This window comes from Xyrauchen texanus, chromosome 30, assembly GCF_025860055.1.
Source record: "Xyrauchen texanus isolate HMW12.3.18 chromosome 30, RBS_HiC_50CHRs, whole genome shotgun sequence".
NCBI classification, from domain to species: Eukaryota; Metazoa; Chordata; class Actinopteri; order Cypriniformes; family Catostomidae; genus Xyrauchen; species Xyrauchen texanus.
The window spans coordinates 39,500,880-39,572,968 of NC_068305.1; the positions used below are offsets into that span (position 1 = coordinate 39,500,880).

At 38.1% G+C, this 72,089-nt stretch overlaps 1 protein-coding gene across 1 annotated transcript; it reads left to right on the forward strand.

The window, feature by feature from the left end:
- Nucleotides 1-14,119: 14,119 nt before the first annotated feature.
- On the forward strand, nucleotides 14,120-55,240 carry fut8b (fucosyltransferase 8b (alpha (1,6) fucosyltransferase)). The gene is made up of 9 exons (XM_052098537.1): nucleotides 14,120-14,322; nucleotides 22,463-22,578; nucleotides 29,478-29,643; nucleotides 31,575-31,689; nucleotides 40,119-40,356; nucleotides 52,253-52,499; nucleotides 53,978-54,154; nucleotides 54,618-54,768; nucleotides 54,911-55,240. Exons 1-9 carry the CDS (start codon nucleotides 14,120-14,122, stop codon nucleotides 55,238-55,240), a joined length of 1,743 nt encoding a protein of 580 aa, XP_051954497.1.
- The last annotated feature ends 16,849 nt before the right edge of the window (nucleotides 55,241-72,089 follow it).

A 72,089-nucleotide genomic window follows, 5' to 3' on the forward strand; every position in this document is an offset into this window, starting at 1 on the left:
AATCTACCAGCAACACAAAAACAAAATATATTCAAGATGTACTCCAGTGCATCCGCGCACAACTCATCACGCGCCCCACTGAGAGGAGGTTACCCCATGTGACTCTACCTTCCCTAGCAACCGGGTCAATTTGGTTGCTTGGGAGACCTGGCTGGAGTCACTCAGCACATCCTGTTTTCAAACTCGTGACTCCGGGGGTGATAGTCAGCGGTAAAACTCGCTGAGCTACACAGACCCCCCCAAGATGCAATATCTTTAAACAATCCTTAATATCTTATCCAGTCTTCTATATCTTTTTGGTTTGTCTTGTTATAAGGATGCTGAGATATTTCTACTAGAAAACAAGACCGAGATCATTATGCAAAAACAAATTATTTCTGGGAAAACAAGCAGACACAAATGAGTTATTTAATGCAATGGTTCATGCAATATATTTAGCAAAATATGCAGAGCTCTATCCTTTGCTCAGGAAGTGGAGCAGTTAAATGGAAATCCTTCATCTTCAGCCGTCAGCTTCAGGTACTGTGATCTTGGACTGACTCACCTGCCATCTGTGAGGAGATGAGCCGCTTCTGTGTCTCGTCATGTTCACACAGAAAGCTTGAGGGAGAGAGAGACATCACTCACAGACGGGTCAGAACCATTCACTGGTGACGGGGAACAGCACATCAGATGCAGTGGCGGCTGCTGGTCTTTCAAAGAGGGGAAGCTCATTTTCGGCCTACATTAAAAACTTATTTACCCTATTTTTTGCACTAAATCAATCTTAGGTGTTGATCTGCCCTGCTGTTTAATTCTAATTTTTTCCTCGTAAGGAAGACTTTCAAATGGCTTCGCCAAAATCAGGTCGACAATATTAGCACCGTCTGCCATCGTGCGCAGTTTCGCCCGTACGACGCTAGCCTAGCCTACTGTATGAATGAATGAATGAACGAACGAACGAACGCTCTAAAACAAAATATATTAAACTTGGTAAAACTGAAACAAGGAATGTGGTGTATAATTGTGTGAAATGTATTATGCAAATTGACTAGCAATTTGGCCAAACAAATATAAAGAAATAGGTTGCAGCAGTTTGTCTTTCGACTACACTTGAGAAATCCGCGATGGGACTGAGCGCGAAATAGCTTCAGTGACTTCTTATAGTACAGATTTGCTGTCAATCAAAAGGAGATGCAGTCTTTCGACAGATCCTCCAATCATCACGCTGAAGCCCGGAGTCCGGGCCAGCCCACTCCTCATTCACCCCCAGAGACGCTGAGCGTCCGTGGGCGGACATAATCGCAGCATTTATCCAATGACCGTCTATTTTCGAGCACTGAAAAAACTGTTCAGAGCAGCCCCATTGAAGTCAATGGACGCTCGGCTTCAACAGAGAAATGCACTGATGCTACGGGAATGTATGAGAAGTAAATCGAGTCAGCCGACCTGCTATATGTAATGTAGCTGATTCTGAACGAACTCGTCTTCGAGATGAACGTGTTCTAACGCATTTTTAGTCAATAAATTGTTTACACAATAGTACATATTTGACCATTATTTTTTTGACATTATAGGGGAAGCTGAGCTTCCCTTGCAGTCTTAAAGAAATCCCCACTGATCAGATGTACTTTAATGCCTCGCAGGGAAGAAAAATGACTAATTAACACGGTTTAACATCTCATCTGTTTCTCCTTGACAGCAATGGCATTCAGTTCTGTGGTGAGATCCTAAAATATAGAAAATACAAACAAAAAGATGTTTCTTCTAGAAAAGAATTGCACTAAATTACATAGTGAATATTTTGTAATAAAGTGCAAGAAAATTGGGGAAATATATTTTCTTTTTTCTGTTGTGAATATATATATATATATACATATACAAAAGAAAAAGATTGCATTGAGGTTATATTCTGTGCTCCTAAAAATAGATTTGTAGATAAATTGACAACAAATGTTCTTCTTGACAACAATTGCATTCAATTATGTAATGAATACTAAGTACTTTTAAAAAGTATTACCAAAAAAACAAAACAAGTAAGTTTCTCCTGGATATCAATGAGGTTAAATTATTTTATTTATTAAAAGCTCATAAAAAAAATGTAAAAATTAATTGACAACAAAAAAAGTTTTTTTTTCTAGACAACTATGACATTAAATTAATAGTTTTGAATCAAATCGAACACCTATGAATTGTAAGTCTAATTGATTTGCTTTCATCCCAAATATTCACATCCCTATAAATTATGTAGTGAATTCTTAATATTGTAAAAAATATAAGTTTTATTTTATTTTTAAAGTGGGAAAATTGGGAATACAGTATAGAGCAATGAGATTTAAATTCTTTAAGAAATAATAAAAAATATATATATTTTTAAAAGTGTGAAAATTGGGAATACAATATAGAGAAATGAGATTAAAATCTTTAATAAATAATAAAAAACTATTTTTTAGAAAGTGTGAAAATTGGGAATACAATATAGAGAAATGAGATTAAATTCTTTAAAATATAAATAAATATATATATATATATATTAAAGTGGGGAAATTGGGTAATACAATATAGAGCAATGAGATAAAAAAATGTAATTTGTTTTTATAAATTTTTTTAGTGGGAAAATTGAGAATGCTACGGAAGAGGATTAGGGCCAAGCAATAATAAAAAAATAAAACCATCTCGAGATGAAAGTCATTATAATGCGAGATTAAACTTAGAGTTTTTTCTCGAAACACAACGACTTTATTCTCGATATTTAATGTGTTTATTCTCAAGATTGTATTTCGACTTTTTTCTCGAAATTTAACGAGTTTAATCTCGCATTATAATGACTTTATTCTCGATATTTAATGTGTTTATTCTCAAGATTGTATTTCGACTTTTTTCTCGAAATTTAACGAGTTTAATCTCGCATTATAATGACTTTAATCTCGAGATGGCTTTATTTTTTTTTATTATTGCTTGGCCCTAATCCTCTTCCGTAGAATACAGTATAGAGCAATGAGATTAAATTCTGTAATATTAAAAAAAAGTTTTATTTGGAAGACCTGTAACTATTAGGTATTTTAAAATTGTTTATTTTCATGCCTGGAAATGTCTTGGAAACTGATAAAACCTTAAAGCCATGGAAATTTAGAGAATATACATGTTTCTAGTTTTCCTCTACCTAAAATGATCACAATTATTAATATTATGATTGGCTAGATATCGTTCTTGTACAGAGTAAAACTTGCATTTATTCTTGTGAGCTTAAATCCAAAGTCATGGAATTTTATTGATCAAAAAGGTTGGCAACACCGTTTTGCTCTTGTCACATTCAATGCACATTCTCTATGTGCACCGTAATGGTCACTCCTTAATTTTACAGCATAAATGCAAAGTGTGATTCGTTTTAAAATAAGGTCACAATGCAAAAATATCTTAATGGTCCTAAAATTAGACTACTATATTTGTCATGCAAAATATAACTTATTTATTTTTGCACAGAATAATGCAAATAAGTTGCATATGAAAATTCTGCTGCGTTTTGTGATTATTTAGAGCCATATTTCTACAATAACACTGCAAGACATTCATTCAGTCATTACAGACTCTAAGGAAGGGAAACTTTGCTCATGGAAGCTTTTATCAGATGATATTAAGATGAATTGCATTTCCTGAGCAAGCTTGTAGATGTAGTTGGTTATGTAAAGCACAAGTTAAAATGTATCGCCTTTATAAGTCATGCGCTACAGTAAAAGGTTTTAGATGTCATAAGATAGCATTGTGTGAGGAATGGGGTGAAAGGTAAGTCTTTATGAACTGATAATCTGCCATTTTAATCGTGATTTGTTTGAAAGTAAATGAAAGTCTTTGTTGTTGTAGCGCCTCTAGTGTTCATTTCACCAGGAAACTGCCTCGATACCAACAACAGGCCACATATGTCATGGTTGAATAGAACACCACAAAGTTTGCTGCTTCAGTATTTGTAGATAATTTTTTCACATGTTTCTATGGTATACTGGAAAACAATGATAAGATTTCATAAGTTTAAATGCTTTTATTGGCAAAAACATTAAATATATGCAAAGAGTTGATATTTACAGTGTTGATCCCTTGTTTTTCATAACCTCTGCTTTTCACTCTGGCTTGCTGGATATCAGCTTCTGGCCAAATCCTGACTGATGGCGATCCATTCTTGCCTTATTAGTGCTCTGAGTTGATCACAGTTTGTGGGCTTCTGCTTGTCCACTCGCCATTTGAGGATTGACCACAGGTAAGATCTGGGGAGTTGTCTGGCCACCGATCCAAAATGTCAATGTAATGATCTCCGAGCCACTTCATTATCACTCTTGCCTTGTGACATGGTGCTCCATCATGCTGGAAAATGCACGGATCATTGGATGCTCCTGGATCGTTGGGAGAAGTTGCTCTTGCAGGACGTTTTGATACCATTCTTTATTCATGGCCGTGTTTTTGTGCAGGATTGTGAGCGAGCCCACTCCCCGTGATGAAAAGCAACCCCACACATGGATGTCTCAGGATGCTTCACTGTTGGCACGACACAGGACTCATGGCAGTGTTCACCTTTTCTTCGGTCTATCGATTTTTCAGATGTCCCAAACAGTCGGAAGGGGGCTTCGTCATAGAAAATAAATTGGCATCATTCTTCTGCTGTCCAATGCTTGTACTTCCTGCAGAATTTCAGTCTGCCCTTGGATGTTTTTCTTGGAGAGAAGTGGCTTCTTTGCTGCCCTTCTTGACACCAGACCATTGTCCAAAAGTCTTCCTCTCACTTTTCGTGCAGATGCACTCACACCAACCTGCTGCCAATATTGAGCACTGGTGGTGACACGATTCCGTTGCTGACTCCTCAGGAGGAGACGGTTCTGGTGCTTGCTGGATACTCTGGGACATCCTGAAGCCTTCTACACTGCAGTTGAACGTCTCTCCTTAAAGTTCTTGATGATCCGATAAATGGTTCTTTCAGGTGCAATATTCTTTGCAGCAATTTCCTTGCATGTGAGGCCATTTTGATGCAAAGTGATGATGGCTGCATGTCTTTCTTTAGAGGTAACCATTGCGAACAAGAACACAATGATTGGAAGCACTTCTTCCTCCTTTTATAGCAATAAGTCTGCTCTTATAATCCAATCAGAATGATAGTGATTTCACCTGACTAGTGCTTGTTCACACTTTCCCAGGTGTTGCTGATATGATTAGTAAAATGATGTTGGCTGGTAATTTTTTTTATTTTTTTTGGCTTTTTGCAATTATCTAAAATGCATCTGATCACTCTGCACAATAATCTAGAAACAATGTGACAACAACTGAAGCAAAAAAGGTCACGAAACACAATGTATGTCACTGCCAATACATTTGGCCATGGCTGGTACTGTATGTGGTAATATCCACATCTGACTTGCATAAGAACACATCAGCATTCGTCACGTATATTCTCAGTCACATAAATTGACGGTGAGGGACTCCCCTGTTGCTTTGTGTTGTTTTAACTTGGTGACTGATGGTAGTTTTGGTCTGACGGAGTGCCGCTTGTGGAGCGCTAAAGGTCACCTGTCACCATGCCTCATTACTGCAGAGGAGCGCAGAGCGACACACACGGAGCACTGCAGTCACGGTTTACGTACATAGCAGAGGTTTTAAAGGTCAAGTTTGTCCCCTGCAGTCCATTTCTGATAATTAAAAAAAGACAGCATGTCAAATTACTGCTCTCAACGGGGGAACATTTCACCATACATGAGTGTGTGTTTAATTTTAGACACTTGACTTCAATGGAGATGCATTGTGTGCACTGATCATTTAACTCTTGGAACAGTTACCCATTGCAAAATAATAATAATAAAAAAGCTTGGCTTTTGAACAAAATCATGATTTTAAATAAATGACGTTCTTAATATTACAGCATTAATATACTGTATCTTATGTAAGTGTAGGATCTCTACGATTCACGGCCTCTGACACACTTTTAGGGCAGAAATTTATAAGAAAATAATAAGACAATTAGTACATATATACAGTAGAGTTTCAGCATCTTTGGAGCTTGGAAACTTAATAATGCGTTCCAGATTTTGCCAGATATTTTAATTAGTTTTGCACTAAATAAACAGCCAAACTGCTTATTCTGAAGAGCCATATTGCATCACTTATTCTTTAAAATACACTATTTGAGATTTGAAAGTAGTGTTTTTGTGAATAAATGAAGGGGCATTTTTAGTTATAATATTAATTAAACTTATTAATGAATTAAACAGGCCTTTGTTTTGGAAAAACTAGCTTCATACCATGTGACCCACATTTGGTTTTCGATGATTGAAAATGGGTAAAATGTGGTAATTTACACGTGGAGCCACATTTAGAGCCTTACATCTTTTAGATGCAATCATGTAAGTCCTTTTAAATGAAGATACACAAAGGACGTTTTTAAAATTATATTTTATATATATATATATATATATATATATATATATACATTTTTTTTTTTTTTTTCCTCCCGAGTTTGTTTTTGACGCAAGAATCCCTGACTTTTACATATGGACTTAATGAAAAATGTAATCTTACAGAAGTCGTTATTTTTATTTGTATAGCGCCTATATTCTATACTCTAGTGTAGAATGACACCTTTAAATGACTAAATTTGTTGGGAGTCTTTTTTCAGAAATTATACGTTTTTGGATCCGGGATAGTAAGTGTTATTTCCTAATTGCTTATGCCTCAAAAGTCATTTTCTATACTTTTGAGGCATAAGCAATTAGGAAATGACACTAACTACCCCAGAACCAAAAGATTTATAAATTATATTTGTTACACAGTGATCAAAGGACATAATTAAATTAAGTCTATTTCTCTTTCCACCCTCGATACAGAAACGTGACTGTTGCAGTCTATCCCAGTTGTTGTAAACAGTTTGTTACATATATTCCTCCGTAGATTTAGTGTGGTTGTGTTGATGGGGCTCAGATCAGTTCTGGCAGATCCCTGAACCCCTGTCCTGGTTTGATTAACTGTGCCCAACGTTTCCCAATGGAAACCCGTCCTAGTTCGTCAGTTCCCTTTGCTGACCGGTTCAAGCCACACACACACACACACACACACACACACACAGAGAGAGAGTTATACGACAAATCAAGGACACGATTTGGTTTCTATTGTAAACCACTGACCTTTTGACCTTAAGTATAATTAATTGTGAGGTCACGCATGCATTATTCGGGAGTTGTTTGGAAGTTTATTGCTGGTCAGATGCAGCTGTGTGATGTACCATGTTTTCTGGGCCACCTCAGCAGGAGCCATACATCACGGTTTGAGCGGGTCATTTGGGTTGACCTTTAGTGCGAATGATTGATGGGTAAATGACAGTTGCGCAGCATCATAAAGATGAAGTTTTGAGTTTGAAAGAGGAGGCGTTACTGAGGAAGCAGGATGGGAATATATGGCGGATCATAATTTGAAATTTTATGAGCCTTTGCGGGCTGAAATTATTTTGAGATTCAGTTGTCACTCGCACTTCATACGTTTTTGATCGTCTATTCAGTTTTGAGTACTGAAAAAAACTATTTAAATGAGATTTTACTGTAGCTCCCAGAATAACACACAAACGATCCTCTGCCCAGAAATCTTCTGGCATAAATTGTGTAAGTCTTTAATCATCTAAATGTTGTTTTTGATATATTTGTTGACAGATTTAAGAGTACCGCATAAAGAGAAAAGGTGACAATTGGGGAAACATATTTTTGCTTTATAGAGATTTTACTTGCCCACTGTAATACCCCCTTACAGTTTTTTTTTTACAGTGTTGTAGTTGTAAAAAATTTTGTCATTAACAAATTAGTCTGTCCGAGATGATAAAAGTGAGTTTAAAGTTTAAAATCATGCATCAAGTTCATCAAAATGTAATCATTGTGTCCCATAATTTTTTTTAATAATTTATAGCAATAAATTTAATTAATAAATTAATTAAAAAATGTAATGTGGTGTAACACTCAAGGAAAATGTACCTTGAATACATGAGAGTGCTCAACCTAATCATTAGTTTAAAAAACATTCAATTAAAAAACAATTTTGTGTCAATAACATCAAAAATGTTCTTAGGGTTACTCCATTTGCCCTAGACAAATTGTCAAAAACAAACTACAGTCATGAGGGTTTTGTCAAGTCACACACATCATTTCAAAGCAGCTTTACAGAATGTGCATTAACAGAAAATGAAACTGTAATATCTATAATGTCTTCGTCATCATTGTGTAGTTTGAATAAATTTGATTGTTAATTGTGTGTAAAAATACATGTGGTAGTGGGGTCGTGGTCAAGCGTCCGTCTGGAGAGAGAGAAAGTGATAAGAGCGCTTGCACCTGAGCTAGAGTATGTCTAACACCTGTCTCTAATCCCAGTGAGCATGAGGAGAGCGGCATATAAGCAGCCACACCACCAGCAGAGAGTCTCACGGTGAAGCTGCTGAGCTGTGATGTTGAAGATTTGTGATAGACTGTGTGATGATTAAGTTTGTGATTAAAAGCTCACCTGAGACCTGAAGCACCCTGTCCCAGTGTCCTCCTTCCCTCATTATGAGTGTCTTCACTTACAATGCATAATTAGATAATAATTGTATTAATAACCCCAGTGTGCAAACTGTAGGCGACTGTGGCAAGGAACACAAAACTCCATAAGATGTTGATTAATGGAGGAAAATAACCTTGGGAGAAACCAGACTCACTGTGGGGGCCAGTTCCCTCTGACTAACATCATGAATATAATGTAAATATTACTTATGTATAGTGGGGCGGCTGTGGCTCAGTTGGTAGAGCGGATCGGCCACTAATAGCAGGATTGGTGGGCAAGACACTGAACCCAAAGTTGCTCCCAATGGCAGCTCTGCCGCCATTGGTGTGTGAATGGGTGAATGAGTCACAGTGTAAAGCGCTTTGAATACCGTTAAGGTTAAAAAGGCGCTATATAAGTGCAGACCAATTACCATTTACCATAGTGCAGGTCATGGTTTAAAATGAATAAGCTAAGTAAGTGTTAAGGGTCAGTGTTTAATCAAAGATTTTGTATGAAGATTAATGACTAATGTCTTTGAAGTCCATCCTGGATTAACTGCAGAAGTTCATATTGATCCATTGTCCATGTTAATTGGCTGATGAAGGCTTTTATTGGCACTTAATTGATTGTGTAGTCCATTATAAGAGTGTAGTCCATCATTAAACCAAGGTGACGCAGGAAGAGATCAGCGAGGTGCATCGCAGTTCAACCGGCAGGTAATTTCGGTCAGGTCTATCCTAAGTCAAAGGTTCAGACAATGGCATCTGAAGTATCCTGTGTCTTATGGTTGGAGTTGGCATCAGTTCATCCTCTTAAGTCCATCGTATAGACTGAAGTGATGTAGTTTAAAGGCGTCCTCTCTGTTTTATGGTTTTCTGGTCACATGACAAACAGAAATGCTACATGCGTGTTGTTACACCATCTGAATGATTAGGTGGAGAAAAGTTTGGACCCACTTTATATTAGGGGCCCACCAGAAAATAAATGACTTTTAACTCATGACACTGGCAGTCATGACACTCTTGAAAAGGTATAGCATATTTTTGTGGGTATGACATATTGATAGGATATTGGTCTTGGCAGACTATATCTGCTATGCTGTTGCAGAGCAAGTATGGAGACTTGCTACTGCTAGAAAATACAAAGACATACTGAGTTAAGCATGAGGACATGCTGCGTCTGCTGCTGCCCAATTAGACAAAATTTAAGACATGCTACATCAAGCTTTTATGACACACTGCTGCACAAATAGACATTACAAACAATCAGTTTTGGCGCTACGGGGGCCTACAATGAACTTCAAACATAAAACTACCCTGCTTAGAATGAACAAATCTGCCCATTTAAAAAGTCTCTTTAATAGAAAAAAAGGAGAATGGATGATAACAGTGCTGGACAGTACAAAGGTAATCAAAGTTGGGGGGTCTGGATAGCTCTGCGAGTAAAGACGCTGACTATCACCCCCTGAGTCACGAGTTTGAATCCAGGCCATACTGAGTGACTCCAGTCAGGTCTCCTAAGCAACCAAATTGGCCCGGTTGCTAGTTAGGGTAGTGTCACATGGGGTAACATCCTCGTGGTCACTATAATGTGGTTCTCGCTCTCGGTGGGGCGTGTGGTGAGTTGCCGAAGAGAATAGCGTGAAGCCTCCACATGCGCTACGTCTCCACTGTAACATGCTCAACAAGCAACCTGATAAGATGCACGGACTGACGGTCTCAGACGCGGAGGCAACTGAGATCCGTCCGCCGCCACACAGATTGAGGCGAGTCACAACGCCACCACGAGGACTTGGAGCGCATTGGGAATTGGGCAATTCTGCAGAGATTTTCAAGGCGGGACACATAGAATATGTGTTCAAGTAATGGTGGGAATACAAACAAATGTGTTAAGGATTATAGGTCAAAGCAGTTGCACATTATTTCTGGTTAGTCTGATATGTGGGGATGATTTGGTGAACTGAACTGACTGCCGTGAAGGATTAGATTGGCTAGTTATATGGTGCGTTTTGAATTTTGACTCCCAAACTGTATTGCAAAAGGCTCTGGACTGATCTGGGGTCCCCAATAACAAAATCTTGATCTTGGCGGTTAAGAGCGTTTTCTATGAGCAATTTTAGAAACCCAAAACTGCACCGAACATGAACATGTGAGGACGCACTAAGTGCTGCTTGAGTTGCGGTCCATGTGCCAGGTTCTGAAATGTGGCCGTATAGTGCTGCTCGTCAGTGTAACTTCATTATATTTGTGCGTAACTTTATTAACATTTATAATGTACCTCGCTGGAAATGTTTATACACATTTAACCTAATTAATTACACAATTATATATTGTTTTGTTATAACTTTATGTAGAACAATATATTTATTTTACACAATCACTGCTTTGTTCTAGGGTTGCGCAGTTTACCGGTACTAACAAAGTATCGTGAAACCATTTTTTTTTTTAAATGGTACGGTATCATCTTGTTGCTAATTTCCGTACCATATTACAGTTTGCTATCATTAGCAAAATTATATGAGATGTGACAGTTTTGAGATGAAATTAATGACAAACCTCCAGATATGGACATGTGTGATCATTAATCAGCAGAAGGATGTAATTTAATTAATATACAGTCAGATGTGCTTCATGCTATAGAATGAACAAGAGGTGTCTCTCTGCTCTGTCATCTGCTTCACACACACACTCACACAAACACAAACGCAACACACTACTGGTGCTTAATTTTCATGCAGTGTGTTTATAGTATAAATGGCTGTTAACACTTAAATGAACTCCTCGGGTGCAGCTCGGAGATTTCTGCTCAAGAGTCGCGACAGGACTATCACAACATTAATGGGAAACTTGATATAACTAACCTGTCAAAAACAGGATAAACTCAAAGGTCTGTCAAAATAAAAGTCCTGCTTGAATAGAAGATCTATTCAACTGAAAGCGTGAAATTGAAGACAGAAAAATTTAACTTCTGTATAAAAATGTATTATTTAAAAAGTAGCAATATTACTCCTAATAACAATTATGTAATAGTAGATGGTTGTATAATAATAATAATAATAATAATAATAATTCTTATGATTATTATTGTTATCTGTAAGCAATACAACAAATGCAAGTGTATTATCAGCATGTTTTGATTCAGCCATAGCAGCCTTGTGCAACAGTTAATCAAATTTTTTTTTTTCATTAATATTTTCATTAATAGTTTGAAGCTCTGTTGTGCATAATTTTATTGTGGCAAAAATAAAATAGCAAATTTTGGTAAAAACAATTGATATTTTTATTTGATGAAAGCTGTATCAATTTGATTAAATACCATTTGATCATAACATTTAACTAAAATATTTAACGTGGAAGCCATAAATATTCAAACGGAAAACACATAATGTGTATCTGTGTGACTTTATGCAGTTCTTTGATACAGTCATTTTCTGTGTAATTTTATAAAAAATCTGAGGCTTTTTATTTGTTGATGATAGCATCCATTTAGTATCGATACCGAGTGCTGGTGTCATACCAAAGCCAAAATGTTTGTATCAGGGCAACCCCAACCAAGCAGATCTATCACCCAGTCTTGTGTACTGCTGCTGCTCTGAAGAGCCATGTGCACAGAGTGTTTGCTAGCTAGGTGTGCCCATGCCCACTGGTTGAATGACGTAATGCTAATGAACATCATTTCTGTGTGTGCCTTGGCCTGTTTGAGTGGCTTAAATGGCTAGTGACCTGACTCATAATGTGTACCTGTGCCAGGAAAGCCCAAAGCTTATTTAACTAGTGACTTAGACTATCTATGTGTGTATTTATTTTGTGCCAGGCCAGATTTGTCTAAGGCTTACCTTGATAAAAAGACACTTCTATGTGTCATGGCAAAAAGCAGACCTTACCGTGCAAGCTCATAGAAGAAAAGCCCCAGCAGTCACCTGAACAAATAACATTTTCAGAGAAAAACTCTTGCAGTGCACTGCAGGGAAACCAGCTTATCAGCAAGAGACAGAGACAGACAGAGAGAGAGTGAAGGAAGTTGCTTGGCTACCTGATTACATGTCAAAGGACCATTCAGCCTACACCATGCGAGCCGATTAGCTGAACACATCACATGTGAGTAGTTTTTAATTATATAACTAGCAGCTGCAGTTTAAAGAGCTAAAATGCGAAAAGATATTGAATGTTGCATCAACCAAAAGATTCTGTATCGGTGCATCCCTACTTCCTGTTACCTGCAAATCACTGTCAGTGTGAATTTGCCTTAATTTAAGCATTATTGTTTTGTTGTGGCATGTCACGTTGCTTGCTTGCGGTGGACATAGTGTCTCTCTCTCTTTCTGCTCTTTGGAGGGAAACCAATTATACTGCCCAAAAATGTACATCACGTCAGTTGACAGCGTATTGTATGTAAACATCTGTTAGACATGACCAATGAAAGTGTTGAGGCATAAGACAGAGTGCAGAACAGTTGCAGGTGGTGAGGAGGGACTTCAAGATTCACCTCACGTCCATCCAGAGATTGCGCTGTCATTCTGATCCATCCTCACGGGTGCTGAGGCGGGTGTGTATCGATATAGACTCTGTCTGAGCAACAGCACTTTATTTTGTTTGTGTGTGTGTGTGTTTGTTTGTTTGTGTTAGTTGTATTTAGGTATTTACAATTCATCATCTTTGGCACACTTTTTGTCAAACACTGAAATGACCATTATAAGGCCCAAAAATCAGCTCACCCAACAATGAGTGAAGTGAGTCGACATTTGAGCTGAAAGTGTCAAAGAAACACCACAAAATGAAGTGGTTGCTTCTGCTATTGTGTTTGCCTTTCTGACTCTATCAGTTAGGGTTAAGGTTAGGTACGGTTACGGTTCGGTTATCTAGGGTTAGGTAGGGAGGTCAATCGTGTTACTTAAAACTCGATGGAGCACTAGCTTTAACCTCATCTGTTTGCAAGAATATGTAACACTATTTCATTGCCACACATTGGACATCTCTGAATTGCGGCATTATGTGCCATGAGCCATGTAATATCATTTTGCACAATCACATATTTTCGTGAAATACTATAGATTTATATTGGACACACGGCCTTAAGATGTCCGCTACAAAAATGTATGCAAAGTGTTTTCTCCCTTTTAGAAGTCTTTATATTTTCGACCCTTAAAATCTACTATGCTGCTTGTATTTTATTTATTTTATTTGCATTATTATAATTGGTTTCCATTGCTGTCAGTGACCTGCTAACCCTATCTCGAACCCTAACCCATTTTTCGTTTGCGGCCCTTTTGTTGAGAACAACTGTTTGCTAACATCTCTCTCTCTCTCTCTCTCTCTCTCTTTTTTCCACAGGATAGTAATGCATTCAGAGAACCCAACCTCAGTAATGAGACGCCAGTGAGACCGACAAAGCCAGAAGCGCTGCGATCATCAATTCTTCATATAAAAGAAACAAAATGGAGGATCTACCGTCTTGACGGTCACCATGATGTGTTGACCTACCAATGTAGAGGCAACCAAGACTTTCCGTCTTCCACGTAAGGACGCCCATCCTCCCATACTGCCCCCTGATTGGCTGATCCAACATGCCGAACCTCCATCTGTGGTGACAGAAGTTTGGCGGCAGTATGCGTCCGTGGGTGGGCTCGTGGCGCTGGATCGCGCTCATTCTGCTGGCCTGGGGGACGTTGCTTTTTTATATTGGAGGTCACCTGGTTAAGGACAGCGAACATGCGCCACGCTCGAGCCGTGAGCTGGCGAAGATCCTCACCAAGCTGGAGAGACTCAAACAGCAGAATGAAGATCTTCGCCGGATGGCCCAGTCGCTACGGTAACCGCTTGACGTGGTCGCCGTGGTTTAGGGAGAAAATTAAAGGAATGTTTTACACTGTAAAAAAAAACCCTGTTGCAGCTGTGGTTGCCAGAATAATTATGTAAAAATACAGTAAAAATGTAAAGCACTTTACAGAGCAACCTGTAATTTTTACAGTTTAAAACTGTTGTAATATACATGACTTCGATGGCACTGTAAAAAAAATGACAATTCTGTTAAATTTACAGTAAAAAAACTAAAGTCATAAATTTGATATTAACTTTCTGAAACTGTAAAAATCTGCTTTTTACTTTTAAAGATATTGTTAATCACTAAAAATGACAGAAGAGCTCATAATGACATGAAGTTCATCAATAGTGGCTCTTCCAGGAACGACGTTTCATAATTTTTTTTTTGTATTGTTATTTTTACTGTAGTTTTAGGGTTTTTAGTGTTTTACCTTTATGTTGTCATGGCAAAAACGTTTTAAAATTGGATATAACTTTACACTAGGGCTGTCAATCGATTAAAAATTTTAATCAGATTAATTAATCGCATTTACAAATATTTGCTGAGAAAGCCCCTCACATAACAATAATTCAATATATAATGATGAAATAATTATACATAGTTATCTTTAAATATAAAAAAAGATATATAAAATAAAAAATATTCAGATAATTAAAATGCATTACATTCTTGTAGCAGAAGAGTTCATCATTGATAAGACAATATAGAAAGCGGTTTTAGAATACAATGTATTGTTTACTACCATATTATTGATCATAAGTCAATCATTGGCACACAGTTCACAGCAATCCATTACACGAGTGAATCTGTCAATCAGTTGAAGATTTATTATGAGGGCTTGTTTAAGGTCCCGTCAATGAACACCTGTGTCAGACGTGCTTGTGTAGAGTCTCGGGTGCGTTGCGTCATAAACATTATATTTAACTTGATACAGTGACTTAAAAATGTTGTTTAATACTTAGAACAAATCTTGAGATCTTGAGAATGCCTAACAACATGCTAGCAATGCCTAGCTACAGGTTAAAACATGCTAGCATCACCTAACTAGATGCTAAAACATGTTAGCAATGCCTAAAAACATGCTAGCATCACCTAGCTACATGCTATTATTGATCATAAGTCAATCATTGGCATTCAGTTCACACAGCAATCCATTTCACAAGTGAATTTGTCAATCAGTTCAAGATTCATTATGAGGGCTTGTTTAAGGACCCGTCAATGTACACCTGTGTCAGTCGTGCTTGTGTAGCTTCTCGGGTATGTTGTGTCATAAACATACATTTTTAGATCACTGTATCAAGTTAAATATAGTTTAATACTTAGAACACATCTTGAGATGACTTAGATCGGATTTGCACTCCATCAAGTGTTTTGACCTTAAGAATGTAACACATGTTTGTTTTGTTCACTGTATAAACTGTGTGTTGCTCACACAGCTGAAGTTTCACTTACTGCCCTCTGGATTAAACAGGTGGTACTACAAGCTTGCATTTCTCAGGAATCTTCCTTATTACAATTTACATTTATTCATTTGGCAAACGCTTTTATCCAAAGCGACTTACAAAAGAGGAAAACATAAGCGAATCATCTTAAGGAGACAGTGGTACGAAAAGTGCCATACTACGAAGTTTCACTATCATCAGAATAGTATACAAAACAGATTTAAGTGCAACAAGATTTTTTTTTTTTTTTTGTGACTGGTTAAGTACTCATGGAAAAGGTGTTTTTAGCCATTTTTTTAAGACAGACAGTGAGTCAGCTTCCCAGATTGAGTTGGGAAGTTCATTCCACCAACGTGGTATGATGAAACTGAAAGTCCGGGAAAGTGTTTTGGTGCCTCTTTGTTTTGGTATGACAATGCGACGTTCCTTAGCCGACCGCAGGCTTCTGGTGGGAACGTAGCTCTGCATAAATGTTTTTAGGTATGCTGGAGCAGAACCAGTGACTGTTTTGTATGCCAGCATCAGGGCCTTGAATTTAGTACGTGCATGAACCGGCAGCCAGTGGAGAGAGACAAAGAGTGGTGAAACAATCCGGGGGTATTTTGATTAATTGCATTCATTATTTTAACGTGTTATTTTTAATAAAATTAATCACACTGAATTAACGCGTTAAATTGACAGCCCTACTTTACACAGAAACGGTGCATGATTTTATCACACTAAAGTCATGTTTACACGCTTACTGTTTATATCTTGTGGCTATACTTTTGAAACAGTATTTTAATGTTTACAGATTGACCCCGTTGACTTCCATTGCAAGTGCCTCACTGGAACCCAGATTTTGTCTTTTTGTTTTTTGGTTTTTAAAAGAAGAGACTATCAATTCATTTTTTTCTGGTAAAATAATGCCACAGATACTGTTGATTTGAGCTTCACTTGTACCTCATATAAACAGCTCTATTGATTTCAGAGAACTCTTGACCAATCTATTGACCGTAAACAGAGAATAAAGCTACTTTGGTCATTTGTCTTTGTCAAGCTTAAAGGAGTGATGTATATTTCAGATCTTGATCTGATCAGTATCTTCTGTGCTTTAATTGCACACCGATCTGCCGAAGCTGCTCTTTTTGTCTTTGAGATCCTTAATTGGGTCTTGATCTCCCAAACCCGTAGGTCCACAATATAAATCTCTAGATCTCTAATAGATCCAGCAGTGTCCTTGGTGGAACTAGAGGTGTATTGAATACAAATGGTTGTATTTAGTAGTATTTTCTAAGGTTACTTTTGAAATGTAATCCACTACAGATTACAGAATATACATGCTGTAAAATGTCATTTGTAACATACATTCTGTTAGATTACTCAAGGTCATTAACGTAATCTAAATACTTTGGATTACCAAACCGGCAGGCCCAGAACACCCTAGCACTGTGGCAGGGAGTTTTGCACATGCAAGTACGGCTTTTTCAGAATATATAAATTCTAGTTAATTGAATGCCCAAACGCTGGTGCAATGATGCGAAACAAGTGTTATAAGACCTCTTTTTCTACCAAAAATAACAACATTTCCATAAATCGAGCATCTTCAAGAGAAGATGACTGTTAGAATGCCAGAAGGCAGATCTTTGTATATGCATATGCCATATATCATCATAAAAAGATGAGAAAAATCTACTGTACGGATACATTAACATTGGAATTGATGCTCAAAGCAATGAAATGAAGAGAAATGGAATAGTCCAAGACATTTGCCCATGTGTACTGCTGTGCGTTATTATAAAGGTTTCTCCACACATGGCGTTTATGTGTCTCGGAGAGGCACAGTGACTACACCCTCAGTCTGGGTGAAGATCTGCGTGCTTTGTCAATATATACACGATCACCAGCGAGCACTAAAAATAATCTCTCATACTGCTGAATGGTGTCGAAAGTTAAAACATTCTTGACATTGTCAAGCACATACACAAAAAGCGTAAATAAATCAACGCATTGCCATGTAGTTGCTTATTGGCCCCAGTTGTGATAAAAATGAGAAATATTTAAAAATGTAGACGAAAACTCATGTCAAATTCGTAGAAATATAATATTTGTGTCAATGTTGATTTTCATATACAGTATTTATTTTTTTTTGAACCAAAAAAAAATATTTTCTACAAAAAAAAAAGTCATGTGGTGTAAAAATGATTAAAATACATTCCTTGAACTTCGAATACATGAGAATGTTAAAAACATTTTATTAATTAAAAAAAAAATATATAATAATAATAATATTTCAAGCCTATTTTTTCAAAGGATATTTTTTTTTTTTTTACAAATATCATAACGTGATATTCTTTACTCAGAAATGTCTCTTAATTACTCCATTCGACATTTAAAAAATGTGTTGTTGTTTGTTTGTTTGTTTGTTTTTCCGCATGACAACAAAGTGGCTAACCTGCTTGTTGTTGACATCACCTGACTTTGATTTGGAGCACAACAGTTTATCAAACATTAATCATAATTTTAAAAGTTTTCACTGCTTTTTAACAGTTTTTCACTGCTATGTTTTTTATAGAAATAATAATAAAAGATTCTTCTGCACTACTTATGCCAACATTTGTCTTTGCAAGAATATCAGCTTTTAATGAGACGTTGATTATTCTTATTTTTAATGTGTCTGGACAGTTTCACCACATGACATTTTTTACTTTAAGCCCTATAAAAAATATCAAAATGACTTTAAAATCAGTAATTGAAAGTATGTTCAACATAGAAGAGGTTCATGTCATTGTTTTGTGTAAAGTGAATTTTTTTTTTAATAATCAGATAAAAATAAATAAATATGAAAATAAAAATTAGTGTAACGTCATTGACCCCTCAAGTTCCAGACTTAACGAAGATCCTAATTATGCCTGCTGCAATTGTCTGATCATGAAAATGTCAATTCTGGCATTCCGTTCCAAATCAAAATTAAGAATTGCAATTAAATATCAAGGGATATTTACATTTATGCATTTGGCAGACGCTTTTATCCAAACTGACTTACAGAGCCCTTATTACAGGGACAATCCCCCCGGAGCAACCTGGAGTTAAGTGCCTTGCTCAAGGACACAATGGTGGTGGCTGTGGGGATCGAACCAGCAACCTTCTGATTACCAGATTAATGAACGATATAGTCAACAATTATTATTTTCATCATAACCGTGCAGCCCTACCTTCGAGTCTGTATGATATTCTGATCTCTCGTTATGGCTCTGTTTCCTCCTTCAATATAAGTCTGTGAGGGGTGGGGGGTGGGGTGGGGTGGTTCCGCCAAAAATGTCAATCTGATTGTTTGGAAAGTAATAGCACTCCTCTCCTCTACTAGTGCATGATAGTGATTTGCCTTGTTGTTTTGATTGGTTTATTGACGTTGTAACAACTCAATGAACCAACAATGAGTTGCTGCCTATGTAGGGTGCTATAAAGCCAGTCACTAGAAGTCCATTTCAGTCAGGATGTCTATGTAGGCAGTTGACGATAAAAAGCTCACCACGTTTTGGAACTGAACTAGAATCAAAATTGCTCTTTAAACCACAAGATAATGCAAATATATATATATATAAAATATAGAGTGCACGCATACCAAAGCAAACTTTGCTTGGAGCCGAGTCAAAAATGAATCATGATCAAAAATAGAAACTAATAAACCAGTAGGAATGCACCTATATGGAATTTCTGAGCTGATATGGGATCAGCTCTTAACTGGTACTGTTGATGTTTTGGCAGATAACATGAACCAGATCTACTCGCAATGCATCCCGGACTCCTATAAACCATCCTTAGCTGGTTTGCTGGTCTTGGCTGGTGATCCAAGGTGATCTTTAATCATTTAGCTGACAGGGCAACTTAAAAGTGCCCCAAACCCTCAAATACCAGCCAATCGACCATGCTCGGAGACCAGTTGAGACCAGCAAACAAGCTGTTTGTTTTTTTAGCGGAGGAGAGAAAGAAAGTGTAAGCGAATAATATTGATATATATGTGATCTTCACTCTCCATCTCCTCTTGACTAATCATGTGACTTGTGTAATTCGTTCGTTGTGTAACGTCATTTGGCCGCCGTTCCCGCGTGTATCAGGCTGCATTTCTCTCCGTCGGTACTTCTGAAGTTCTGCGTCTCTGATGCTCGTGTCATGCTCTCGTTAGATGGGACTGAGCCAGGCGTTTCAGCGCTTTCATGACGTTTCATTTATGCTTTATTTCTATAGTCCTCAGGCACTTCTCATTTGCTGATATATTTGTGGCTAAAAAAACTGAACCATCTGTGCTCTTTGAAGTTTATTTAAGTATCTTTGGTACCAGACTGGAACCGTAGCACCCTTCACAACGTACACCTTGTGTTGGTCCGCACATGTGCCTGATATTGACAGTCGAATGTGTCCATATTGTCTCGCTATCAAAAAGAGTCTCTAAAGTTGTACATTTATTAAAGGTTTAACATTTTAGAAGCTGTCCATGTGTTCATATTTCTTTCGTTTTAGTATTTGATAAAAAAAACAGTCAATTATAATTTAAAAAGGTACTTGTACAATTGAAGTACCTACAAATACTAATGAGATCACAAAATATAGCAACAACGCAATATAAGGTTGTTGACACTTTCATGTCTCAGTGGTTCATTTTGATTTGAAACACACAGATTAAAATTTTTACTGCCTTTTATGTAAAGATTGTTTCTTTCTTAGCCTTGACCCAGATCCAGACTTTCAATTTTAAACTTTGAAAATCCATTATAAAATGGCAATTATTAAATGTTTAAAATTATAGACATCTAAAAAAAGAATGAAATGAGCAAAAACATTTCAAAATGTATTGTGATATTATATTTCTTTTTTAAAATGGCATAATTTCCACCACACCAAACAATCTCTCTCTCTCTCTAGCTTTCTCGTTACCTAGCTACATAATAAAAACATGTTAACAATGCCTAACAACAATATAGCAATGCCTAGCTACATGTTAGCAATGCCTAGCTACATGATAAAACATGTTAACAATGCCTAAAACATGCTAGCATCCCCTAGCTATATGCTAAAACATGTTAGCAATGCCTAACAACATGTTAGTATAACCTGTCTAACAACATGCTAACCTCACCTAGCTACATGTTGAAACATGTTAGCAATGCCTAACAGCATGCAAGTATCACCTGCCTAACAGCATGCTAACATAAACTAGCTACATTCTAAAACATGTTAGCAATGCCTAACAACATGCTAGCAATGCCTAGCTACATGCTAAAATATGTTAGCAATGCCTAGCTACATGCTAACAATGCCTAACAACATGTTAACAATTCCTAGCTACATGTTAAAACATGTTAGCAATGCCTAACAACATGCTAGCATCATCTAGCTACATATTAGCAATGCCTAACAACATGCTAGCATCATCTAGCTACATGTTAAAACATGTTAACAATGCCAAACAACATGCTAGCAATGCCTAGCTACATGTTAAAACATGTTAAAATGCCTAAACATGTTATCATCATATAACTACTTGTTAAAACATGTTAGCAATATCCAAAAACATGCTAGCATCACCTAGTTGCATGCTAAAACATGCTAGCAATGCCTATCAACATGCTAGCAATGCCTAGCTACATACTAAAATATGTTAGCAATGCCTAACAACATGCTAGCAATGAATAGCTACATGCTAAAATATTAGCAATGCCTAAAAACATGTTAGCATCACCTAGTGTGAGTAAATGACAGAATTGTGTGCATTTTAAAAAGTAAACCCCCATATAATTTTGGATGGGTTTCCTAATGCTCGATTGATTTATCTGGGTTTTTGCACATATACCCTAATGCATATGCATGTGGTAGCTGTATTAATATTAATGTATTATTACCATATTAATATGTAATATAAATAAGCGATCATCTCTGTACAGTTCGAACAATATTGTCAAGTTTACTTCCATGAATACAAATAGTAATATTCAGGAAACATTCAGTTATAAACTGAAATGATGATCAGAGTTTCCCAAATGCTCATTATGTGTTTTTCATTATGGAAGGGGTGATTTCATCTAAATTGTCTGAAAAGAAACAAACACATAATTCAAGCTGTAATAAACAATTAAGGCCTCAAATTTACATGCACAAAATGTCGTCATATTGAAAGTCACAGCCGATAATTATGATTATTTTATTCATAGCCAATTCATAATCGGACTCCAGTGAATCAACATTTGGAGCCTGTAGTTTTCAGCGTCTCTCTCTGTGTTTATTTACGCAGCGCTGGTGGTGTGATTGCTCTCTTTACAGATGCAGTAAGAAGACGGGCAGTTCTGCTGTTTGCAAACTCATTAAGGTGCTGTAAAAGTTGTCAACATCACCAGTAGACAAATTGTGTTCTCGCTCGACTAATCTTCTTTAAGAACAACACTCACAGCTTCTCATGGTCCCTGTGAACACGTAAAATGACTGCCAGCCTGAGAGCACCTTAAAAGACTTCTGGTTGGGTAAACGTAGAATCTGATCATGTACCGCGGTCACGTTTTGGTTTGCTGTTTACACAGTGCTGTCATAAAGACAGGTGTGATATTTCACCACACTTACAGTAACACTGATATGTGGCAGACCGCACCTGTAATCTACAGATTAATTCGGTTGACAAACCATGTGTGTATCGTGTGTTTTGTTGTGTTGTGCAGGATTCCAGAAGGCCACTCGGATGGACCTATATCATCAGGAAGACTGCGATCACTTGAGGAACAGCTGAGCCGAGCCATACAGAAGATCCACAGTTTCCAAAGATTGTCTGCAGAAGGTGAGAAAAGGGAGCTGCTGTTTTATTTATGTATATACAAATTTTATATATAAAAATGAACAGATTTCAACTTTTGTTTTCTTTTTATTATATGCAGTTCTTATTAAAATTATTATAATTTTTGGTACTTTTCGAATGCCTTTTATGTACATATTTGACTATTTTAGCCTTGACACAAACTTTCAATATTAAACTATAAAAATCCATTATAAAAATACTAATTATAACATGTTTAAAAATATGATCATCTAAATAAAGAGATATTTATTTAATAATATTTCTACCAGTTTTTAATTTTTGTTTTCGAATAGTCGTTTGCTGTCATTTAATGTAACATGAGATCACATTAAACTCTAGCACTGCAGTTCTCGGCTGACTGAGGAGAGGAAGAATTACACCGATCACAGTCCAGACACACTCTAAACTTTCCAAACAGCTTCAGGTGATGTAGATCACAAAGTATGAGGGGAATTATACAAAAATATCAAAAAAGATTACATCTTTAATGCAGTTATATTTAATGCGTTGCATCTTTAGCTGCATCTTTAATGCAGTTATTTTTAATGCGTTGCATATTTAGCCACATCTTTAATGCAGTTATTTTTAATGCGTTGCATCTTTAATGCAGTTATTTTTAATGCGTTGCATCTTTAATGCGGTTATTTTTTATGCGTTGCATCTTTAATGCGGTTATATTTAATGTTACATCTTTAATGCAGTTATATTTAATGCGTTGCATCTTTAGCTGCATCTTTAATGCAGTTATTTTTAATGCGTTGCATCTTTAATGCGGTTATATTTAGTGCGTTACATCTTTAATGCGGTTATATTTAGTGCGCTACATCTTTAATGCGGTATATTTTATGCGTTGCATCTTTAATGCAGTTATATTTAGTGCATTACATCTTTAATGCGGTTATATTTAGTGCGTTACATCTTTAATGCGTTTTTTTTATGCGTTGCATCTTTAATGCAGTTATATTTAGTGCATTACATCTTTAATGCGGTTATATTTAGTGCGTTACATCTTTAATGCGGTTATTTTTTATGCGTCGCATCTTTAATGCAGTTATTTTTAATGCGTTGCATCTTTAATGTGGTTATTTTTTATGCGTTGCATCTTTAATGCGGTTATATTTTGTGCGTTACATCTTTAATGCGGTTATATTTAATGTTACATCTTTAATGCAGTTATATTTAATGCGTTGCATCTTTAGCCGCATCTTTAATGCAGTTATTTTTAATGCGTTGCATCTTTAATGCGGTTATATTTAGTGCGTTACATCTTTAATGCGGTTATATTTAGTGTGCTACATCTTTAATGCGGTATATTTTATGCGTTGCATCTTTAATGCAGTTATATTTAGTGCATTACATCTTTAATGCGGTTATATTTAGTGCGTTACATCTTTAATGCGGTTATTTTTTATGCGTTGCATCTTTAATGCAGTTATATTTAGTGCATTACATCTTTAATGCGGTTATATTTAGTGCGTTACATCTTTAATGCGGTTATATTTTATGCGTCGCATCTTTAATGCAGTTATTTTTAATGCGTTGCATCTTTAATGCGGTTATTTTTTATGCGTTGCATCTTTAATGCGGTTATATTTAATGTTACATCTTTAATGCAGTTATATTTAATGCGTTGCATCTTTAGCCGCATCTTTAATGCAGTTATTTTTAATGCGTTGCATCTTTAATGCGGTTATATTTAGTGCATTACATCTTTAATGCGGTTATATTTAGTGCGCTACATCTTTAATGTGGTATATTTTATGCGTTGCATCTTTAATGCAGTTATATTTAGTGCATTACATCTTTAATGCGGTTATATTTAGTGCGTTACATCTTTAATGCGGTTATTTTTTATGCGTTGCATCTTTAATGCAGTTATATTTAGTGCATTACATCTTTAATGCGGTTATATTTAGTGCGTTACATCTTTAGTGCGGTTATTTTTTATGCGTCGCATCTTTAATGCAGTTATTTTTAATGCGTTGCATCTTTAATGCGGTTATTTTTTATGCGTTGCATCTTTAATGCGGTTATATTTTGTGCGTTACATCTTTAATGCGGTTATATTTAATGTTACATCTTTAATGCAGTTATATTTAATGCGTTGCATCTTTAGCCGCATCTTTAATGCAGTTATTTTTAATGCGTTGCATCTTTAATGCGGTTATATTTAGTGTTTTACATCTTTAATGCGGTTATATTTAGTGCGCTACATCTTTAATGCGGTATATTTTATGCGTTGCATCTTTAATGCAGTCATATTTAGTGCATTACATCTTTAATGCGGTTATATTTAGTGCGTTACATCTTTAATGCGGTTATTTTTTATGCGTTGCATCTTTAATGCAGTTATATTTAGTGCATTACATCTTTAATGCAGTTATATTTAGTGCATTACATCTTTAATGCGGTTATATTTAGTGCGTTACATCTTTAATGCAGTTATATTTAGTGCATTACATCATTTAATGCGGTTATATTTAATGCATGGCATCTTTAATGCAGTTATATTTAATGCGTTGCATCTTTAATGCGGTTATATTTAATGCGTTGCATCTTTAATGCGTTACATCTTTAATGCAGTTATATTTAATGCGTTACATCTTTAATGCGGTTATATTTAATGCGTTGCATCTTTAATGCGGTTATATTTAATGCGTTGCATCTTTAATGCGTTACATCTTTAATGCAGTTATATTTAATGCGTTGCATCTTTAATGCAGTTATATTTAATGCGTTGCATCTTTAATGCGTTGCATCTTTAAAGCAGTTATATTTAATGCGTTGCATCTTTAATGCAGTTATTTTTAATGCGTTGCATCTTTAATGCAGTTATATTTAATGCGTTGCATCTTTAATGCGTTACATCTTTAATGCAGTTATGTTTAATGCGTTGCATCTTTAATGCGTTACATCTTTAATGCGTTATAGCTTTATTAAAGTTAAAATAATATGGAAGCAAATCATGTAATTAATTACAAACTTTGAAACTTTCATTTTTCTGTGCGGTCAGTGCCTCTTCTATGAGTTGTGTGAATGTCCTGACCATTCACCCGATCATCATCAAGGGGGAGAGACAGAAACTGCACCGGCAGATGCACACTCTGTCACGGGATGCTCCTCCATCGAGCAAGCATGCTTAATGCAGCTAGATTATAATGTGATTGCTTGCAACTTATTGAATCATAATATATGTCACCGTGCATTTCTTATCGTGAAGAAAATTGTCAATACGCAGCTTTATTAATACTAGAGAGTTTGTTTTTTGTCAGTTAAAGATGGATTGGTCTTCACCCCCATTATACACAGCAACAAAATACATTTTGTTTTTATTTTGGCTTGTTTTCCACTATAAATATCTAAAACTCCTTTAAAACAATGTACATTTACTTTAACCGCTATACTGCAGAAGAGCAAAGTGTTATCTGAGAATGTTGAATATAATATTAAAAATACAAATATTTTAAAATCCTTTAAAAAAGATGCATTCACTTGAGAAGCAGCATATAAGATATTTAGGCTTGCTTTTAGAGAATAGATCTTGAATATAAGTATATTTTGTCTATATATAAAATACACTTGCTGTATATTTAAGATACATTCTCTTAATGCTAGTCTAAATATCTTATATGCTGCTTTTAAAGATTTTTAGGCCATTTTAAATGGAAAACAAGACAAAAACACTTACTATTTTTTGCAGTGAATTTCTTTACTGAATTAAACTTTCAGTGAATGTCAATTAGAAGTATTTGTATAAAGATTATTTTGTCCTCTTTATTGTTAATAAGCACGTTTAATACAATCTTAGTAGGGGCACAAGCGGAATAATCAGTTAAGAGCTAACGATTAATCGTTGAATAGTCGAATACTCGTTCTAATAATCGTTAGATTAATCAATTATCAAAATAATCGTTAGTTGCAGCAATAGTCATTATTCAGTCTGTGGATGCTACACAGTACACATTCTTGCATTAAAATGAAGGTAAGTGCAGCAAATGGATCACAGGTGTCTCAAGTCAAGTTCAAGTTAAAGTTCTTTCAGTGTCTAAGCAGTCACAACAGTCAAAGTCTGTCTAGTGCAAGTTTAAATATAAAATCAAGTGTAGACGGACACAAAAAGACTGTCCTGTTTCCTGTGTCCTGTTGAACAGCCCCTTACAGTAGAGTCAGAACAATCTGTTTTAAAAGTTATCATAATTAAGTTGACTATCTTATGGAACGGCTTTCACTTAGGAAGGGCACCAGCGATGCCTTAAAATTCTCTCTATGTAGGGCGCACACTAGGTTTTTAAACCGACCTGGTTTGTCCTCTGATCCGTCCTCTTATCAGAGCTGACCTGTATGAGACGGAGCGATATGCATATCTCTTTTTATAGATTTTTGAGCATATGTGATGCATCATGAGGAGAGAGAGACTTCATAAGGATGTTTCTGTGTCCTCTGCACCTCTGGCCAGGGGTGGAATGACGCTGCTTGTTATTTTTGGCAGATCCTGCTGCAAGGAAATTTAACCGACCTTGACCCCATTCTCTACCCATGATTGCACACGTAAAGAAATAAGCACGGTTGTACACCATTTAGAATTGAACTGAGAATGCCAATGAAAGCCCTGAATTTGAGTTTGCAAACCAGATGTAGAAATGTAACTGTAATTAAAATTGATTAATTAAAAATTAAATTAATTTTACATTTAATCATTTAGCAGAAGCTTTTATCCAAAGCGTCTTACAAAAGAGGATCATTAGCGATTCATCTTAATGAGACCGCGGTACGAAAAGTGCTGAAGTACAGTTTTACTAGCATCAGAATAGAAATATCCAAGACTGATTAGAGTGCAACAAGAATATATATCATTTTTTATTTTTATTTAAATAAATGAATTTAATCTTTGTACGTTTAGTTGTTATAATACATTTAATTTGTCTACATATCATGAAAAATATGTTGTGTTCACTGTATTTGTTCATATACATAAGATATTGGCTATTTCCCTTTTTATTATTGTTATTATTATTTTATTTCACTATACTAGATAATTAATTTGGATTTTACTGACCATGGCGGAAAAACACTTAATTTGCTGGAATACTCTTAATTTAATCATTGTATTAAGTATTGATTAAAATATAGTTTTAAGCAAATATAATATTGATATAATTGATTAATAAAATATTTCTGAATTAAAAAAAAATATGTACATTTTTTTTTTATCAGTTTAATTTCTTTTAAAGGTATTTAATTACATTTTATGGAAATTAGCTATAAAATTGAACTGTGAAAATATAATTTAATATATAAATTACTGATGTGTGTGTATGTGTGTATATATATATATATATATATATATATATATATATATATATATATATATATATATATATATGTAATATAACACACGGAATCGTGCTATATGGCCCGACATCAGCACTGCTGCACGAATGCAGGAGTGCCGTAGGTAACAGCAGTGCTGATATAGGGCCATATAGCACGATTGTGAGTGTGATATTGCTTATATACAACAGTTCAATGAATAAGTCCATTTAAAAAAAATTTGGAAAAACCGAGTACAGTCATACAAATGCATTTGTGCATGAAACTACTTTCTTACACGACCGATCAGAATCTGCCGTTGTTGGTTCAAAACAAATGATGTGTCCAAACCTCCATTAGTAATTCAAAAAGTTCACTTCAGAAATAGTATCACGGCTTGTGCTGTTTCTAACAAGTTATTGGATAAACAAGGATAGACAGCTGGATGTGTGTGTGTGTGTGTGTGTGTGTGTGTGTGAGTGAAAGAGAGAGAGAGAGAGAGAGAGAGAGATGGAGCATGTGCGATCACCTGTTGCCACAGCCAATCAGAGATGCTGTCAGCTTTCTGAAGATCAGATTTCTCAGTGGAAAATAGACGTCCAAGAGGGGGTATTCCTCCCTATTTCACTGTAGCCGGTGTGCAAGAGTCATTCACTATAGAAACAGTGATGTCCTCCAGCATTTTAAACAGTATGTATCCAATGTGGAAACTCTGATAAAAGATAAGCACCTTGAGTTCTGTAATAAATCAGTCTGTTGTGTCTGTTAGCTGTGATGCGCCTTAATCCTGAAGTTGTCAGTTTAAAGCTGTTTAAAGCTATTTCCTAGTTTTGGTAATGTATTAGTCATACGAGCGATCACGGAGCGCTGTTCTAAGTAAACAATGACGGATTCAGTTCACGCCACCATCTGCCTCATATTACACACAAATATAATCTTTTGCCACCACCTGCTGGCTAACATATGTCATTTCAAAAATAAAGACAGTAACTCCTAACAGATACACTTTAGTTTAGAACAGCACGAACACAAGCGAGTGATACACACACAGTGAAGCGTCCGAGTGCTGATGGTGTCAGACCATCAGTGCTCATGGAACGTCTCTCGTCCAATCAGATTCGAGGACTGGAACTAACTGTGGTATGAATATGTATGTGTATATATATATATGTGTGTGTGTGTGTATATATATATATATATATATATATATATATATATATATATATATATATAATAGAGTCAAAACACAGTTGAGAAAACATGCTAATTACTACCTAGTCTTAGGGAAGTAATAGACAGGAATATATATATCAGTTTTGATGGCTGTTAATTGTTTTGACAGTATTAAACCACAGAAAAATATGTCTGATTGGTTAAAAAACAAAAGTATTCTACCTATAGGGGAATAAATAGACAATCCAAATTTATGTTTTTTTATTATAATTTGTCACAAAACCTTACCTGTGTATATCACTACACCTCACCCATAGAGACCAAATATTAACCTGAGTTCACTTGACTGTTATCTAGCGAAAGGGTGACCATTGAATTTCTCAATCTCTGTTTCTCAGTGGGTCCGGGTCGAGACCAGGAAGAACTCAGGAGAAAGGTGGAGAATGGAGTGAGAGAATTGTGGTATTTTATTCGCAGTGAGATACAGAAGCTGAGTCATGTAAACCCGACCGAACGACAAAAACAAACTGACATGCTGCTTCAGGACCTGGGACATCAACAGAGGTCAGTCACATTAACTGTTGCTCACTGGTTGCTCTTTCAGAGCTCAAGGTTTCCATGTCATGTCATTCCAAACCCAAGGAGATGTTTAGCAGAATGTATTTCCAAGTTGCTCTTTTCCGTACAACCGAAGTTGGTGGTTAATGGGACCGTTGAGCTCCAAAAATGACAAGGAAGGCTCTATGGCAACTTAAAGGAATGGTGCAAGTTTAGCTCAATTTACAGGTCTGCACGGGACTGTTTTTATTTTTCATTCTGCTAATGCTGAATTTTAGTCCATGTTTGCCTACTCTATGCCCGCAGTGATTTTCTTTTCTTTCCTGTAACCCCACATTTGTCTTCCACATAAGGCAAAAGCTATACAAATAGGCAAGAAGTGTAAAAAATAAATAAAATTGAATTCTGTTAACGCTATTATCAGGTGACGCATGACATGATGCCCATCTGACTTGCCTGAGGTTGATTTCGTAACACTAAACTGACCATTTTCCAGTCCGAGTTTCGGAACCAGAATATTCCTTTAACCCTCATGCACTGTTCCAGTCATTTTGGACTTATTTATTTTTTGTTCATTAAATACAATTAGTTACAGGTTCAGCTCTATCAACAGACCCATTTGACCTCCTTTTCTTTAGGAAAAAAAAATCATAAATGGAGGTTACAGTGAGGCACTTACAATGGAAGTGAATGGGGCCATTTTTTGAAGGGTTTAAAGGCAGAAATGTGAAGCTTATAATCCTATAAAAGGACTTTCAATGATTCTTCTGTTAAAACGTGTGTATTATTTGAGCTGTAAAATCATTTTAAGGTTTATGGTAATGCTGCTGATTGTGCTTGGCTTGTATTGAGCCCGGAATATTCCTATAAAGTGACAATTCACCCAAAAATGTGTATTCTCGCATCATTTACTCCTGTCATCCCAGATGTGTAAGACTTTCTTGTTTTACTTAAAATCACAAAAGAAATGCATAACTTTAGCGTTTTTATTTAATTTAAATAAGTGTTGATAAATGTTTTTCATAAAAAAAAAAAATTGCATGTGAATTGTTATCTGGTCAAATTGACCCTAACAGAACTATTCTAAAACAAACAGTGCACAGGGAAAGATTATTAAAGCTATTGTATGGATTCAGAAGACTTGTACAGCAACTTAGTCATTCAGTCTACTTTTATGCTTATTTTTGTGCGTGCGTGCGTGTGTGTGCTCGTGTGTGTTTTTGCAGCAGCGCGACAAAGTAGAGACATTTTTGACTTTATGCAAATTATGAGTGACTTTCGGGAGCGACAGCCAATACAAGAGAAGATGGTAGCGCTCACGTGATCCTAATATTTGAATAATAATATTAATTGTAAAGAAACAGTGCTGTTCAGACTCTCCATACACACCACTAGCAAACTAACCGCCAGCCACATGCGACATGCAGCAACCAAGTAGCTGGCAGTGTGAACGCAGCTTTAGTCTTCATTCACTTTCATTGTATAGAAACAGCAGCTTGAGCATTCTGCAAAACATCTCATTTTGTGTTCCACAGAAGAAAGTCATATGGGTTTGGACTGACATTTATGGGTGAACTTTTCCATTAAGCATAGAAGCATAAGTGATATAATGTTACATCTATAAAAAAAAATCATATTATTAAATCTTTTCATCTAAACTAGAATATGTCGATTGGACCGAAAATAAGAGAGACCCATTTTATAATACAGAAATCCAGGGAAAGATTTCAGATCTAAGGAAAACTTGAGGTAAATCCCGTTGGAGGGTTCTGTGCAGTAATCAGTGTTCAGAGCAGCCCGTCCAGTCCGACTGTTCGCTGAGAAATCAACATTGCAGTTGCAATGTTGATTTAGATTTTTAGATTTCTTTTTGCTCATTGTGAAGTGTCCAAACCTACTTTTGTATTCTGCTCACCTGTGTCTCTCTCTATTTTCAGAACGATCATGACAGACCTGTACCAGTTGAGTCAGGTAGATGGAGCTGGTGAATGGAGAGAGAAAGAGGCCCGAGATCTTTCCAGCCTGTTGCAGAACAGAATCTCCTACCTGCAGGTACAACAATCTTCTTATTTAAAGGTGCTGTTAGCGATTTTAGCTTTCTGAAGCTTTCACATGACTGAGCCATTGAATTAGCCACGCCCCACATTCCAAAACCCCGCCCCCCAAAGTTAATTTAGCAAAAGAGCAGCGTTGTTTGTTCCTGTGGCTTTCAAATTCAACAGTGGCTCAATAGCGCCCTCAACTGACAAACATTATGAATAACAGCCACAATGATCCGCTTCATATACAACACTATGAGAACGAGCAAAATGATTGACAGGTGAAAAGCCTCAATGCTCGCGGACACATTTATGTTTGCAAAGTCTACAGCTGTCACAGAGACCGGTGAGATATCTCAGGACACTTATTTAATTTATATCTTTAAGGGAGTAGGAACATTTTTTGCATGCTTTTCCATGATAGAATCGCTTACAGCTCCTTTAGGAGAGTTTTTGAGACCAAATGCTTACGGTTGCAGTTCCGAAAATGTGCATGAAAGAGGACAGAAGCACTATTTGTCCACGTGCATATTGGTATTTTCCACCCATAATTTAAACAACTGAAGGTTCGTTTCATTTGAACACAACCAGAGGTCCCGAGCGGCTAAATATTTGGACATGCATGTCATTGTTTTTATGTGAATAAATAAAGGTAAATTTGTAGTGTCAACATCATTTGTACAGTACTTCAAACCATTGTTTTGTTGGAATAGAAAACTAGCTTCATACCATGTGACCCACATTTGGTTTTCGACCATTAAAACTGTAAATAAAATAAACATGGAGCCAGATTGAGAGCCACATATATTTTGGATTTAACCATGTAGGGCCTTACAAATAATGATACCTAAAGAACAGTTTATTCTGAATCATTATATAAAAGGATTTTAAGTTATCTCTAATTGTTCTGGGGTTATAGGCACTCCAACTGTGGAAAAACAACAGCGAAAAGTGTTTTTTCCCCATATTTGGATTTAATGCAACAAAGGGAGCTGAAGTCAACTGATTTTAGTAATAGACCTACCTATCTCTGTGTATATATAATGATGATGCCACCTTTCCAATGCTATTTTTTTATAAGCACATTATTATTCTTATTATTTATTTATTTTTTCAAGATAATGGATTACTCTGTAGATATTGTTCCGTGGCATTTAGTGTTTTGACTTTGGTCGTGATTTATCTTTATCTTTAGAAAAAGTATTTTCAATATAAAAAAAATTCAGATGGGAAAGTTTCAGACATTTGGTTGAGTTGACATGGAATATCCAAGACCTCTTCTGAGGCACAAAGGCCAAACACAGTAACTACACAAATTGGGTAAATGCTCTGTTCTCTCACAGACTTTCTCTCAAGGCAAAATTTTGAGGACTTGGAAAATATTAAAATACTAGAGACTCTGCAAGTAATTGCTTGTCAGACTGACATCTCTCTTATACAGCTGTTTGAAACAATGAATGTATATTAAAGAATTAACCGTTCTGTTTGGACCCTTGTGTGGCATGCATTATCCCATCATAAACAGAACGATTTGCACAGTTTTTCTAATTTGCATTGGCTTCGGCGTTCGTAAACAAAAGAATTAGCCAGAGATCGGTGTATGCATGCATGTTTGCATTTGGCTAAAGTAGGCTCAACGGCAGACTTGCATCTTGATGAACGATGTTTATAGACAAAATCTCAACAGTCCAGCCCTGTTACACAACCGTCTTTGTGCATGAGCACTGAAATTCACCACACTGCTCTTTGTGTTTCTATAAAAGCTCAATTCATTCTCGATCCATCTCTTCTATTCCAGAACTCCTGGAGCTTTATCACAATATGACGTCTGAGCCCTCAATAGCATGTTTATTCCTTCTGCGTTGACAATTTGTGTTTGAATGAGTTTTATTGTGCACACCTTAACACCAAGACTGTTCCAAAAGATAGGCAGCAAAATAAGCGAAGAAGCCTTGAAATCTAAGACAGCATCACTTGTATTCTTTGCAAGGACGGCAGTCTCTGAATGAATAGTGGCAAACTAAAGTCAAGAAAAATGTCGACAACACCTACTAAATGTTTCATACAGTACTGAAAATATTGATTAAATATAGTTCAATCTAATAATGTTTTTCTTTTTTTTTTAAATCTTTTGTGTGCTGTTTTTTTTATGCTTATTTTAAAAAGCCAAAATATTTCTTTAAATGCCTTTGGTATGTCTGTTTTTCTCCCCTTTTCTTTTACTCCACTTCATCTCTGTCTAATCGCAGTAAAAGTCTGCTAAAAGGAAATGTTGATGCTATTTGTAAGTTTAATTACAAACCACTGCTAATGCAAATCAAAATGTAAGATCAAGAGAAGTTTATCAGATCAACCAGGGATGGATTACCGACCGGGACAATCGGGCCAGTGCCCAGGGGCCCTTGACAACCCTTGACTGCCCGGGGGTGCCCTGGGCTTCCCTGGGCTTCCCTTTTGGGCATGAACAACACCCCCAACCCCTCAGCAACTTCTGGGTGGAAGGGGGCCCTTGGATATAATTGGCCCCAGGGCCTTTGAAAGTCATAATCCATCCCTGAGTTCAACCCAATAGGAACCTCATCAAGGATCCCACTGTATATATTGAGACAACATCCTAGCGGCTGATTAGAGCTATGCTACATGCTAACATAAATGAGCTATTGATATGACATCATGATAATACCATGTTATTCTTTCAAGTACTACCATGTAAATACAATTGTACCTCAGCTGCAAAGACTAATTTATATTCCAGCCTATGATGGTTTGCTGGTCTTAGCTGGTTTAAGATAATTTAGCTAGTTTTCCAATATGGCCAAACTGGAGTTCAACAGGCTTAGCTGGTTGGCTAGCTGGTCTTTGAGCCTGACCATTTGACAAAAGCCAAAGATCCTTTGAAAACCATCAAACTAGACCAGCTTGACCAGTCAAAACCAGCTTGGTGGGCTGCTGTGACCAACAAAACCACCATAGAATGGTTTTAGTTGTTTGTTTGTTTTTTTAATTATTATTATTATTATTATTATTATTATTATTATTATTAGCAGGTATGGTAGATACATGTTGTTGTTAAATGTAACCATTAAGTACATGATTGGTAAACATTCAATACTATGGTTTTTCCATCTGAACCATCATTGTACCTCCACATACTGTTTTGTAAGGGTATGCTGCTACTGTTTTATGCTGAGGTAGCATTTTGTGTGCTTTTAGAAGAGATAATGTTTTAGGAGTGCTCCAGACATCTGCTAGCGTAGCAAACTTTGTGCTGACAGTATTGCATTTTAATTAGGAATAAAATGTATATGCCCTTCATAAAAAAAAACAATACAAAACAATAAGGGGCAGCCGGCCAGATTGATTAATTAAAATTATTTACTTTAATGTCTCAATTAAAATGGAAAAACATTTTGGAGGGAAAATAATGCTAATGCTAAAGTTGAGGTTGGTGGAACGTGCTTTTACATCAATAAAAGTTGGTGTACAGATGTAACAACATTAAATAAGATGTGCTGTCCTAATTTGGAAGTGCTCTTTATTAACTGTGAGCCTTTCTATTCGCCACGGGAGTTTTCAGCGTTTTTTCTGTTGAGTGTTTACATCTCGCCAAATGCGTGTTTGAATGCCGTGCTGCAACAGCTGACTGATCAAATACAGACAGCACATTACAAGACCCACCAGAGACAGGAATATTTTGGATCACTGCTACACAACAATAAAGGATGTATATCGCTCTGTCCCACGTGCAGCTTTAGGACTCTCTGATCACTGTCTGGTTCATCTTCCAACCTACAGGCAGAAACTAAAATCTGCTAAACCTTTAGTAAAGACTGTAAAGAGCGATGGACCAATGAAGCAGAGCAGGATCTACAAGCCTGCTTTGACTGCACTGATTGAAGTGTTTTTGAGGCTGCAGACACCAATCTGGACGAGCTCACAAGATACTCTGACATCATAAAGCAGTTGCTGTGAGGATATGTGCATCCCTACTAGGACTTATTTAACAACGACAAACCATGGTTTACAGCAGAGCTCAGGCAGCTTCATCAGGCCAAAGAGGATGCTTAATCAGAGTGGCTAAAAGAAGATGCTAAGTTTTCAGCTAACAACCCTGCATCAGTGTGGAGTGCATGAAACAACTTACGAATTACAGGACTCCTACCCCCTACACTGTGGTGGACCAACAACTGGCTGATGACCTGAATGTGTTCTTCTGTAGATTTGAAAGACCCACACCCATCATATCACTTCTGAAGGCAAGAATTAAACCACTGCAATCTTATGGCCTACTTTTATGCTGCATTTGTGCTTTTTGGAGCATCGAGAATTCTGGGAAATCAATAAATAACAAACAATTGACAGACGTTCCCTGATTTATATGTAATCTGTAAAAAAAGTAACTGTACTCTAATTACTAGTATTTAAGCATGTAATGTAATCTAGTTACAAGTACTTGGTAATGTAAATTGATTATGGAATGCAGATTACATGTAATCCGTTTCTACACAGCACTGTCTTTATCATTGTCGCTAATTTACACCTGGGATTAAGATGCGTTTTGGGTGATCCAATCACATGTGGTCTGCACTAAATACAGGTCTAAACGGGGTCGAAAACAAATTGTAATCAGATCTCAAAAAACAAATCCATCTTGAATGCATCTCGGACAGCAGTGAAGCCCCACCCTTCACCTGTCAATCAACTGCAGCACTAAAACAAGAGTTTAAACTTTGCTGGTTAAGAGTGGCTTAAAAAGGAAATGATCGTCCGATCGGGGGGAAAAAAATTCACAATCACGAGAACTTTATTGGTCTTCATCGATGTGTCTGATGTAAACATGCACGGACACGCACACACATCTGAAACTCTTTAATACAGGTACTCCACTAAAATAAATAAGAAATGTTGCATTTGTACTTGGATTACAATTAAGGAGTAACAGCACACTGATTTGCTTTTTTCCACTTTCGTTGTCTTTTATGACTTGTTGCGCTGTAATGTCATGCAGTAACACTGGCATAGTGACTGATGTATGTCGTCATGAAACAGAGAACCTCAACTCGAAATCCAGACACAAGTGGTCACAGGAGACACATTTAAGCGACCAGGTGTAAACAGTGATGGGTTTCGCCTGACCACATGTAATCGGATCATCCAAGACGCATCTTAAAACCAGATGTAAATGGGGTTATCATGTTTCTTTTTTTCCTCTGCTAGATATGAGCCCAGAACTGGTTCAAAATGTGGTCTCTCTCTCTCTCTCTCTCTCTCTCTCTCTCTCTCTCTCTCTCTCTCTCTCTCTCTCTGTCCTTTGTCTCTTGTTGTCTCTGTGTCTCACTCTGTTCTCTGTCTCTTTCTGTGCTGTTGTGTTTACATGCAGTGAATGTGATATGGTAATGAAGTCAGACAGCTCTCGCTGGAGACTATGAAATCATCAGGCTTTGAAATAAAACCTGAAAGCTTGCACTGAAAAATACACTCCTGCGTCTTAGTGTGGAGATTGTGGGGAAAACAGTCTCCTGACGTTTAGCATTGTTGCATTGTGTATTTTTGCTTAGATAGCAGTGTAATAAGGAGAGTGAATTGTTTTATCGATGTACAGATTTCTAAATTCAATGTACGCATACCCCCTTACAAGTTATACATGAAAAAAAAAAAACTGTAAAATACATTTTCACATTCAGAATGTCCTTATAACTTCCCAGAGGACAGACAGACATACTACAGGTGATTTTATTAAATAAATATCTATTATATAAGAACAGTAATCAATTATTTTATAAAGATATTCACAAAAATTCACCAAAATTATGTTTTCTCATTTTAAAGGCTGTGGTAACTTCCCAGAAGATATATAAACTTACTACAGGTAGATTACAGCATCATCAATTATATACAAGTACAGTAATCAATTATTTTATAGAAAAAATTACTAAAATTCACCAAAATGATAATTTCCTATTGTAAAGATTGTAGTAACTTCCCAGAGTATAGGCAGACTTATTACATGATAGATTATTACAGTATCATAAATTTTGTGATTAAGTGTAAGTCCTTCTATCCTCATTGATTACTGTACTTATATAATTGATCATATTGCAGTAATATGTCTGTCTGTCCTCCTGGGAAGTTATAAGAACTTTCTGAATTTCAAAATGTATTTTAAATTTGTTTTATTGATTTTTTTTTTTTCATGTATAACTTGCACGTGAATTGAATGAATAACCGAACGTTCACACCAGAGGCGGCGAGAGCGTCAAATCGACCGGAAGTCATTCATTTTCAATGACAGCCAGCGTCTCTCCGCGGCGAGTCTTGGGCGGCGTGGGCGTCAGATGGAAGTTCAAGTGCAGTCAACATTATGGTAATGAGCTGTGACGCGGTTCGGCGGCAACCTATTGGAATATAGAAGTGCTCCGCTCTAGCGAAGTCTAGAGAACACAACCGTGTAAACTTTAGTTCCCACCAAGCATTCGTTCCGAAGATAAAATGGAGGAGAAACGAATCATTGCCATGACGGGTTTCCCTGTAATATATGACCAAGACCACAGTTATTATTACAAATGTATTTTATTTTTTATAACAAACAACTATAATTGTAATTACTTACTGCCATCGATCGATTAATTATTTTCACATTTTAAAGAGTACATGAGGATATACGCTACTTGTGATAGGTCGGCAAAAAGTAAATGGCCGACATGTCTGGATGTTTAAATTGCGGCCCCCTTTAAATATAGTTCACAAAACAAAGCATTCTGAACAAACGTTGCCGCCTATTTTAACTACGTCAGAGCGTCCTTGAGCGTCCTTGAGCGTCGAGGCAGGGCAGCCAGAGCGAATTTTGACGCTCTCGCCGCTTCTGGTGTGAACGTACAGTTAGTGTACCTACCATGTTTTAACATAGTGAGGGGAGTTTTTAGACGGTCCCTTACATCTGCAAACAGAATGTGGAACGTCAAACTTTACCGCGCTAAATCAGTGAGGCCAACGACATTCAGCTGGATAGTGAAAATGGCGCGAAAAAAGCAGGAGAGACGGAAGACGAAGCAGGCAGCAGCGCCATTGTCGTAGAATATTGAACATGTGTTCAAAAAGACTGCCAAACAGGGTACGGTTGATATACTTGGTAAGCAATTTGACAACACTGTAGTAAATATTTTTAGTTAATCAAAAAACGTGCTCAGACAAGTTAATCCAGCGCAAATTAGTGCATAAAAAGTCACCAAAATGAAGTATTTGAACCTCATAATTAAATACAAAGTGAGGGAATACAAAAGAACAAAACATTAAAAAAATTCACCAAAATGATATTTTTCCCATTCTAAAGGTTGTAGTAACTTCCCAGAGTATAGGCAGACTTATTACAGGATAGATTATTACAGTATCATCAATTATATAAGTACTGTAATCAATTATTTTGTAGGAAAAAGTTACTGAAATTCACCAAAATTATATTTTTTCATTTTAAAGCTGTAGTTTTTTTTGTTTTTTTTTTGTTGTTTTTTTTAGAATTTTACTGATTAAGTAATAAGTACTTCCATCCTCATTAATTATTGATTACTGTACTTATATAATTGATCTTATTGCAATAATATGTAATGTAATAAGTCTGTCTGTCCTCTGGGAAGTTATAAGAACATTCTGAATTTCAAAATGTATTTTACATTTTTATTTTATAAAAATAAACCCCAAACATTTTCCACACTCACTGTTTTTCTTTCATTTGTCCACTAACAATATCCAACAGTGCATGGTTCATGCATCTTGGGAGGTTTATGTAATTTTTGGTTATGAAAATTCCCACCACAGTGTCATTTCTCATCTCAAATTCTGTATTGAGTTTAATTGAATTCTTTGCTGGATATGACGCTGATAGAAAATGGCCAACCCCTTTCTCTTGCTAAGGCTCATTTCAGAGCTTACATTTTATGTATTGAAATTGAAAAAAAAAAAAAAAGTGTTATATTTCCCTTGATTCTTCTTTGTTTTCTTCAAACATCATATTTCATCTCGGCACTTTTGTCTACTTGGTTAACAAGTACACTAACTTTGTACCTTGTACAGTTTTTGCAAAATTGTTTGGTGTGGTGGAAATGACGGCACAACTGCGTAAAATACATAATATTTGATAAATTGATTTGAAATCATTTACACACAATAAATATTGAAATGGTTGGTTTGTTTCACTCTTTATTTAGATGATCATATTTTTAAACATGTTATAATTATTATTTTTATAATGGACTTTCATAGTTTAAAACGGAATGTCTGGGACAAGACTAAAACAGTACAATCTTTATATGAATGGCAATTAAAAAAATACCATGACTATTTATTGTACTATTGTTAATACTTAGTTTTGTACATTTGAATTATTACATTTGTACAGAAAGTTTTGATTGCATACGGTATGCTGTGTGCTTTCTCTGTCTCCATCAGAACCCGCAGGACTGCAGTAAAGCCCGTAAGCTGGTGTGTAACATTAATAAGGGCTGTGGATACGGCTGTCAGCTTCATCACGTGGTGTACTGCTTCATGATCGCTTACGGCACACAGAGAGTTCTTATTCTGGAGTCTCACAACTGGCGTTATGCTCCCAACGGCTGGGAGACGGTCTTCCGACCCGTCAGCGACACCTGTACGGACCGATCCGGAGCCACAACCGGACACTGGTCAGGTGAGCGGAAGTTGATCTTTAAATATTACATTTGACAATCTCTTCCAAAAGCAAAATGGATCTGAAACATGAAATCAAAATCGGTTATATTTTCTTGCCTAATAATGCCACTTTTCTACTGCACGTTACGGTTCGATTCAAATCTAATCGCTTTACTTTTCTGAGCTTGCTTTTCCACAGTTTAGTGCCACCTCAACATGGGTGGGGTTATAGGCTGATCGTCATAGTTGCGCCACCTCTACTGCCGTGACATCATCTTAAACACGACACAAAACAATAAACAATAACGCGACCGCTAGCTGTTAGCTACTAGCTCATTGTGCTGCATAAAGCAGTTGTTCGTGGTGATTTTACACGAGTGTAACCGTTAAATTGGCCTGGTTGTTTTAGGAGCTTTCCAGTAGCTGGTCAACTAAATAAAGTGAAGCTTTCAAGCAGAACATAGAGTTAACATAACAAAACGTACCATCCTCCATCGTGGACTCCAACCAACACCGTGGCCGAGTCCAGGGCACTCTCCCTCCCATTGCTCGCCGGTCTAGATAGCGTCCATTTGGTCGAACCACTTCCACTTTTCCTTGATGGTTCTGTAGTCACTTATGTTTTATTAAACTTTTCCCTACACTGTTGGTAGGTCCGGTGTTAGCCGTGTGCGTCCAACAGCTGAGACACTTCCTGAAAGACTTTTTCGTTTTGCATCGGTTTGTTCGTCGCTAAAGAAAGGAACGTCTGCACCTTGTTTATTGACGACGTTATGGTTTTGCGCACAGCCATTTCTTTATACAAGTCGAAAGTCGTGTGAACAAATGAGACCGCTATTGCTGTAGCTAACTTTAAAACTAGCGGGTTGATGTCCCGTGTCGCAAATCCAGTGATGCCGGTAGTGACGATTCTCTCTGACCTATCAGAGATCTGCAGGATTTTGACGTCACATTTAGTATCGGCTCGGCTCGCTTAGAACCTCGACTGAGGTGGTACTAAAAAAAGTACCAGGTACCAGTTACTATCCACAATGGAAAACCCCCAAAAAGCGAGCCGAGTCGAGTTATACCATGCAGTGGAAAAGCCCCGTCTGGTGTTTTTGTGCACGATTCATCAATGCATGTTATTCTAAAGAAAAAGATTTATTATCTAAATGAATCAAAATTGTATGCATTTCTCCACCTCTATCAACTTTGCTTATTTGCTGATGTAACCAAGGCCATGTGGGCGGGGACAATAACGTTACCCATTAACATGACGGCCTACTTCTAACACGCCAGTCATATCCCAACTGATAAAATCAAGTCCCATCCTACATTATTTAACAATAAATATTTTCTGACACTTTGAAGTATTTCATATTATGGGCGTTAGATGCGTTGTGAATGCCTTTTTCTTACTGAAACATAACAGCAACATATATTTCATCTAAAATGTGTAGATTGTGAGTGAAATCTGTTCAGTCTTGTCTTGCAGAAGTGGTTTATTTTGCAATTTTTCTTGCTTATTTTTTTAATCCATTTTTAAATTAACTGGTAACATTTTACAGGTTGTGTTTGTTAACATTAGATAACTACATTAGATAACATATATCAGCAATTAACCTATTTTTAATATTATGCATTTCAATTTCATAACAGATTTCATAAACGTGCCTAATTTTGTTTCATATGTCTCATACAATAGATTTACATGCATCCAAGGTCAAAAAACACTTTCATTTGCTCGTAATTTAAATTGCAGCGTTACATTTTATTTTTTCCCCAGTGTCAAAAATGACTCAATGATCCGTTCTAAAGCGTTCATTCAAACTCCTCCTTTCTGAGAGCCTACTCTGCTCTGATTGGTCCGTTCTAAAGCGTTCATTCTGAACTCCTCCTTTCTGAGAGCCTACTCTGCTCTGATTGGTCCGTTCTAAAGCATTCATTCTGAACTCCTCCTTTCTGAGAGCCTACTCTACTCTGATTGGTCCGTTCTAAAGCATTCATTCAAACTCCTCCTTTCTGAGAGCCTACTCTACTCTGATTGGTCCGTTCTAAAGCATTCATTCTAAACTCCTCCTTTCTGAGAGCCTACTCTGCTCTGATTGGTCCGTTCTAAAGCGATCATTCTAAACTCCTCCTTTCTGAGAGCCTACTCTACTCTGATTGGTCTGTTCTAAAGCATTCATTCTAAACTCCTCCTTTCTGAGAGCCTACTCTACTCTGATTGGTCCGTTCTAAAGCATTCATTCTAAACTCCTCCTTTCTGAGAGCCTACTCTGCTCTGATTGGTCCGTTCTAAAGCGTTCATTCAAACTCCTCCTTTCTGAGAGCCTACTCTGCTCTGATTGGTCCGTTCTAAAGCATTCATTCAAACTCCTCCTTTCTGAGAGCCTACTCTACTCTGATTGGTCCGTTCTAAAGCATTCATTCTAAACTCCTCCTTTCTGAGAGCCTACTCTGCTCTGATTGGTCCGTTCTAAAGCGATCATTCTAAACTCCTCCTTTCTGAGAGCCTACTCTACTCTGATTGGTCCGTTCTAAAGCATTCATTCTAAACTCCTCCTTTCTGAGAGCCTACTCTACTCTGATTGGTCCGTTCTAAAGCATTCATTCTAAACTCCTCCTTTCTGAGAGCCTACTCTGCTCTGATTGGTCCGTTCTAAAGCGTTCATTCAAACTCCTCCTTTCTGAGAGCCTACTCTGCTCTGATTGGTCCGTTCTAAAGCGTTCATTCAAACTCCTCCTTTCTGAGAGCCTACTCTGCTCTGATTGGTCCGTTCTAAAGCGTTCATTCTAAACAACTCCTTTCTGAGAGCATACTCTGCTCTGATTGGTCAGATGTCACAGTCTGTTGTGATTGGTCTACCGCTTAGTGTAGTGTTTAAGGGCGGGTCGAAGCTGGGTTTTTGTTACCGTTTGTTAGTACAGGAAGTGTCTGGAATTACTAACGACTCGTTTCAGGTGTTCAGAATCGGTTCTTTCTTTTGGGAGTCAATAACTCCATTTGTGGTGCACTTTGATTTGTAAAACTTTGCAGATTTTTTTTTTTTACATTCACAAACAGCTTTATAACACACTACATGAAAGGTAATATTTGAAAAACTATAATAGGTGCTCTTTAACTAAATTAAATTAATTAAACTTAAAATATTTTTTATATTATTTTATTAAAAGTTACTCAATTCAATTTGATTTGAATTTTTTCATTAAATTAAAATGAATGTTTATGCATTTATTAAACTTGGTTCATGTTTATTTTTACATATACTAATATTTTTGTACTTTAAGTGTTGTATATTTTAACATTAATAAATTACACTTTGAATTAACATGAAGTAATAATGAACAAAGAATAATAAATGTTTTAAAATAATTTTTCATTGTTAGTGAAGCCTAATGCATTAATTAATTTTAACATATATAACCTCATTTTAAAGTGTTACAAATGAAGTTGCTTTCTTTTAAAAACTGAAATGATTTTAAATTGTATTGTTATGCTTATTTCTATTTTAAAGCACTTTAAATAACTGTATATGAAATGTGCAATATTACTGAACTTGCCTTGAATAACCCAACACATTTTTACAAGATTGTATGACTATCAGGACAAATTTGCACTCGTCCACCCAGATTTTAATATGTACTCAGTCCACTTTTCTAATTTACTTACTGCTAAATAGACAAAGTGTGAAGTTCTCACACAAGACAGATATTTAAGCACAATGAGGACATGTGAAAATGTTCCCTCCGCTTAGTGTCCTAATTATTACAGCAAAGGATCTGGTGTGGGAATAGCTTATCTGAGGATTCTCGCCAAAGCCCAAAGCAGCCTCAAGAAAAATAGAAGAAAAAAAAAAGAAAAAAAAAGAGCAACGATTACTCTTATATAAGCCTGGGAATGACTTGGGATTTTTTGTTTCTTAAATATTTTATGCCTTACCTAATCACACTTACCCGATCACATGCAGTTGCTCATAGATCGGTCGTAATTCATCGTTGTTATTCGTTGCGTAATTGTTTGGGAGAGTTTTAATGAGCCAGCTGTCGGGTCGTTCGTGGTTGGGATGACAAAGTTTAGTCCTTTTGGCTTAATGGTCATAATTAGAAGACCAACAGTAACTTGTGTTTGACAAACTATTGAAACGAAGCCGTTGTTTCTATGCAACATGTTCCGCATCGGCCAATGTGGGGTTTTCCTGTTTCTAAACTCGACAAAAGTTCACGAAAGTTAATTGGAGAGATTTCGTCTAATAATGCTGTGACAGTAAAGTCAGAGAGCCACAGAGTGAAACGGTACAACTGCTTAAAAGGGATAGTTCACCTAGAAATGAAACTTGTAATCATTTACTCACCCTCATGTCATTCCAAACCAAAATGTCTTCGAGACAGAAGATGGTTTCAAGAGTGTTCACGCTGCTCATTTCCACATGATGAGGGTTTATGGTGTCAAGTTCCAATAAGGATAATAAAACGTGTTCCATGGACGAAAGAAAAGTGCAAATGGTGTCAGATATTATTTGCACCCGTATTGAAAAACTAGCTCACAGTAGCCATCTTATTTTGCAAGGCAGAAGGAAATTTACAGTAACCACAAAATTAACCATGTTTACTAGATTACCACCATATTAATGTAGTAACCCCATGGTAAAATACATTAAACTGTTTTCTACCCCCCCCCCCTAAAAAACATGGTAACAACAATATCACTAGGCCTATAGTAATACAGTGATGCAATGTACACACAAGCGATGCCGAGCTGCGGGAACAAACCTTTATCTGTATTCCCCGACATTATATGTGACCAAATCACTGCGATCAGTCAACATTTATATTCATTTTGATCTTTTTTTAAGTACCGAAATCAGGAAATCGGATGGGAAAATTGCGGGACAAAAGTTGGAATCGAAAGGACAACAGTACACAGTCACACCGTCTTTACATCCCATGCCACTGCAGCGACATCTGTTGTCTAGTTTGTCATATATTTCTGTGGTTTCACCAAACTATTGGGGTGCAAATAGTCACTCCGGAAAGAAAACCACACTAGTTTAAAAAGACAATACAAGTAATGCATTTTCAGGGCTCAACAATGAGGATGGCCCACCGGCCCGGGGTCAGTGGAAGAGAGTTTCTGGCTATTTGATGGAATGAGCATTTGCGCTATAGGACCAGTGTTGTGTTTTCACTAAATCTTTCATTCGTTTAGCTTTTACATGTGTTTTAATACCTGGAAAAGTTCTGTAATGCATGTGAGTATTGTTGCAAATTCTGCTGATTTAAACTTTTCAGCTTTTGTTGAAATTGGGAAGATCACTTGTGATTGAAAATGATAAAAAAAATCATAATAATCCTTACCGTTGAGCCCTGACTATCCCTTTAAATAGTGTTTATCTAACAAGATAACACCACCACTTTCTGTCTCTCTCTCACTCTTTATTACGGTCTGTGTTTTTCTGTCTCTTTCTCTGGAGGTTGTTTGTGAAGGATTCAGGGTAAGTGACCTGTGTAATCTAACATGTCCAGACTTCTGCCCTGAGGCCAGTGCCAGTCATTCAAAGCACCAGGGAGAGAGTATGTTTGTGTGCTGGCGTGTTCGAGTGTGTTTGAGCTTTGAAACGGGTCACCTTGACTTGCGAACCCCTGTGACTTCTGAAGAAACTTCCTTCCAGAACACTTTAGGATATTTCTGTGGATCAAAGTCTCTCTTGTTTTCTTTTTGAATCCTACATCACCATATGAACCATGTTACACACTTCCAAAACCTATAAAAGTGAGCTTCTTACAGTAATGGAACATGGAAAAACAAAGCATACCCAGTTATTACATTTTAAAATACTCGTGATCAGATTACAGTTACTTTTTTATAGATTAGGCAACCACAAGTCCTCGTGGTGGCGTAGTGACTAGCCTCAATCCGGGTGGCGGAGGACGAATCTCAGTTGCCTCCACGTCTGAGACGTCAATCCGCTTCATGCTATTCTCCAAGGCATCCACGCACAACTCACCATGTGCCCCACCGAGAGTGAGAACCAATTTATACTTTTTCTCCCAATTTGGAATGCCCAATTGCTGTTTAAGTCCTCGTGGTGGTGTAGTAATTCGCCTCAATTTGTGTGGTGGACGACGAATCTCAGCTACCTCCATGTCTGAGACTGTCAACCCACGCATCTTATCACGTGGCCTTTTGGCGCGTCGCCATGGAGACATAGTGCGTGTGGAGGCTTCGCCATCCACCGCGGCATCCACGCTCAACTTCCCACGTGCCCCACCAAGAACGAACCATATTATAGCGACCATGAGGAGGTTACCCCATGTGAATCTACCCTCCCTAGCAACCGGGACAATTTGGATGCTTAGGAGACCTGGATGGAGTCACTCAACTTCACCATTCAGCTAGACTCGTCAACGATTACACCATCCAGGACAGCCAGAAATCTTGGAGTTGTGTTAGACAATCAGTTGAACTTCACAGACAACGTCGCAAGGACTGGCCGATCGTGCAGATTTGCCTTGTACAACATTAGGAATATCAGGCCCTTCCTATCAGAGCATGCTACACAACTTCTCGTCCAAGCTCTTGTTCCATCCAGGCTGGACTGTTGCAACGTTTTCTGACATGCCTTCCAGCATGTACTGTCAAACCTCTGCAATTGATCCAGAATGTGGCAATGAGAGTGGTCTTCAACGAGCCTAAGAGAACCCACGTCACGCTGCACTGACTGCCAATGGTTGCTCGTGTTAAGTTCATGGCATTGATGCTTGCTTACAGAACAAGCACTAGCTCATGACTTCAGACTTATGTGCCCTCCAGAAACCTGCGTTCTACAGGTTAACGGCGCCTCGTGGTGCCATCTCATAGAGGCACAAAATCACTGTCCCAGACTTGGACTGTTCCCCGCTGGTGGAATGACCTGCCTAATTCCACCCGAGCGCCTGTGTCTTTATCCTCTTTCAAAAGAACAGCTAAAGACACGTATTTTTCATGAACACCTATCCCATTCATACTAATGCACTAACTTCATGTTCTTTAAAAAAATAACAAATACATCTTTCCTTGCTTTGTGTACTTGAGGCTTGTATTACAGCACTTATTATACTGTTGGATGAATCACTTCTGTTGTTCTCATTTGTAAGTCACTTTGGATAAAAGCATCTGCTAAATGAATAAATGTAAATCAGTACACCACTGATATACTTTCGGTAAGTCTTCGAGTGTTTTTGGAAGGGTGGGGGGAGGGTTGTGTGTATTGCATTCAAAACTGATTCTCGCTACTAGCAAGTCAGGTGAACATGGAGCGGTCATTTTTAAGGAGTCACGGGGCACAAACATTATTGTGCAATGTAAACTCCAAAAGTTAATATCCATCAACTGGATTCTACGTCAAATCTAAAGAAGCCTTGGGAGGAATGTTTGCATGTTTGTGTTTGTTGTTTTTTTTACTTCACATCAAAAATCTAACCAACTCAAACACTAATTATTATTTGAATTATCACTCTGTGTGTTAGGGCTGGGCGATATGGCCAAAATTGTTATCACGCTGATCTTTTTCATATTGTTCGAGCACTTTCTTTTTTATTTCAAAGTTGACGGAAGAAGAAAAAATTTATTCTAAACAGTCAAAATAGTCTCTACAAAACTGCACAGGGGGTCCAGAGGCGGCCAAAGCAGTGCGGTCTGCGGGATCTTTTACCAAAATATAAAAATATTTTATAGTTTATCAATTGAAAATGAATGTTAAAAGATCATCTGTTTGTTCTGAAGTATAGTGACAGCAGTCCAGTGTTTGTTGGAATATTTTTACATTAAAATGAATTATGTTTTATATTTCTTTAGATTCAGATACCCAAGTATGGGGCATAGAAGCCCTTGTGACTGTGGAATGATGCTGAATGTGGGTTCAGGGGTGTCCCGAGAGAACATTTAGAAAACATTCGTATATTTTCATTAAAGTGAGAGACTCGTCGACCAATGAGTCATTTTAGTCTTTCCTTTTCCATTCCAGACATCTAATTAATTTTCACAAAATTAGAACAAAAATCGATTCGTTTATTGGATTTGTTTATTATTAAATGCTCGTAACATGCTGATTAATAAAGAAACATTTAGAAGAGAAAAACGTTTTGGTCTAAAAGGTGCTTTGAAACCATGTTAACTCATGCGGCACTTCATGTCTACACACATGCAGGGAAAGAGGCGACACGTGCGGAGCGGGACGGGGCAGAAATGATGCACGTTTGGTTCTAGAGAACAATATTCAAGATTACAGCGCAGAAAGATCAGAGCTGTTGTCCACATCACTGTTGTTCTGTTGCACTCTTCACTAGAGACGATGAGAGGACGCAACCATTGTCATGAAGTCTTGCGGTGCGGATGGAATCAATCCGGTGTCCGACGTAACCTAATTGTTAGCAAGGCTGCTAGCATTAGCAAGTTCATCCAGTCTGACCCTACGTTACCACTGGCGCGTTGTGAGCGAAGCTGAGAGCGTTTTCAATGAATCCCTATGAAAGCCGAGCATCATGCTCACAAGGTGGATCGTAGGATTGGCATCGGTGCGGAGCGAGCTCTCTCCTAACGATTTCGTCCCCCCCAGTGGAAACGCAGCCAGAGAAAGCCAAACTGCTTGTGTTTTAGCGACGCAGTAAATATAGAAAATTCCTCAAAAGCTTATCGTGGATTTTCTTTATTGTGATAAATATCGATATCATTTTACCGCCCAGCCCTACTGTGTGTAATGTAACCATGTCGCAGTGTGTTTTGTCCTTCAAATGCATCAAAATGCACAAAGTCATTTCATATTCAATAAAGTCAAATGTTTGTATTATCTACTGTGTGAAACAAATGGATAATAAATGGACTGGCATTTTATTTTTGAGTTATCTCCAAGGCCGCAAATGCATCAAAAAGCTAGCAAGCCAACTGGATTAACCTTGTCACTACAATTAATTGTCTATAATTAAATGTTACTTAAGTTGATTTAAGTTTCTTAAATTGCTTTTGTAGTCGGCTTCAAAAATGTATATGAATGTACTTTTGGTGTAGTGATGACCTTGAGATGTTTTTGTGACGCTGATTCACAAATATAGCTGGTCTGATCTATTAATACACGTGGATGGTGTTTGTAAAATGGTAAAACTGCATGATCACATTTTGTGTTAATGTGTCCTGGGAACCTGTCCATAATTTTAGAAACTCCAATAAGAAATGCCTGTTAAACTCAAACATATTTGAGTCTGTCATTGATGGAGGGCCTACACCTCTATCAGCATCACAGGGGAAAATATGAAAACTTGCTTCATATTTGTACATTTGCGATCATTTATCTGATTTTGTGGACACAAGCATTACTCAAACGATCAAACCATGCAGAATTCGGTTGAAATTGAGTTGTTAAATAAGGACTACAACTAACACATGTATGTGTGTACTGGATGTGCCTTGCAAAACCGAGATGTGGAGCTAGGGGCCACCATAGACCGAAGCCTGGCCACCCCATTGGGCCACCTCACTTGCAATTGCTGTTTTAGACATTTTTCGGCACAATTTATTTTTTTAGAGGTGAAATCATCTCTGTATATAAATGTACAAACTTAGCGTGTGCGCACACCAAGGTCGCCAAACCTTGCTATCAACAGTTCACAGCAATCCCTTACACAAGCTGTCAATCAGTTGGAGATTTATTATGAGGGCTTGTTTAAGGACCCATCAATGTACAGGGCAGGAAGTGAAAAGCACAATGGACGAGATGGAGGAAAGTCCGTACTTCACTAGTTTAGACTGTATTACGAGAGAAAAGAATAAACTGAAAATCACAACATATGTTGGACTTGAGCAATTTTTAAACACTGCGGCGCCTTTCGATGTTAGCGTTGCTGTTGTTTGCGTGATTAGGTTAACCACTCTCAAAGGTCCACCTAAACGCCACTAAAGACATGGATCATCGCGAAACAAGACGGAGAAGTCATTGCAGCTTATTGCGATTGCATGGCTGGGTAAGTTATTTACGTTCGCCTGTAAAGGCTTTGTAATTTGCTTTGCTATCGTTACGTATTTTTGTTCAGTTACAGGCGTACAAACTCAAACAAAGAAAAGAAAAAACTATTTCTTTAACTTTACAAATTATGGAAACCGCTAATGTTACATAAACATAGTCACATAAGTTGTATTAACTTACCTTTGACGAAGTGCTCACTGCACACATGAGCATTATCCGACTCAGCTCCTCTAAACCGCTGGCGCAGGTTATCCAGCGTTTTTCAGTCAATTTCTTGCATTTCCCCCCTTATGAACAACATTTGGTACACGATAAAAAGCTCCTTGTGGTTTCTCGGTTTGTTCGATTTGAGCAACCGTAAACTATGCAAAACATAGGCATTTTGAGTTTGTGATAGTGCTTGTATGCTAATAATCCTATGTAGAAAATCACTTCCTGCCCTCCATCTGCATTTCGCGCCATAGCAATGCAGTGACCTGAGGTGCAAACAGGCATTTCAATTAATTGCGTTAATTTTTTATAAAATTAATCGCACGTTATTATCACATTGAATCGAGAGCCCTAATATAAATATTACATAAATATAATTCTAATTAAATAATTATGCTAAATATTATAATATAATAATTTTGATAATTAAAATGCATTATGCTATTGTGGCAGACGAGGAAAGCATTGATAAGACGAAATAAAAAGTAGCGTTAGAAGGCAAACAACGAAAATGTTGTTTATTTCCATAATATTATTCATAAGCCTATCATTGGCCTACAGTCCACAGAAATACATTTTGCAATTAAATTCGTCAATCTGTCCAAGGAAGATTTATAATAAGGGCTTTTCTTAGAAGAGTTCAATGTACACATGCATCAGATGGACGCTTTTTGAGCATCTCACTTTGGTTGCATCGCCTCGTAAAAACAGCATTTTTAGCTTGTCATGTGAAATTAAATGTAGTGCGATACTTGGCCTGAATGTGGTTTGTTCTTTGTACAGCTGTTGCCTCTACAGCTGGAGTTTCCCTTACTGCCCCCTGCTGAAAACAGGTGATACATCAAGAGTGGAGTCTCCTTGCACTTTTTGTCAGGACCGATATTTGTGTAGCATTGAGAGCCTATGTTGACTATTCGTTAGTTCATTAGTTATTCCATTTCAGCGGCCTTAATCTGCGTTCACATTGCCAGAGACACAAGGCGACAAATCTACCACATCTCATTCATTTTCAATGAGAGCTGGCGATGGCGACCGTTGGCAACCGGATGAGGGCGTGTCCAGCGATGCGACAAAGTTGAGAAATGTTTAACTTTATGCAAATGAAGAGCGACTTTCGGGAGCAACAGCCAATATGAGAGAAGATTGTAGCGATAACGTGATCCTAATATTTGAATAATAATATTCATTATAAAGAAACAATGATTTTTAGACTCGCCATACACACCACTAGCGACCTAACCGCCAGCCACATAGCTGCCATGCAAGGTGCTAGCCTGCCATTGGGAGCAACTTGGGGTTCAGTGTCTTGCCCAAGGACACTTCGGCATGTGGAGTCATGTGGGCCGGGAATCAAACCATCAAACCTGTGATTAGTGGCCGACCCGCTCTACCAACTGAGCCTTGTTTTAAGTGTATAGGTGCGTGCAGACAGGTACTGGGAAGTGTCAAGGATTGTGTTCAGGTGTGGCCGCTGCATTCTTGTTAAAAAATACAATGTTCATTTTGTTTTTGTTTTGTGACCTCAATTGCCATTTGTACCACTTCAGAATGACACTGTGAACATGTTTGAAATTTATTTGTATTTTTGCTGTTCCCTTTGGTGGCGCAGAAATGGCAAAATTCAGCTTCTCGCTAGGTTGCGGAACAGAGCTAATGTTCTGAATAAAGGATGATTGTGTGTCGATTGAGGCTTGTCATTAATATTCAGCATGTGTTTCTCAACAGGTGAAGCTCATGACCGTGATGTTCAGGTGGTGGAATTGCCCATCGTTGACAGTCTACACCCCAGACCGCCGTACCTCCCTCTCGCTATCCCAGAAGACCTAGCGCCCCGATTGCAGCGGCTGCACGGCGACCCGTCCGTCTGGTGGGTGTCACAGTTCGTCAAGTATCTGGTCCGCCCGCAGGCATGGCTGGAGAAGGAGATCCAGGAAACGGGTGTCAAACTGGGCTTTAAACACCCCATTGTTGGGTCAGTTTCCATTTTTAAATTTCAAAGTACTTTATTATGGTTATGTCTACATACAATATTGCCAATGCATCAATGCACACAACAGAAGGTGACAAGTAATGAATAATAATAATAAAAATAACAGTTAAAATAAGTCAAATGAAAAGTTATTTCAATATGTAAATAAGAATAAAATAAAATTTACAAATTTTAAATAGAATAAAATTTATTTAAAATAAGTTCATACAAATTTGAATCCTTCATTCTCATCAGCTCATTTAACCTTTAATGTAAAAATGTTACTAATTGATTGTATGTAGAAAAAAAATATTAAATTAATAAATGCTGTGCAAGTTTTGTTCATTATTAGTGTGTTAACAAATCCAACCTTAATTTAAAGTGTTACCAATCAATTTATATTCATATTTTGTTGTAGTTTTTTCCATTTTTAGTTAGATTTATAAAAAATAAATATATTTTTTAAATGTACCAAAGTGGTAATAAAAATAACCCAATTTTCTTTTTGCTTTATTTTGTGTTTTTTATATTGCTTGTTAGTTTATTTTGCGTGTTGATATATTGTCTGAAAACATGTTTTTGTGTTTTATTTTGGTTTTGCTTTGTGTTCTGGTTTGTTGATATTCTCTAAATATCTCTAGATATATGAACTGCATATATGCACAAGTATTATTTTTTAAGGTATGTTTGATTTTATTGTATTTTTACTGGGGAAATAATAGTTGGAGTAAGAGTATTGTTGTCTTTCTCGTCTTGTGTTTCTTTGTGTCTTTGTGTGTGTTGGTTTATCTGTCACTGAAGCGACCACGTCTGTGTCTGTTAGACTGATAAAAGAGTGCGAAATAAAGATGACAAACAATAATGAGAATGAACTAGACACAATTAATGAGAATAAATGAGATTTGAATGATTGCAGCCTCACAAACACTAGTCTATTGACACAAATGTGTAATGTAAAGTAATTACACAAATAATACATTAGAGTAAATCTATAATGAATCAAAAATATCAGTTTAAGAGGGAAGGAGAGAGAAAGAAATACTGATATGTTTGGTTTATAAGTTCGTAAGATTTCTCCTGTTGCAGCTCCTGTCTCTAAAAACATAAAGGAACAATCATGTTGTTCCACACCCACAAGTAGTGGTGGTGCAGTGGGCTAAAGCACATAACTGGTAATCAGAAGGTTGCTGGTTCGACCCCCACAGCCACCACCATTGTGCCCTTGAGCAAGGCACTTAACTCCAGGTTGCTCCGGGGGGATTGTCCCTGTAATAAGTGCACTGTAAGTCGCTTTGGATAAAAGCGTCTGCCAAATGCATGAATGTAAATGTAGATGTACTTGCTGTTGCCACAGAATGACTCCAAACCACATCGAAAGAAAGATTCACAAATGACTTGACCATTGCATGTGTGTATTTATAGATGGTCTCTTCTGAGTATGAATGGTAAATACTCAAGTATAATGTGACTCTGTGTTAAAGCGTCCATGTCAGACGAACAGATAAAGTTGGGACAGAAGCTGCGTTTCACCCCATAGAGGAATACATGGCACATGTGGAGGAACAGTTCCAGTATATATCTCAGCGAGCCCATGTGGATAAAAAACGAGTATATCTGGCCACCGACGACCCATCGCTGTTACAGGAAGCTAGAACCAAGTGAGTTATGAGTCATTACAGTTCATTAATGTCTTGTTGAAAGTATATTTTATTCTACTATAGTTTAGCGGTTTTAAATTTTATTGTAAATTGCTTTTATTAGTTATCTGTGCCTTGTTGTTTTCAAGTGTTTGGTTTTCTGTTTTGTTTATTGTTTTTATTTGTTGTTGTTTGTTTCGTTGGTTCAGCTTTGTTTTTTGTTGTTTTATTTTTATTCGTTTTTCTTTTTGATTTTTGTGCTTTTGTTTGTTTTGTTTTTTATGTGTTTTTATGTCTGTTGTTTTGCTTTTGTTGAAATTGGCATTTGCAGGCTGTTCCAGAAAATAGTTAAATTTTAAGTTAGTTGTTCTTTAATATATCTCAATACTTGTTAGTGTTTGTTCAGTGCCTTTTTTTGGTTGCATCTAATGTCCACACTTTAATGTTGTAAATATTATTGTTTATTGCTCTGTGTGTATCTCAGGTACACTGACTATGAGTTCATCAGTGATAACTCCATCTCTTGGTCTGCGAGTTTGCACAACCGTTACACAGAGAATTCTCTCCGAGGCGTCATACTTGACATCCACTTCCTGTCGCAGACTGACTTCCTGGTTTGCACGTTTTCCTCACAGGTATGGGATGCTGTAGGAGAACATCTGTATTTGCTAAAGAGACTGATCCAGAAAGCTTTCTGTTAAAATTCTGCTTATTAAAGCGTCTTCCACTCAAAAATGCAAATTCTGTCATTTTCCCTCCATTTCTTTCCCCCGTCAGGTGTGCCGTGTGGCTTACGAAATCATGCAGACTCTTCACCCGGACGCCTCGTCTTTCTTCCGTTCTTTGGATGATATTTACTACTTCGGTGGACAGAATGCACACAATCAAATCGCCATCTACCCGCATGAGCCCCGCTCGGCCGACGATATCCCGCTGGAGCCCGGAGACGTCATCGGTGTCGCAGGAAACCACTGGGATGGATACTCCAAAGGGGTCAACCGCAAACTGGTCCGCACAGGCCTCTACCCATCCTACAAAGTGAAGGAGAAGATCGAGACTGTGAAATACCCCACTTACCCCGAAGCGGACAAGCTGCTGAGCTTATAGAAAACAAACGAGACACAAACTAATAAACTTACAAAGGATCGCCAGATAAAAGTTGAGACCCTCCTTTTACTCGAATCGGACTGAGGTTTGTATAAACTGCATAATGATTTAATTGACTGCTGTGAAACTCAAGAGTCGCAACAGAGCGTTTGCCTGGAAAGGGTGTCGACGCTCGGATCAGCGGAAACGAATTAACTACTGATTTTTGTAATTATTTGAAGTGTTTTTTTTTACATTTTCTTGCCTTTTTCTGCTAAAGTATCTTCCTTTGTATGGGAGACTCTCACAAATTTTGTCAAGAACATGTCCAGGTCATATTTCACCTCAAAACCAACAGAAAATATGATAGTGTATACATACATATATATATTAGGCAGAATTTTTTCCAGATTATTATCGATCTTTATCTGCATTTTATCAGATATAAATAAGGCTGATTATTGCACAATAGAGCGCAACGGTGCCCGGCCACTAACTCAGCCGCCTTGGTTCCAGAAGTAATTTTCCCATTCATTTCTTCCATAGACTTTTCATAAAAGAGTTGTAAGCCATGAACCAAACCAACCAGCTCGGAGGTAAACCACAACTTCGCAAACTTTGTTTTGAGGCAAAAAAGTTTTTGAAAATCAGACAAAAAGACAACGGTACAAGACTGTTCTTACCGTCATCAGGGCTGGATTGGTAATCTGGCATACCAGGCATTTTCCTGGTGGGCCGACGCACTTTGGGGCCACTCAGGGGCAGACTGGCCATCGGGTGAACCGGGCTGACCGTGGAATGGGCCGTGATAAGCTGTAATGAGCCGCCGCGCTATACAGAACGGGCCACAAAACTTGCCTCGATATGCCGAAGGGGGCAGAAAAGGAAAGCGACACCGCCCGACCACACTCAACAACTTTTGTGCCAGTTTCTATGTAAAATCCTGGGCTGATTTCTCTTCCCAGTCCACCCCTGAACATCATTCACAAGGGCACGGACTAGAATCCCATGAAGCATTGCAAATGAAGTCATTGAGTAAAAAATGATGGGAATACATTAAACTATTGATTTTATATTATAGATTATAAGTATAGAAACAAAATTGTACATTTATTTCCAAATATTCTAATAAGCAGTTTAAGTGTGTAGAGACAACGACTCGATTACATCATTCACAGTGCATCATGGGAGTGTGCAGTCGCTTCCGGTCTAATTGTTTATTAGTGAAACTTTCTCTGCTGGATTGTGGGTAATGTAGTTCTTTAGGATGATTTCTGTTATCAAACGTGATTTTTAAGCAATGAAGCTGAAATAACACACATGGGTGGCTTCAACACAATCATGTACCATCCAAGAACAACCTTGTAGCTCACGGTAGGTACGTTTTCATTGAAAATTAATTTTTTTATTGGATAAATTAATGAGATTTTTATGTCTGGAAACAAACTGCTGCGCTCTATATTCTTTGTCTCCTCATACACATTTCTCAACACAACTTTGGTAAAGTGTGAGTGGCAGAGAAAATTAAAGGGGGTCATCAGGGCTGCCGCTGGCCAAATGGGGGGTCGCATAATATGAGTGTGAAGTGATAAACTGCTTGCGGGCCCTTGAATAACGTATAGCGTGCAAGGAAGGGCAGCCGGTGGACTTTCTGGTGCCCTCCTGGGGTAAGATGGTGCCCCCCTTGGGAGTTGGTGCCCTACGCAGACTGCATAGTCTGCTTATAGGGAGCGGCAGTACTGGGGGTCACACACTCCAGACAACTCTGGCGGAAAACGCGGCACGTTCTAAATATCTAAACAATTATTTTCTATGAAGGTTCTCACCACTGGCATGTCTATTTGAATTGTTCATGTTTTGCAGTTTCATACACTAACCTGCAAACTCATCAACGTCTCTTTGTTCACTCGTGAAGTTTTGTGTGTATGGTGACTAGATTCTCAACTTTGGACTGCCACCTGCACTGCATCTACTCATCCTGTGTGTGATACCTGTGCTTTGTTCTTCCCATGACTGGCTTCAGTATTAAGTAAATGTCATGTCGCCCCCTTGTGGTCTCCCAAAGCTACTACGCCAGACTATATTAAATGTAGTCAAATTGACAGTGACTTTGAAACCACACAAATTAGGCTTCTAATTTAAATGTCGGCTAATGTTTATAAATTGATACCTCAAAAACATCGGGAAAATAACGTGCTGGACAATAATCGATGCAGCGATATTTTATGACGTTCCAGTAAAATACAAAGTTTTATTAAAATCAGCATAAATTAAACCATAACCAGGAATTGAAATATTTAATTTCTGAATCAGTAAGTCAGTATCGTTTTTTTCTTTGCCTATTAATTTTCTAATATTTTCATTTAATGTGGTTTTCAGCTGTTTTTATTCATTTTCTTTCTTTTACTGCATCTATCGTTGTGAGCTCAAGCTCCAGATACAAAGTATCTATTTGTTTTTTTTTATCATTCCTCGCACAGTTTGTTCATCTGACACCAGAAATATTCATTTCTTTAGGTCTTAAAAAACGGTGAACTTCCCAAATGGCCATTGAACTGTGGTAGCACTTGACAAATGTGTGCATTTCCTCTGCAACAACCATTTTTCTCTTGCTTTCTGTCTTTTTTATATTTCAAAATAAAATGAGCAATTACCAAATTATCATTAACGGCAAATAAATATCATCCTCATTACTGTAAAATGAAAAAATATATTGTTTTTACTTCTTGGTTTGTTATGCTTATTTTAGTAAAACTTTGTATTTTACTCTATTACATTAATGAGAATCTTTTGAGAATCATCACTGAGAATAATTATATATATATATATATATATATATATATATATATATATATATATATATATATATATACACTGTATATTATAATTAATTACAAAAAAACTCTAAATATGGTGGGAAAATGTGCTTGTTTGTCATGAGAATAACATAAAAATGCTAAATATCCCAAAAGTCCCAAAAATGGGACTCCCAATTGATGCAAATCATAATGACTTATTTCCTTTCTTTGATTTTGGGGTAAAATATGATTCAGACATTCACTTCACTATGTCTTTCCTTTCATTGTGTTTATTAGTTTGTCGTGTCTGTTCACTTGTCGTCTTATCTGGCTAATTTCACTCAGTCGCGTGTGCGTGTGTGCACATGTGCGCTTACGTGTTTTCACACAAACTGTTTGTTTTATTTAAGGTGCATCCAAGATAATGCTTGAAGTGAAGGGAACATTTTTGCCAAACATAAATATTAACTCTAATTTTATCTTAAATTCAAGACTTTCATGTGGAAATTAACAAATGCACAAACATATTAACCAACAGTCTCCATTACTGAAATAGACTATATTAATCCATCACTTTTGGCAGTTTTACAAATAAAAAATCAACACTTTCATAACACACTGTCAAGACAAAATCAAGTCCCGCCCTACCCACTCATAAATAATGCAACGGAAGTAAAATGGGTTTTGAATGCCGTTTCATGTTTACTTTAATGTAGACATTTTTAAAAATGCATATTTTAAGAACATTCTACTTTAATGTTCTCACCGGTTTGTAACAGGTAATGGATGGGCAAGGAGGAGGCGGGAACCGGCTGAAAAGTAAACGTAAGGTTCAATGTCAAACTCAACATAAAACAAACACACACATGCAGCGTGGCCGCGATCTCGAACTGGAATTCAGGCCAGGATGCCACCAAACTGACCAACTACACACCTACATCACCGTCAGCCGGTGGTCCACCCCACCTCCTGGGAACCTGGGGTAGAGACGAGGGGAGGTGTGGGAAAAGGGCGAGTGAGAGACACACAGAGAGAGAGAGAGAAAAAACTTGCTCGCCGATTCCCAGACACTCTGTCGCCCGGTGCTCAACCGCTCCTCCACCCTCTGGTGGACGACAGCTCACTCCTTCCCCGGGGGATGGTAGCAAGCCCTCCGTCCCCTGGCGGACGGAACCGCTTCTCCCCTTCTCGGCAGATGGCAGCGGTTCCTCCGGCTCTCGCCGTTCGGCAGCGACCCCCCTCCGTCCCCTGGCAGATGGCAGCGCCGAAGACTCTGTGGCGGTTTCAGCACCACTGTAGCAGGTAAAGGATGGGCAAGGAGGAGGCTGGAATCAGCTGAAAAGTAAATGTAATGTTTACTGTCAAACTCGACATAAAATTAACATTAACACACTCACACACACATATGCAGCGCGGCCTCGTGCATCTCTTTCTCTCACTGGAACTGGAGTCTCCAGCTCCCCTTTATCTCGCTCTCCTGCTAATTCAGTGCCAACCGTGTACCCTCACGATCTGGCCACGCCCCCCTCCTCGTCACCAGACTGACCTACCCCCTCCCGTCAGCTGGTGGTCCACCCCACCTCCTGGGAACCTGGGGAGAGACGAGGGAGGTGTGGGGAAAGGCAAGTGAGATATACACCGAGAGAGAAAGAGAGAAAACTTGCTCGCTGGTTCCCGAACACTCTGTCAGCCAGCACTCAACCGCTCCTTCACCCTCTGGTGGACGACAGCTCGCTCCTTCCCTGGCGGATGGCAGCAAGCCCTCCGACCCCTGGCGGACGGAACCGCTTCTCCCCTTCTTGGCGGATGGCAGCGGTTCCTCAGGCTCTCGCCATTCGGCAGCGACCCCTCCGTCCCCAGGCAGGCGGCTGCTCCCCTGTCGGATGGCAGTGGCGAGGTCTCCGTGACGTTTCAGCACCACTGTAACAGGTAAAGGATGGGCAAGGAGGAGGCTGGAATCAGCTGAAAAGTAAATGTAATGTTTACTGTCAAACTCGACATAAAATGAACATTAACACACTCACACACACATATGCAGCGCGGCCTCGTGCATCTCTTTCTCTCACTGGAACTGGAGTCTCCAGCTCCCCTTTATCTCGCTCTCCTGCTGATTCAGTGCCAACCGTGTACCCTCACGATCTGGCCACGCCCCCTCCTCGTCACCAGACTGACCTACCCCCCTCCCGTCAGCTGGTGGTCCACCCCACCTCCTGGGAACCTGGGGAGAGACGAGGGAGGTGTGGGGAAAGGCAAGTGAGATATACACCGAGAGAGAAAGAGAGAAAACTTGCTCGCTGGTTCCCGAACACTCTGTCAGCCAGCACTCAACCGCTCCTTCACCCTCTGGTGGACGACAGCTCGCTCCTTCCCTGGTGGGTGGCAGCAAGCCCTCCGACCCCTGGCGGACGGAACCGCTTCTCCCCTTCTTGGCGGATGGCAGCGGTTCCTCAGGCTCTCGCCGTTCGGCAGCGACCCCTCCGTCCCCAGGCAGGCGGCTGCTCCCCTGTCGGATGGCAGTGGCGAGGACTCCGTGACGTTTCAGCACCACTGTAACAGGTAAAGGATGGGCAAGGAGGAGGCTGGAATCAGCTGAAAAGTAAATGTAATGTTTACTGTCAAACTCGACATAAAATGAACATTAACACACTCACACACACATATGCAGCGCGGCCTCGTGCATCTCTTTCTCTCACTGGAACTGGAGTCTCCAGCTCCCCTTTATCTCGCTCTCCTGCTGATTCAGTGCCAACCGTGTACCCTCACGATCTGGCCACGCCCCCCTCCTCGTCACCAGACTGACCTACCCCCCTCCCGTCAGCTGGTGGTCCACCCCACCTCCTGGGAACCTGGGGGAGAGACGAGGGGAGGTGTGGGGAAAGGCAAGTGAGATATACACCGAGAGAGAAAGAGAGAAAACTTGCTCGCTGGTTCCCGAACACTCTGTCAGCCAGCACTCAACCGCTCCTTCACCCTCTGGTGGACGACAGCTCGCTCCTTCCCTGGCGGATGGCAGCAAGCCCTCCGACCCCTGGCGGACGGAACCGCTTCTCCCCTTCTTGGCGGATGGCAGCGGTTCCTCAGGCTCTCGCCGTTCGGCAGCGACCCCTCCGTCCCCAGGCAGGCGGCTGCTCCCCTGTCGGATGGCAGTGGCGAGGACTCCGTGATGTTTCAGCACCACTGTAACAGGTAAAGGATGGGCAAGGAGGAGGCTGGAATCGGCTGAACAGTAAACGTAATGTTTAATGTCAAACTCGACATAAAACAAACATAAACACACTCGCACAGGCAGCATGGCTGCGTGCATCTCTCTCTTGAACTGGAGTCTCCAGCTCCCCTTTATCTCGCTCTCCTGCTGATCAGCTGATTCAGCGCCGGCTTGGACCATCACGGCTCGGCCATGCCCCCCTCCTCGTCACAGTTTTATAGTGAAATATTATTTTGAAGTATGATTTCAAAGGTTACAAAGTGTCTAGTGGAAATTAAGTGAACCATTTTGGGTTTAATAGTCAGTGTGGTTGAGTGTACTCCTAGAAATTGAGCAAAAACGATAGCCGATGTTAACCCCCAGGATTTAACGTTATGCTATTGAAACATACAGTTTGTAGTAGCACTACTGGTCTGCCAATTGTGGCCATTACAAATGAAAATGTTCTTTATGGTACAATTTGTATCTGAATATTCTTTTATTATTTATATGGACAATATTTTGCATTTGTCACTTACTGCTTTTCAACTCTCAAATGAACTTTGAGTTTAATGTTTTTGAAGAATAAAAAACATGTTCTTTGTCTGCCAGAAGTTTTTCAGATTTTTTGTTTTATGGTGTTGTCTTTATAAAGCCACTGTTCAATTAAAATGCAGAAATCGGATTGGATTGGTTTACTTCAAAGCGGATTGTGCCGTCGTGGGTCTGCAGGCTTTTACACGGAGTTGTTCAATGGACATTTTCATCACAATAACCCCCACATCCCTCAAAGGAAATGTCATGATCAAAGTTCAGGTTTAATGTTGCTGCGTAATGTTCCTTCCTCGTACCAGTGACCTGTGTTCACCAGAAGCCTAGCAAGTAGATTAAAGGACGATTCTAGGTTAAATTCAATTTCAGATCTACAGTATGTGCAGCATTTGTGTCATAATGTCCAAAATCATTTTGAGCTTGCAAAAACAATGGAAAAACATGTACACTAAATGAGTGCACTTACAATGGACATAATGGGTCACGTGTACCATTTAGCAAAATGTTAAGCTTGTATTTTTGTTACAGCTGATACATGAATTATTCTATGGTGTTGGAGCTGTAAGGTGTCAAAATTGTCCTTTTGAGGTGGAACTACTTTTCTATGCAGATTAATTTCTGGTTATGTTGCCAGTGGATGTAAACTATCATTTACAGATAGTTATGTCATGTTCCTTTCTGATATCACTGCTTCGCTATCATGTGAATATTACTGGGGTTACACAAGGAAGGATCTCTTTACTTTTTTATTTTATTTTTTATTAAAAATTTTTTACAGGTTTCTGTGGTACTCAGCAGCCTTCTACAGATGCTAGCTTGTATTGACCTGAAGTGGAGCGCGATTAAAGTGAAATTATAATCCCATTCATTTTGTCCGTAGGTGAATTGACTTAACCATAACTTAGAAACATTTAAAGACTGACCTACCGTGGGCTCTGAGGATGTTAATCGATGGTATTTGCTTGTGTTGAAGCCATCAGTCCACATTATTTCAACTTTTTAAAAATCATTTTCAATAGTTGAATTTTTTGTGAAGAACTACACTACCCATGATCCTGAAGGAAAACAATCCACCAATCAGAGATTCACGGCTAAAAAAGCTCACCAAAAGAGCCCTGCAGCGACCGCACACTCCCATGATGCACTGCGATTAATGCAATCGAATGGCTGTCCTTACATTCTCTTAACTACTTAGATATTTGTGTGTGTATATATATATATATATATATATATTATTAGCAACATACTTAAAAATACTGATTCTGTACATATCAACTATTTTAAATCAATAGTTTTGTTTTCCCATTGTTTTTAATCGAATTACATCATTCGCAATGCTTCACGGTTTTATAGTTAATTCCCTCATTAAAGATATTTAAGCTCACAGTCTTGTACCTTTTGTATTTTTGTTAAATTTATTAAAATACATTTTTGCTTAAAATAAAATTTTCTAAAGTTGCTCTAAATTTACCTCTGGTAAATTGCTGGTTGGATTGGTACATGTTTTCAACTTTGTTTTATATATTATTATTTATAAATTTAGCCCTGTAGGTCCATACAATTCAAGTAAATGGTGGCCAGAACTTTGAAGCTCCAAAAAGCACATGAGGGCAGCATAAAAGTAATCCATATGACTAGTGGTTAAATATATGTCTTTTGAAGCGATATTATAGGTGTTTGTGAGAAACGGGTCAATATTTATGTCCTTTTTTACTATAAATGCTCCTATCTGCACAGGAGAACGTGAATCGCTTAAAACGAGAAGAATGTGAGTGAAAGTGGAGACTTATTATAAAAAAAAGTACTTAAATATTGAGCTGTTTCTCACCTACACCTATCGTATAGCTTCTGAAGACATGGATTGATTAAACCATGAGTCTTATGAATCACTTTTTTTCTTATGAATCCTTTATATGCTTTTTGGAGCTTCAAAGTTCTGGTCACCATTCACTTGCATTGTATGGACCAACAGAGCTGAACTATTCTTCCAAAATATGTCATTTGTGTTCTGCAGAAGAAAAAGTCTTACACATCTGGGATGGCATGAGGGTAAATTATGAGAATTATAATTTTTGGGTGAGCTATCCCTTTATTTGTTTTCTAATTCATAAGTAAATTCAGCAATCTTTCACCAACCATTTTTTCAACCATCGGATCCTACTGTCCATCCTCTCTACTCTGGGCATAACTGTGCTTGGCTGGTTTAATTCCTATCTCTCAGGTAGGTCCTTCAAAGTAACCTGGAGAAGTGTCCAAGCCACATTAGCTACTTACTGGGGTACCTCAGGGTTCAGTCCTTGGGCCACTTCTCTTCTCTATATACACAACATCACCAGGACCCATCATTCAATCACATGGTTTCTCTTACCACTGCTACGCTGATGACACGCAACTCTACTCGTCTTTCCAGCCCAACAACACCACAGTGACTGCTCGAATCTTGGCCTGTTTGGCAGAGATCTCAGCCAGGATGAAGGGACACCACCAGCAACTTAAACCAGCAAAGACTGAGCTCCGCGTCTTTCCAGCCGTGCAGCTGAGTTCAGCTTACAATAACACCTTCCAGAACTGTCAGGAATCTAGGGGTAACCCTATAATCTATAACCAACTCAATTTCACAGACCACATCTCAAAGATGAAGCACAATCATGTTGTTTTACACTCTACAACCTCAGGAAGATAAGACAGATAATTCCTCTCTGAACATGCCACGCAACTTCTTGTTCAGTCACTTGTCATAACTAGACTGGACTACTGTAACGCTCTCATTACAGGCCTCCCTGCATGTGCAATTAGACCCATGCAAATGATCCAGAATGCAGCAGCACGTCTGGTCTTTAATGAACTAAAGAGAGCACATGTTACACCACTCTTTGTCTCTCTTCACTGGCTGCCGGTTGATGCACGCATCAAATTCAAGGCTCTGATTCTGGCATACAGAACATTCACTGGTTCTGCTCCAGCATACCTAAAATCATGTCTCCAGAGCTATGCGCCCACTAGAAGCCTACGGTCAGCTAATGAGCGGCACCTTGTTGTACCAACACAAAGACGCACCAAAACACTTTCCCGGCTTTTGGTTTCACTGTACCACATTGGTGGAATGACCGTCCCAACTCAATCCATGCAGCAGACTCACTTTGTGTCTTCAAAATACAGCTAAAACACATTTTCCATTAATTTAACCATGTACTCATTAAAAAAGAAATTAAAAGAAATTCTATATGTTCTTGTTGCACTCTAATCTGTCTTGGATACTTTTATTCTGATGCTAGTAAATGTTGTAATTCAGTACTTTTTGGACCACTGTCTCATTAAGATTAATCGATAATGATGTATTATTCCTCTTTTGTTTGTGACATTGGATAAAAGTGTCTACCAAAGGAATAAATGTAAGTGTAAAATGTACTAAAATGCAAACACAGATTAAAAAGAGACCGAGAGAGATATGTGATAAAACCTCACAGGAGGGCACTTCAATTAAAAGCCATTTAATGCTGTCGCAATTCCCTGAGAACAGCTGTTCCGTAGAGACATTAGTTTGGTTAATTATTTCGTTAATTGGCCACCAATCCCTCTCATGGCAAGTGTGGAGATTCTGTCTGACAACTGTTGTACCTTCCATTTATGTAGAAGCTGAGGTTTTTCATCATTGTGAGAAACCCATACAGGTTTGGAACAACATGAAGGTGAGTAAATGATGACATAATTTTCTTAAACCCTAAATATAATCTAGCTGGTGTCCGTCTTTAATGAAACTCTACATTCAATATGTTATGTTAATGCTGCTCCGTTGCTCACACCAGCTATCTTGAATACTTCTATACTTTTTTGGGATGTTAAAATGCTTTCTCATATCCCAGCTGAATATGCACAAACACATCCATTCAGACACAGCAACATTAGCTCAACCAATGGCATATGTTCGGGGCAGGACTATATATTTGTCCGTCCAATGCAAATGTGAGGAATGGCCAGGAAATGTGTTTGAAAACAGTTATTAAAGGGAAAAATGAAAATTCTCTCATCATTTACTCGCCCTCATGCCATCACTGGTGTGTATGACTGTCTGTCTTCTGCAGAACACAAATTAAGATTTTTAGAAGAATATTTCATCTCTGTAGATCCGTTTAATTCAAGTGAATGGTGTACAGAAAGAACATAAAGGCAGCTTAAAAGTAATCCAGTGGTTAAATCAATGTCGTCAGAAGTGATGTAATAGGTGTTGGTTAAAAACGTATCAATATTTAAGTCCTTTTTTTTACTATAAATCTCCACTTTCACTTTCTTTTGGCGATTTGCATTCTACATGTATATTGGCACTTTCTGGTTGGGGCAGGTCAAAGGTGGAGATTTACAGTAAAAAAAAAAGTATGATAGCACACCTATCATATCGCTTAAGAAAACATGGATTTAACCACTGGCAGGATTGCTTTTATGCTGCCTTTATATGCTTTTTGGAGCTTCAAAGTTCATGCCACCATTCACTTGATATAAAAAAGGACATACAGAGCTGAGATATTCTTAATATCTTTGTTTGTGGTCTGCAGAAGAAAGTCATAAACATCTGGGATGTCATGAGGGTGAGTAAATGATGATTTTTTGGTGAACTGTCCCTTTAAATGTACAATTCCATTTGATGTCACTAGTGGTGCAGTGAATTCTGCTTGTTAACTAGCTTGTTCTTGCACAATTGTTTAAACTATTTAAACAGTCTGTAGTTTTTAAAAATTAAAAATGAGTTGCTGGTTTTCCGGTTGGTTCTTCTTTCTGGCATGTGTTTTAGTGCCACGGAAGGTTTGTTGTCAGCTCGCAGCAAGCCTGCTCTGATTACCATTAGCACGCAGCTGCGGTCCGCACGAGATAACCGGTGATTTAGAGCTGTAGTCTTATCTATTGCCGTCGCAAACTTTAATACACATCCCCCTCAAAGCTATCTGTCTCTGTCTGCAGCCTTTGATAAAACTGCTAAAGTGTTCAGGTTCCTGCTGCATATTTATACGTATTACAGATCTCTGTTTACTGAAAACTGTTCAAAATCCCACTATTACAATATGAATGTTTCGTGGCACTTTAAATGAAAACATATTTCAGGTTGTCTGAACGACTAGTCAACCTCACTGTAAACCCCCCAAAAATGTGTTGACTGCCCATATTGCACATGCCTAAATCCGCCACTGTAATTGCTCTTAACTTGAAAATGTAGTAAGCTCACTCATACATTTTGATGTCACTTAACTATATATTTTGAGTAAACCGCCATATTTATTTGTTTTTTGCAACACAAATGAGTTATTTCCATCACTTTATTCACCCAAGTTAAGTCTGACTAGTGACTTGCTTAATAATGGATAAAGCAGTAAGTCTCTCATATTTGGAATTGGTCCTCAAACAAAGCTCAAGCTCCACTCTTCACCATAACGGTAACCCCCAAAGCTCCAACTTAACAGAAACTCTTCTAAATGGCAACGTAACAAAATATTAACAGGTCGTGGTCACGATTTGGAAGACATGGGTTTTACTTTACCGACAGTCCAACAATTAAGCCAGAAACTTACTTGAAGTACGCAAACACAGCCAATGACATGCAAAATTGAGCATGAGTAGCTAAAAGCAATTGTGTTCACGAGCTTGGGGAAAATTGTGTCCGCCCATGAAATAGTGTCTCCAGGGGCCGCTCAGAACACAGAAAAGCAAATGGGGGGGGCCTGGGCTCAGTAGTAAGACGCTGACTACCAGTCACGAGTTCGAATCCCAGGGCATGCTGAATGACTCCAGCCAGGTCTACTAAGCAACCAAATTGTCCTGGTTGGGGGGAGTCACATGGGGTAACCTCCTCGTGGTTGCTATAATGTGGTTTGCCCTGAGTGGGTCGCTTGAAGAGTTGTGCGTAGATGCTTCGGTGGATGCCGTGGGTCATACGGGCTAGGTCTCCGCGGTAACATGGATGCACGGATTGACCGTCTCAGACGCGGAGGCCATCAACCTCAAGGACTGAGGCAAGTCACTACGCCACCCTACGAGGACTTGGAGCAAAATTGGGAACTGGAAATTCCAAATTGGGAGAAAATAAAAAAGATAAAATCAAGATTACAGTGAGGCACTTACAATGGAAGTCAATGGGGCCAATATTTGGAGTGTTTAAAAGCAGAAATGTGAAGCTTACACTTTAATAAAAGCACTTGCATTAATTCTTCTGTTTGGTGTGTTATATGAACTGTAAAGTTGTTTAAATCTTAATTTTTACAGTCATTTTAGGGTTTTAGGGTATTACGTCGTCATGGTAACGAAGTTGTAAAATTGTCTAACTTTTCACAGGAAACGTTAGTCATGTTAAAATCATGTTTACGTGCATATCCTTTACACCTTGTGGCTATACTTTTGAAACCGTGAGTATTTTAATGTTTACGGATTGGCCCCCATTCACTTCCATTGTAAGTGTCTCACTGGAACCCAGATTTTTAGAAAAGGAGGAACGAGTCGAAATAAATATTAGTGGTAATCCACAAACGCTGTCGATTGAGCTTGACTTGTATTGAATCCGGAATATTTCTTTAAACGTACAAATTTGAGACCAAATGTTTTGGCTTGGAGTTTACCTCATCTAAACCAAAGTCTTAATAGCAAGTCTGTCCACTGTCGGCCATCTTTGAATCGCTTTCGGGAAGCTATTTCCAGAAGCTGCAGCTCATATCTACTTGAATGGAAAAAGACCAAAATCTCAAAAATGGTTGGTCAAGATTTCAATCAAAGAGCATATTTCAAATCAGCAATAAAATTTGACAATACCGTTTTTACTGTCAAATTGTGTTCTTTACGTCATATTACGTTAAAAAGTAACATTTTTGTAAATGTAGTTGATTTTCCAGGCTTTTATAGTTTTATTATAATGTGCATGCTCGTTCTAGAGCTGATTGACAGGTGATGTCTGTATCTAAAAGGTGATTGGCTCTTTTATCTGTAAGGCGGGACTACCTTTCTATATTCATTGACCGTTGGGTGCTGGAGCTCCATGGCTGAGCGTTCCACTTTTTCCTCTTCATTCTAATAGAAGTGGCCCATCTCTGTCTAAACTCTCTCGTTTTCCTCCCAGTAAACTCCTGCACCAGAGGGGGTTTGGTGGGACTGTCGGACTTGATTCAGTGAAATAATTTCTAGACGAGAGAGTTCAGCCTGTGTAATGAGACAACTAGCTTTATTTTCAAAATGATATTGAAATGTTGCTTTCCGGCTAAAAAAATTAATAAAATGGAAATGGCTGAACAAGTCCAACTCTAGTTTGAAAGCACTTGTTTGATTTGCTTCTTAACATTTTGGAAAAACTGCACCAACAGTAACTTTCAAAGTATGTGGAGTTCCTCAAACTTGGAGGTTACTCTTGTAACTGCTGAAAGAGCAGACGGGTCCCCAGACGACCCAGAGTGCTTCAGGCTCCGGCATTGTTTTCAAAAGCACATAATCACACTCTCGCTGTTTGACAGTTTAATGGCTTTGTGAAGAGTTAAAGGGGACAAAGAAGCCCACTGACGGAGAACTTCAAAAATACTGCACAGTTTTACTGTGACACGACTAGACCCATCATGCAGTTCTCCTCAGAATGACCCCTTCCTCTCTTTATATCCTTTGTCTCTTTGTTTTTCTGCTCTCATCTGTGGACCTCAAATAAAATGGTAATACTTTTCAATAAGGTTTCATTCGTTAACATTAATGCATTAGGTATCATGAACAATAATTAACAATGTACTGTGTGTGTGTGTGTGTGTGTGTGTGTGTATATATATATATATAGGTATATATATATATATATATATATATATATAGGCATTTATTAAGCTTTTTTTAATGTTAATATGTGAAAACAGTGTGGATTTGGCAAGGTCATTCGGCATAATCAGAAAGCTTCCTGTTCCCATTTTAAAATGTAAACTGTGTGAGGAGAGATTAAATTTATCAGTATGTTTGAGACGACATTTATCAAAGACAGTTGCAGGGGTAAAATCACTCGGTTCTTGCTGTCGGCCAAACGCTCAATGATTTCCATATTTGACTGATTTCTGCCTTGGCATCAGTTGCCCCGAAACAAATAGTTAATTCTTGGTTTTGAAGGATGGGGAAGATATTTTCCTAATTACACATTTCAAGGCAAGACACGAGAAGCTGTTGAAAGAGGGAAGTATTTAATGTGTTGCAAATGTGTTATGATCAAATTTGACACACTTTTAGCTTAGATTTTGGTTTTGGTGCCACGTGGTCTCATAGAATCAGTTACCTGGTGAAATGAACAATAGAGGCACTATAACAACAATTACTTTTACTTTCACACAAATCACGATTAAAATGGCAGATTATCAGTTCATAAACACTTTTAACTCTGTTTTTCACACAATGCTCTCTAATGACATCGAAACACTTTTACCATCGTGCATAACTCGTTTGCATTACAAAATCAACTACATTTACAAGCTTGTTCGAGGGTGATCAACGGACCGTCGTACGAGCCCTGAAGAGCATGCGAGTTGACGTGAGTCAAACTTGATTTTTGTTGTTTTTTCATGTCTCGTTTTTCTTTTTTATGATGCTATCGGTTGGGTTTAGGTAAACGTTTTAGGGTAGGGAAGTTGGTATTGTTGATGTAATCTCGATATCCTCTCGGTGGACATTTCACCTCAGAACTGCCACGGTAAGGAAGCATGTAATATGATTTTGTAGTAATGTTTAGTCATTTTAATGCAGTACAACACATACTACTACTGTATACATACTGTATAGTGCTGTATGTGTTGTACTGCTGTGGCTCAGGTGGTGGAGCGGGTCGGCCACTAATCGCAGGGTTGGCGGTTCGATTCCCAGCCCACACGACTCCACATGCCGAAGTGTCATTGGGCAAGACACTGAACCCCAATTTGCTCCCAATGGCAGGCTAGTGCCTTACATAGCAGCTCTGCCGTGAGTGTGAGAGTGTGTGTGAGAATGAGATGCATTGTAAAGCACTTTGAATACCGCTAAGGTTAAAAAGGCGCTATATAAGTGCAGACCATTTACCATTATTTTGTTTGTTAATTACAGTAATGGGAATGAGACTTTTTTTTAATGAGCATGATGGTAATAACAATTTGGTGAGAGATGTGCTTAATTGTCATGCAAATAATGTAATTTTCTTTGTGCAAAACAAAATAAATTTTTTGGGGGGAAATGTGACCCAAACATGACAGAGTTCTAACAGAGTCTAGGTGTGCCTGCAGAAGGTTAGACTTCTCCCCATTCTGTTCAAGGTAAGAATGTCAGACTATCAGGAATATTGTGTTTCCCGAACCCCTCAGGATCCCAGGCGTCTGTTGTCCAGGTGTACAGAGGCTGATGGAGTCTCTCTTCATTAATATTCCTAAAATGAATCCATGAACTTTTAAAGAGATGCAACAAAGCCAAATTATATTCTTGAGCATCTGTTTGAACGAGTGTGCATCAGACATACGCTGAAGAGATGTGTTGTCCAGCAGATAAAAGCCTGCAATGCTCCTGAATTATTTAGAGTTTGTTGAAGGAGGATGTTTACCGTTACACATACCCTTCCGAAAAGTGGTTTCTTCACAAAATGTTTTAATTTATTATTTAAAAGTTAAATGTGTCATTTCTGTACTATCAGAACCAAACGTAATCAGTTGAACTTGTTTTTTGTATCATTTCTTCTCCCAATTTTGGAATGCCCAGTTCCCACTATTTCATAGGTCCTTGTGGTGGTGCAGTTACTCGCCTCAATCCGGGTTGCGGAGGACAAGTCTCAGTTGCCTCCGCTTCTGAGACGTCAATCCGCGCATCTTATCACGACTCGTTGTGCATGACACCGCGGAGACTCACAGCATGTGGAGGCTCATGCTACTCTCCACACGCCCCATTGAGAGCGAGAACCACTAATCACCACCACGAGGAGGTTACCCCATGTGACTCTACCCTCCCATGACCACGTCGTCTTGTATATTAGGCCTACTTGCTTGCTACTACTAATATGAAAAACAATCACCATCATATGTGCTAAAATCTCCTCAAGTTTCTTCTGAAAATGTCTAACCTTCTACCTCTCTCCCTGTCTTTCTCTGCTCACTCGACCATTCTTTTTACATTACTTTGCTCTTTTATTTGATCTGTTCATCTGTCTCGTTCATATTTGCTGATTGTGCAATCTATGTGCTGATACAAGACTCTCTCTCATGTGAAGTGAACTGCTGACTATAGTGAGTTTCTTGGATCCTCTGAAGTGTGTGTGTGTGTGAGAGAGAGAGAGAGAGAGAGAGACTGCTTACCTATTCCACTGTTGTGTGTGTGTGTGTGTGTGTGTGTG

Bases quoted from the DNA above. Each gene is read 5' to 3' on its own strand.
- fut8b (XM_052098537.1), top strand. From the start codon at position 14,120: ATGCGTCCGTGGGTGGGCTCGTGGCGCTGGATCGCGCTCATTCTGCTG. The intron at 29,644-31,574 runs GTCAGTCACATT...CTCTATTTTCAG, and splicing joins GACCTGGGACATCAACAGAG to AACGATCATGACAGACCTGT. The intron at 52,500-53,977 runs GTCAGTTTCCAT...TCTGTGTTAAAG, and splicing joins TTTAAACACCCCATTGTTGG to CGTCCATGTCAGACGAACAG.